Source organism: Stegodyphus dumicola, chromosome 11 (genome assembly GCF_044657685.1).
Source record: "Stegodyphus dumicola isolate Sdum_Otavi_A_Nest chromosome 11, ASM4465768v1".
In the NCBI taxonomy this organism is placed as follows: Eukaryota; Metazoa; Arthropoda; class Arachnida; order Araneae; family Eresidae; genus Stegodyphus; species Stegodyphus dumicola.
This window is the reverse complement of record NC_140778.1, coordinates 49,861,276-49,923,798: the sequence shown is the minus strand read 5'-3', so window position 1 is coordinate 49,923,798 and position 62,523 is coordinate 49,861,276. Positions and strand designations below refer to the sequence as shown.

Genomic DNA, 62,523 nt, shown 5'->3' with positions numbered 1-62,523 from the left:
TACATTTGATTGAATTGGGCTTTTTTTGGTGTTTACACAAAATTTAAATATAGTTCTGTGCAGGGCCCTAGCGGGGTGTCTAGCACGTAAAAGTACGCGGGCGGCGAAAATCGGGCAGCCAGCTTCTGACGATAACTAAATATTTTTAATTCATAGTAACTATTTTTCATATGTAAGTACGTTTTATACATTTTTTCATATGTGAGTACTTAGTGAGTTAAATAAAAGTTTTATTAATGATTGAGCTCTTTTTCTTAAAATTTAAGGGTGGTAATCATAAAGTATGTGGGCAGTCAATGGTCTAGGAATGGCCCTGGTTCTGTGATTTGGCATAAAAATATGTGTTTCAACTTCAATAATGTTTCAATCACTTTTTGCGTGTATCAGTGTTGTAGAAATCTCATGTGCGTAAATATGTAAAAAGGCATTTGGAAAATATCTTTTCCAAAAGTGTAAGAAACAGTTATTTATAAAATGTGTCTTTGAGAAACATTTTGTTTTTAAATTGCCAGCAGAAAACATAAGTTTGAATTTTCAAGGACACATAATTTCTGCGTGCATTAAAACTATATGCAGGTACCAAACTGGAGTCTGATTTTTTCTTTATATTTTGTTTCTTTTGAAATTTTTCGGGAGTACTTATAATTTGCAGTTTTCCTCATAATTAGCAGAACAGTAATGAATATCGTCAGAATGTCAACATAAATTGTCACAGAACAACATTAAGAGAAATGAGAGCCTAAATTTATTTTGAAATTCATTGAGAGAGCATGGTGAAATATTTCTTTTATAATTCAACTTATTAATAGGAAAGAATCTGAAAAATTTTGTACTATATTGTCTCGATATTTTTAACTCGAGAGAAATTCAGCTCATTTCGGATACCCGGCTCTTGGCTGAATATGGTGATTTTTCGGCCGCCATCTTGGATTTCAAAAATGCGCCAAGGAGCGCATTTTGAAATCCAAAATGGCGGCCAAAATTATTATCCCTGTCCGAGGGAAATCGGAGAGGAGAAAACATTTCTGAACTACCAAACATGCAACATGCAAAAAACAAGACAAGATTTAACTTACCCCAATTTATGTTGACATTCTGACTATACTCATCACTGTTCTGCTAATTATGAGGAAAACTGCAAATTATAAGTAACTCCCGATAACGATTTTCCAACTTTCATTTTGTCTTACCGTAACTTTTCTTAAATCTATGTAAACAGAAAAAATCCCTTTTTGTCCTTCAGGAAAATACCCTGAGTAAATTGCAGGATTGTAACGCTTTTCATGGTTACCATAATCTGGCGCACATGCATTCTCTTCCAAGATGTCAACAAATCGCCAAGGGCCGGTTATCTGAAAACTGCCAACTATAGTATAATCTCATGTTATTCAGTTCTCATATACCTACGATAGAAATATGCTTCTATTATTTACTTTAAAAATGCAGTATTTGATAGCCTTCCACATAGTAGCTATTCTACAATTAGTTCTGTAATGTTATACAGTCAAAAGTCGTTAATTCGGACACCCATAATTCGGAATGATCTATAATCGGGACATCAAAACTGAAAACTTTCTGCGCATGCGCCGCGTTGACACATGCGCAGAGGCGTTTACGCGTGCGCGTAAGACCTTTTACGACTGCGCATATGAGTGTGCGCAAGTGCAGAATACGTTTTCGCGTGCGCATTTTATGTATAATGGACGTATAAGCTAAATAATTATCTATTTCAGTTAATGTTGATGATTGCGTTGTTCCTTAATTTTCGAATTGCATCCGGCTTATTATTTTTTGCAGACCGTAAGAGCAATTTTATAAAAGTAAGCTTAAACTTTCGATTATATCAAATAGAATTGCCGATATATATTTGTTAATATGTAAAGGATCTAAAGCGAAAGTATGTTTTGAAATCCGAAATCTGTTTATCAATTTCACGCTGCTCGGCGGTGGGCGCGTAATGAATTGGAAGTTGATTTGTCAGCACTATCCTTATCTTCAGCGCAGATGTTTTTATTTTATTTGGCTTATAATTCCTTACCAAATGTAGTATTTCATCTCGATATGCTTCGTCTTTGATATGATTTAAAACAAGTTCCTCGTCATTATAATTCGCTTCCGATAGCGAAGAAAAGTGACAGAGGTTACTGAAAACAAAAAAATTTCGATTGACAAATTAGTCGGTATTCTTGACACAGCAATTATAGGACTTGAACGGCGGAACTTTGTAACTGAACAAGAAATTATGTCTGTTTAATAGAATTAAAGAGAAAGTATTATCACATGAAACGAAGCAAAACTTAAACAACTTACATTGAAAGAAATGTTTAATAAAGTAAACAAATAAATATTAAGCTTTTTCTTTTTGCAAATTTTGATACCCTTTAGATCATAATTGTTCTTTATTTCATAAATTACGGTTTCATATTTTTAATTTTATAATTTCTGCATGCCATCTTACGAGATTTAAACTGATGATCTATAATCCGGAAAAATCGATAATCCGGAATCGCCGAAGTCCCGACGAGTCCGGATTAACGACTTTTGACTGTATAATGTTCATTGAATTGTCTTATGCATTATTTTGTCTAAATATTCATTTTCATAAAGAATATACAGTACAAAGTCTTTAATCCGGACTCGTCGGGATTCCGGATTAGCGGTTTTTCCGGATTATAGATCATCAATTTAAATCTGGTAAAGTGGCATGCAGAAATTATACAATTAAAAATATGAAACTGTAATTTATGAAATAAAGAGCAATTATGATTTAAAGGGTATCAAAATTGACAAAAAAAGCTTAATATTTATTTGTTTACTTTATTAAACATTTCTTTCAATGTAAGTTATTTAAGTTACTTCGTTTTGTGTGCTAATATTTTCTCTTTAATTTTATAAACAGACATAATTTCTTGTTCATTTACAAAGTTCCGCTGTTCAAGTCTTGTAATTGCTGTGCCGAGAATACCGACTAACTTGTCAATCAAAATTTTTTTGTTTTCACTAACCTCTCTGTCACTTCCTTCATGCCTTTATACACTTTTTCTTTGATGGACATCAAAACATGCTTGGGAAATCTTTTTGACATAATCGAAAGTTCAAGCTTACTTTTTATAAAATTGCTCATAAAAAAAATAAGCTGGATCTAACAGTCTGCAAAAAAAAAATAAGCTGGATCCAATTAGAAGATTAAGGAACAACGCAATCTGCAACAATAACTGAAATAGATAATTAGATAATTTTATCCTAGCTTATATCGTCCGTTATACATTAAACGCGCATGTGTAAACGTATTATGCACATACGTAAATGCATATGTGGATGCGTAACCACTACGCATGCACAGAAAGTCTGTAGCTTTGAGGTCCGGATTAAAGACTTTGTACTGTATAATCAATGTAGAGAATGTGAGTTCAATATATTTTAAAGACAAAGATAATAAACAAAAAATAAAAGGGAGACTACACATGCAACCAGATAAAAGTGGCCATATTCTAAAGAAAGTTAATAAACTCAAAATGATGTGAAAGCATAGCCCATGCCACAAAATTCGCTCACGTGGTGCTGAGTGGTAAAGCAGAACATATACATCTGAATGCATTTTTTTATATCTGAAATAAAATCTGTTATTAGTTGCTGTTGAAATGTAAGAAAACAATTTTTATCGATAGAAATTTATGTAGCTGAGTATTGAAAGTCTAATAATTCACCGACGTTGAAATAGCAATTTATATATTTTATGAAAGTTAAAAAATGTGTTATTTTTTAAAAACTTCAAAAGTCTGAATAACTTCCAGAATATATTCTTAAAACAAATTAAGAACATACTGTTTCTTAGAAGTTATTTTTTTATAATTATATGCCATATGCCTTATGTAGAGATCAAACATGGCCAAACTGAGACTCGGAATTTATAATTTACTCCCGTTGTATTCATAATACTCACGTTGGGTTCATAATGTACTCCCGTAATAAACAACTCATGTTGTTTTGCTTTTGAAACAGAATTTGTGTGATATCTTTTTAATAATTACTAATTTAATTTTTTGAAATCACATTGTGTATATAATAATTTCAAACTATGCCTTATTTGCTAATCTCTTATAAGTAAAAACAAAAGGCAAATAATGCCATATCTGTTACTACTATGTTGATATTAGTCTTGAAATGTGTAGTGGTCATCAATGTAGCAGAAAAGATAAATGTTTTATATCCTGGTAACACCTGCATTCATTATGTACCTCAAATCGTATTGAATGCCCTATTAATATCTGTACTGTGATTTGCATTAGGAAAAACAAAACATATCTAATGATTCAAATTTCGAACGAATAAGTTCTTATGTGATAGGTTTGATCCCTATATTGGCCCTGAATTGGGCTGAAGGCCAACATAATAGAAAAAACTAACTATACTTTTCTATAACCCCAATAGTTTGACATCTTATAGTCTCATTCCCCCCTTTCTTTCCATGCTTTTTACCCATTACCATGAGGAGATTGTATAGATTAAGAGTCAAGTAAAAATTCATAGTTCTATATTTTCAAATTACTGCATTATTTTTACAGGTACTATTCGGTTTCGAGAGCCGTAAAAAATCGCCAAACTATTGGTGATGCCAATGCTGCAAAAAATAATTGTGGCAAGAAAAGAAGTATAATAGTAAATAACTATCTAAGATTGATGTTTTAATTTAGATTAAAGGTTAATTTCATATAATACTTTTTTATTATTATAATTTATATGGAAAAGGCTAAACATGACTGAATGGAAGCATAAGAGTAAATAACTATTCCAAATCATTATTATAATTTATATAAAAATTGCTAAACATAACTGAATGGATGCCTGCATCGCTATTTCACTATCGACTTATCACTAAAGCATAATTTCATCTCGTTGGTTGTTCAAACGTAATTTTCTATAATGAATGATGCCTTTTCTTTGAAAATATTCATAATCGGAATTCAGAAGTGCAGAATCACTTACTTATTTTTTTACCGCTTTTTACAAGAAAAAAAAAATTGGACTTTTGTAATTTTTATTTTATTTTTTAAATGAAAATAGGTCAATATGTACATAGATAAATTTAAAGTGGTGCGCAGTGCCATTTTTGTGAAACTCTGGGATTTTTTAAAGTGAAAATAGGTCGATGTGCACATGGATACCGAATATGTGCAATTCTTAAAAACGCGACAAGCAGTGAGTGATTCTGCATTTTACCCAAAATTCTATTGCACACTTTCTGTCATAGGCAGTTCCCAAATTGTTAAATCCATAGGATATGAAAAATGGATATAAAATCAAAAAGGATTTAAAAATTAAACTAGCATTTCAATGGCGTCTTAAGAATTATAGAACTATATAAACTTACGCAATCTGAAACCAACGCGTACGCTAGATTTGGTGCTTTTGCACATACATTTCCGCTGCAATTTTTTTACGGCCCTCAAACAGAAGAGTACCTTTTTACATTATTGTAAACAGCAGTACGTCGCTTCTTTTATTTTCATTTACTGCTATTAAAATCTGTTTTTAACTATAACCGAAAAAGAAAAATTGAAAATCTGAAGGAAAAGCTTTATTTATTAGCTATAAAAAGTAAAGTATAGAAAAGTTTACAATTCGTACAGCCAAGGAATATGCTTCCTCAGATACTGAGCAAAAGCAGTAACAGTTATTTTGGTACTGTTCTATTATCAAGAGACTGGCTTTGGAAATGTATGAACGTGTGTTGGTATGTATGTGCTTATATGTGTATTTGTATGCACTTATGCATACAATGAACACATACATACATACATAAATTTCTGAACTTGATTCCGATAACAGAACAGTACCGCCATTTCTTTATTCGTGTAAGTAAGCATTATTGTTGAAATAAGAAACCCTTGGCAATTTACTTAAAATATATTTCTTTTTTATTGAAAAGCTTTGCTAATTTTGAAACATGATAAACACCTAATTGTGTTTCTTGAATATTTCTGAATTGTAACATGCAATTCTTACTGACATGATTTCTGATGACTTTGAAACAGAATTAGCTAATACAGGAATATAACTGCCTGTGCAAATATTCTTAAATCTTTGTGAAACTTGTCCAGTCTTTATGAAACAACATGTGCAAAAGATCATTAAACACCAACAGGTGGTTTCTGGAGTTGGTTGCATAGTATGATTTTTACTGTTTTCAACTTTTCTTAATTTTTAGTATCTACTCAACATTTTGTGAATTTATAAGTTCTGCACGATAAAACATTTGTGAATTTATTTTTCTTTTTAGTCAAACTAAAGTTGTAACCTGGAAAATGATAATACAGTGCACAGGTTTTGAGAACATAAATGTTACAGTAGCATGACTAATCTGAGAATACAAAGGAAGTACAGTACTTTATGGCCTACCCTTTCACAAAAAACACAAAAATACTTCCTACGTACACATTTTAGATGAATATTTATGATAGTAATGTGTTTTTGAATGAAGATTAAAAGGATATTACTTTGATTCATCAATTATAAAAGTATCTGAAAGGCATGGCTTTAATTATAATAAATACTATAACATAGATGTATTAAAAATAATAAAACAACCTATTCTGGCCCATGCATCTCTTTCGCCATGGCTAGAAAATCCTTCCCTCCCTCTCCAACTCTTGAAAAATGCATATACGTTTATTTAGATTCTGACTATGTTTCAACTTGTTTTATAAATTAAACAACAAAAGTGAAGAAAATTTTTAATTTACTTATTTAGTAATAGTTTGACTTATTTTATTGTGATTTTCATTTTTATTTTAATTTGATTTGGCATGATTTGTTTCTGTCAAAGTTTGTGAGAGCTATTTGCATAAGCAGAAGCATGCTTTTATAGAGGACTTTCTAAAAGACACTCAGTCCTATCATCATTACACATGCAGCCAATCTGTTTACCTAGAATTGCAGTCAGGTCAAACTACCAGCTTTGAGCAACTTTACTGCTCAAGCACTGGTGGGCACATTTTTGTTATGATGGAATAAATTTTCGCATTGTATTTTTACATTTTTCTTTGAAACAGTTATGGACTTATTTTCTGTAGTGTCATTTTGCAAATGACTTGTATTCATACATGTGCCCCCAATAATACTTGTGTAATTAAAAACTTGCTCAATGCTTATTATGCAAAGTATTCAGTTTAAAAGTGTACCCTTCATAAAAATCATAATTGTACACATTCATAAGAAATACCTTGTATATATCATACATTCAGGTTTCAGCCTTAGAAGGCCAGCGAGTGATGATGTTCCATTTGGAAAATTATATAGATATTGAAACTATCAAAGTGGTAGTACAAGAATTGGATCAGAGTATGGAATCATTAATCAAGGGATACTATGTATGGCTTGACAAATCTACTTCGTACATCGATCTTTGCATAAATTCACCTTTGAAAACTGCCAAAAATATTTAACCAAAAAAAGGGGGAGAACTCTTAATGTTATGCAATGAAAGGAATGGGTTTTTATTTCTATAGCAGGCTACACTTCCTGACAATAGATAAATTAAGTACACAAAGTAATGAAATCTTGCATCTTAAAAGGAAACTAGATACTTTTTATGGTAGTAATGAAGAAAATCTGAAGGTATTCCTAAAGGATTTCCAAAATTACCAGAAGAAAACTTCCAAAAAATGCTACTAAATATGTAATTAGTAAAAAAAGGTTGCCATCTTGATTCATCTAAACCCCAAGATAGCAGTCAGCCTTCTACAAGTAACCCAGATAATCCTTATAGTCAAACAGAATTTGTCACCTCAACCTAATTCAGTTTCATGTATCAAATCTCGGAGAAGTCGTGAATGTCATATTTTTTCTGGCATGTAGGTATTTGAATTCTGCTGAAGCAAAAGTTTCCTAGTGCAGCCGATGATAGAAAAAGATAAATAAAAGACCATTGGCTAATGAGTTGCACTTTATTTTGCATACACAATCTTATGCTTTCAATTATATTTTCATTTCAGAGCATGTTTGCCAAAATGGGACCTTCATTTATTACTGATTTAATTATCATTTATTATTTTAAAAAATTATATTTATTACAGAATTTCAAAATTTTAGTGATCAGTTTATTAATTAAACTTACTTAATTTTTACAAAAGTAATTATTGAGATATCCCAGGCTATTATAAATCTCAGTATATCATAAATTTTAAGGTATGTACGTATATATATCTGAAACTGTTAACAAGAAGAAATTAGGCATATTCACATTATGTAACTAAATTCATTTCATAAACTTTTTACCTCTAATATATTTTTAATATATTAGCGGTAATTTGAACTGTGAGTCATAATTGGTTTAGTTGATTATTGCAAAGCAAACTAGTGTTCTCTTTCTAAGGGGAAGATGCCTTTGTGGAGGACTTTCTCGGGGATACTAGCTCATATACATGGTACAGGTAGGGAAAACCATGAAAACACCCATGCAGCCAACCCAATTCTTGTGAAATCGAATAGGAACTACCCGTATTCAGTGATTTTTTATCACTCAGCCGCTGGTTACCTGTGAGTTATAAGACATGTGCTGTCATTTACAATGAGTAAAATAAATTTTGCTTTATCATAATTGATGACACTTTTGTATGTCTTGCATTAAACTCGCATTTAAAATTATTTTACCGTAAATGCAAAATTCAAGGAGGGGAAAAAACTATCTCTTTCAAAAACATTGAGATTAATAGTTTTAGAAATTTATATAATACCAAGAGTAATTTCTTGTAAATAGTTATTCAGAATACCAAGAGTAGTAAATTACAAATTACAATGTTATATAGAGAAGGGAATGAAATTCTAAAATAAAATGTGTTATAGATAGAACCATTGTACAGTATAGATTATCTTGCATAAATAAAACAACAAGAAGAAAGTTCACAAAGCTTTCAACTTTACATGTCAGTATAGAAAAACATTCTACAAAAGGATGAGAAGTTTCACAATGAATTTTGACCATGTGGTTTAATGTTTTATTAATCATAAGCATATGCATTTCAAGTGCTATCTGCCTAGAACAACATGCTTAGCACCAAAACCATGGCAGCAGTTCAGTTGAAAGCATCCGTAAATCTTCCATAGATTTAAAGGTGAAATTATATACCTTTTTCTAAAATTACTTATATGGACAGTATGTAAAATTTAAAACAATTTAATGCCTTACTTTCAGATTTAGAGGCATCTTTATCAAGAATTGCAAAAGAGGTTAATTTGATTGTCCTATCAATCCAGTCAAGTGTTATAGCAAATAAGAAAAATATTGTAAATAATCATTATTACAAAAAGAAGATATTTATATAGCTAAAGTATTTTTCATAAACAGCTGAAGGACACTGAAAAAACTATCTGTCTTAATATGGGGGAAATTGCACTTGTGTCCCTGGTATTTAATGAATAATAAGAGGAAGGAATTATTTAATGTAGGAAAAACCATTTCATTAAGCATAATTCTAACATTATTTTGATAACATTTATGAAATCAGCCTGTGAAAATGCTCTATTCTAGCTATAAGATATATAGCAGTATATGTAAGATTTTATTAGAAAGACACACAAATAAAGGCCATTATTGGTTTTTATGGTTTCCCTATGCATAACGTAAATATGAGCCAGTTTATCTTAATAAGTCCTCCATGAAAGCATCGTTCCTCTTAAGCAGATACCCCTTGTAAACATCGCCATATTCAATTAATTTAACCTACAATTTCAGTTGCATTTCTGTAACATATAAAACGACACACCAAAAAGGAGTTATCTGAATGAGACGAAACTCTGTAGATGGATTGAAAACGAAACTATTATGATAGGAATTTAATTTTTTATTTAGGAAATACTGCTACAAAAGCAAAATAAATAATGCAATGGCCCACCTTTAGACCTAATGCAAGCTCTAATCCGGTTAGGCATTAATTCGTAGAGTTGGCGGATGTGCTCCCGAAGGATTCCTTGGCATATACTTTGAAACCGGCAAGTTAGATCGGCGCTATCCAGAGAGGGTCAGACATGGCTCCTCAGAGCTCAAATGTGCTCAGTTGGGGAGAGAGCTGGCGATCGCGTCGGCCAGGGAAGTGTTGGAGACGCACGAAAACAATTAGTAGAAAGGCATGCCGTGTGCGTCCGAGCATTACCCTGCTGAAATGTAAGCCCAGAGATCCGTCAAAGGAAGGGCAAAAATAAAGGCCTAGAATCTCATCGAAGTGCTGCCGTGCTATAAGTGGGCCACACCAAACGAGGCCGGCAGTCAAATGAAATGGCACTCCATACCATAGTTCCTGGTTGTCTCGTTGACAGTATCCAGATGAGTGTGCATTGCTGTTCTGAACGTCTCCAGACATGTCTTCGCTAGTCGTCGGAACTCACTTCGAAGCAGGACTCATCGCTGAAAGCAATTATATTCCAGTCTGTTAGATCCCATGTCGAATACCTCCGACACCACTGCAAATATGCTTAACGGTGTGCAGTGACGATGGGTAGCCGGCGCAATGCCTTCTGTGACTTAAGCCCCCGTTCCCAGAGTCTCATTATCACTTGTCATTGCACTGATGTTCCGGCTACATGCCGGATTAAAGCATCAGAGGCTGATGTTGTAAGCGTGTTTGGACGATCACTTTGTCCTTGCGTTCTGCTGTCGCTTTTGCTTGACCGTTACATTCTTGACGCTCTCTACAACCATGGTTCACCCATTCCTGTCAACATCATAGAATGGTCGCATCACTCGGATCCAAATATCTAGCTATCCTGCGGCCACCCTCATTCCTTTATTCTTAAATGGTGACATCTGCTCATACTTTTGACGAACCCGTCTAGGAGACGTTGGTACAGTCCACCTAGATCGACAGACCCATACTCGCATGGAAGTTATGCATTATCAGAGGAATAACTTCCGTTTTTATGTACCATCCGTCCATAGCTTAGTTGGTAGAGCAGTAGACTGTAGAGATGTTGACACAGCTATCCATTTCATCTGGATGCTTCGCTGGAGCTCCGTAGCTTATCAATCATTCAAAACTAAATGTTAATCATTTCCATATTTTGTTGCAAGGTATAGCCACACGCAATTTCTACTTATTTGGATAACTTCTCAATGAGTCGATTTCTATGTTATAGGCTGTATATATACCTGTACGTACGTAAGATAGATTTCAATTTATTTGCAACAGTACTTATTTGTCAGCTGATAACATTACGCTAATGCCTATTAAAATTGCAACATCATGAAGGCGACATGCAATGAATGTCAAATTTGCATGAGCCCCAAGTACTGCATCCTGGATATAGAACAATTAGCATTCCAGTGCATGCGCTCAAAGCATGTATGAGTAATACCATCTGCATTGCATATAAAAGGGGAAAAAATTGAACAATGGTTTTTCATTCAGGAATCGTATTTAAGCGTTAGTTTCTCGGATTAAAATTACATTACGCCCCCTATAAAAAGAAAAAACTCTCACTAGTATGCGTTGGAATTCGACCACGGCAAGATCGTGGACTCTTTGGACTACGATTCATTCTTCTGCGACATTACTGCCCGTGTTGGTCGGTATCCCATGACTGTAAGGGGAAGATGAGATCAATGGGTCCATATTGAACGCCGTGCAAAATCTCAGCGGCCTTGGGGCATTAAAACCCGAGAGAACGTTGCGGGCAGTGAGATGACGTCTGCAATACCACAGACAGTCAGCACGGTGACCACTGTTGCTGCTTCCCATGACGCAACAGCAGAAACAGGTGCACCTACAGTGGATGTCATCGACGACACTGGGCACAGGAGTGCACCATGTCGTGATTCAGACTAAACCCATTCTGCGTACAGCATGATACGAACGCATTCGTGTGCGAAGGCACAGAGGAGAATGACGTTGCCAACTTGCATTCGTGAAAATCACGTGAGCCCAGCACCTGTCGTGCTGGTATGAGGTGCCATACCACCTTCACCCTGGTTACATCTTGTTCCCATAACCAGTAATGTGGGCAAACGTCTTTATCTTCATGTGTTAATGCTCGTGCCTGTGCCCTGTCTTCAAGGCCTGCGTGGCGCCATCTTTCAACAATATGATACACGACCTTATGTTGCCTGTGCTGTCCTGAAGTTCCTTGAGACAGAATGTGTTCGAGTGTTGTCCTGATCAGCACATTCTCTAGATCTCTCACTAATCTTATCATGGGTTGCCGGGAGACTGCCAAGCCATCACTGGCCAAAAAATAGAATTGAAGCTGCATGAAATGAGGTACCTGTGTTTGCCATTCGAGCTTAGTTCGATTAGATGCTCAGCCGGATTACAAATGTTGCTGCTGCCAGAGGTGTTAGCTTTGTGTACTGAATTGCGCATGTTATTAACTCCAAACCACTTGTTTATTTAATCATCTCTTCCTCTCATTACATTAATAAATACGACGTCTGCAGCACCATGGAGAGTGACCACTGTTGCTGCTTCCCATGACGCTACAACAGAAACAAGTGCACCTACAATGGAAGTCATCGACGACACTGGGCACCATATCGTGATTCAAACGAAACCTTTTCTGCGTACGGCATGAGAACGAATGCATCCGTGTGTGTGGAGGCATAGAGGAGAATGAACGTTGCCAGCTTGTATTCGTGAAAGTCATACGGGCTCAGCACCTGGTGTGTTGGCATGAGGTCCCGTTCCACCTTCATCCTGGTCACCTCTTGTTCCCCTAACCGGTAATGTGGGCAAATGTCGTTACGTTTGTGATGTTTTAACCCTTTGCGGCATGGTGGGTCAATATATGTCCCACCTAATTAATATTTATTTTCTCAGTTAGCAATTTCCGTTAGAAATTTTCTAATCTTTTAAAAATAATCTATTTTAGTTATTATTTTTCTCAGTAGATGTTACTACTATACCAGGGCTTAAGTTTATAAGCAAAAAATATTCAAAATAGGATCACAAGAGTGATATCCCTGTATCTCGCATTTTTCAATATTTTAAAAATTTTGGTATACAATTTATGATATGTATGATACTTTTTAATATTCAAAAGTACTTTATTTTCAAAAATCTTAATTGTATTCAATATTTTATAACATTAATTTTGCAGTTGAAATAAGTGGGTTAAAATTTGTCCCACCACACACTTGAATTTCCGCTCAATAGATGGCAGCACTCACGATTATTTTTTCTTTTCTTTTTTGCATCTACTTTTTTCGTGATTGCGCGCGCTTTTACATCCGTTGTATGCTCTGATGTGCTAAAATGTCTAGGAAAAAATTAACAACTCAGGAAGCTTTGGATCTTTTTGCTGAATTGCCATCCGATTGCGACTCAAATGCTTCAGATGTCAGTTTCTGATTCAGATGAAATTGAAATCCAGGAGAGAATAACTGAGGTTGAAGTTATTGCTGAAGAAGAAAGGGAAGTAGTCATAATTTGTTTCGCTTTTTAAAGACACAGATACATCTATGCATGTGGCACTGTAAATATGAATCGGAAGTATCTACCCACAAATTTATGTCAAGAGGATATATAGACTTAATTTATTGCATAAAATGGAAGGATAAAAGATCCGTTTCTATCCTGTCTTGCTTGGAAAAGGCAACTGAAATGAAAGAAATTAATAGAAAGGAACGAGATGGAAAGACAAAAAAAAAACGTACTGTGCCCAAACAGCATTATTTCATACAATAAGAATATGGGATATGTCGACTGATTGATCAACTGAAAGGACTATATGAAATAGACCGCAAAAGCAAGAAATGGTGGCACATGATTTTTTTTTTTTTTTTTTTTACTTTTTAGATGCGAGTATAGTAAACACATTTATTCAAGTTTGTTCGCGAACCTGATCATGATGTAAAAACAATGAAAGGTTTTCTTCTCTTAGTTACAGAAGGTCTAATGGCACTTGCAGGCAAGAAAGAGCTCAAAAGAAAACTGAAATCCCCAGTTCAAATAAAACTAAAAACCCGTTCGTACAACCAGAAAAGACACTAAAAAATGTAAGTAAAACGCCAAAGAGAACGAGCAGGAGAAGATGTGCATATTGCAGCATATCGAAAGAAGAACGACGAACATTTTGCATGTGTGAAACATGTGAAGTGCCTCTATGCTTACAAAAGAATGAAATAACATGTTTTTCAAAGTTTCATGAAAGTGACTTTTTTTCAATTTTAGTCATATATAAATGTTTTTGAATCAAGTGCCAATTTTAATATTTTATTTAGTATCATATGTACGAGTATCAAATTTTAATCTTAAAATAATATTCAAGAAAATATTTTCTTTTGTTCCTAAAATTTAAAAATATTAAATATATACTACATGCAAAATGTGCATATGCAAAATTTTACAAGTCATGCATATATGCAATAAGTACAAAATGCATTTTAGTGTGTTTATTATGAATATTTTAGAATGCACGCTTTATTTTGTTTATTCATTCCACATATAATTTTTTTTTTCCTGCTATACACCAATATGCTATAAGACATGTGCTAGTTGCATGGTGGGACAAATGGTATCCCACCTTCCACCGTAAAAAATAAAAGCGCAGAATTTTTTTCAAGCCTTAAAGGCACTTAAGTAAGTCCATCTGACTTATTCTAAGGCATTTTTTTAAAGATTAAAATATATTTTAAATATGCGTGTCGCAAAGGGTTAATGCCCGTGCCCTGTCTTCAAGGCTTGCTTGACGCCATCTTTCAACACGATGATGCACGAATATATGCTGCCTGTGCTGCCCTGAAGTTCTTTGAAACAAGAATGTTTCCGAGTGTTGAAGACACTCGGAAACACTCTTGTTTAACCGAATTCCGAGTGTTAACAATTAAGGCCACTCACTCATTGAGAACATCATATCATGGATTGCCATGCCATCACTCGCCAGAAAATACATGGAATGAAGTACCTGTATCAGCTTAGTTCAATTAGATGTTCAACCGGATTACAAATGTTACTGGCTCCCAGATGTGTCAGATTTGTGTACTGAATTCCGCATGTTATGAATGCCAAACCACTTGTTAATTTAATCATATCTTCCTCCCATTATATTAATAAATACAATACATACGATAAATATGATTCTGTTATTTGCTTTGCTTCCTGGTATAGAAATTTTAATGAACAGCACCGTATTTGTTATCTTCTTATGAATGTGTACTACAATCTTATTTTTTGAACAGTCGATATTTGCATCTTTATATCAGAATCTATCTCATATTCAGGTCCAGTTCTGTTAAGTGTGCAGTGCGTGCATGCAAAAAGGCTACCAGATCCCTAGTTCGACCTATAGTGTATTTTAAAGAATAAAATCCAGACACTTGGTTATGTATGAATTTGGTGTTTCTATGCTGTTGGTATGTATAGGGCTTCCCAGGTGATATAATGGTTAATGACGCTGAATGCTGTAGTTTAAGGTCTGGGTTCGAATCCCAAAAAAGGCGTAGCTATTGGTAAACTTATAATATCTTCACATTATAAACCATCATGTGCATGGATGTTTGTCAGCTTATAATGTGAAGCTATTATTAATTTACAATCATCGATGCTTTCTTCATGCGTGAAGCAAGCGAGCACTCACAATACAAGGCCAGCCGAAAGCTGATAGTAGAGGAATAAAAGTTGGGAGACCCTCGGAACACCCGCAGGGCCATCTTCCATTAAAAACTGAGATTCAGCTTACTAGTTAACAAGACTCAGCAATAAACAATGTACTTTCGGGAATGGATGTGTGCTTACCAATTAACTTGACCTACAACTGCCTTTTTCAGTTGGGATGTTATGAATGAAACTTCTATATGATAGAATATGTGAAAATATTTATTTCCATAAAATTAAAGAGTGTTTTTAAACTTAAAAGTCTGCAAATAATATTAAAAATGATTATTAACGGATATACCTAAATTTATTTACAACCTCTCCTGTATTCCCGAAAATTCTTATAAATGCTGTTAGTACAGGAAGCTAAAAATTAAGAGCAACATAAATAACTGTACAGTTAGGGGGGGGGATAAATCCAAAATGATTTATATAGTTTTTTGTGATCAGTATAAAATCTTAATTCAGAGTGAATTAGTCTCGACGTTGTTTGACTGATTGATAAATAGCGCTCTAAAATAATATTCTCTGGTTAATTATATAATATTCTCTGGTTTCGAATTACAAAACATCACCAGCATTATATAGACAGACATTACTAGAAATGTGTAATGTGTATGTAGGAAGTCACTTGACATGGATTAATAGAGGAATGACACATTCCAGAGAGGTTTATTATAAGCAGTTACTATTTTTAGTACAGAAACTGAAAATACCTAAATTAAAATGATGAGTTAAGAGCAAAACAAATTTAAATTATAATCTTGATTTACATAGTTTTTATATATCGATCTCTAGATATACACTTAACAATATACAAGAAACATTAAAAAATTAATACTCTATTTTCTGAGGTATTTTTTAAATATATATGCGGAAAAAGACTTTAATATCTATAGATAGATTTCAGACACAAACTGGCTGCCTAAAGAGATTTGAATTTATTAAGTTATGGAAACGTATGCTAGTGTATATTCCTTGATGGAATAATGCTGTTAAGGAGGGCTTTATGACGGAAACTGTCTTCTACTCATGTTATGCAAGGGAGAATCTATGAAAACATGCATGCAGCAAATCTGTTCCCTGGGAATTGAACTTAGACTGAACTATCAGTGCTCAGCTGTCTTACCTGCTGGGCTGTGAAGGAAAAAGGATGCCTTCATGGATAACTTTCTACGAAGAACTGCTTCTGTTCATGTTATATATAGGGAAAACCATGAAAGCATCCACAGAGCGAATTTGTTCACCATAATTTTGAGTTTGTCTAACTTTGTATGTTCAGCAGTTTTACCCACCAGATTCCATGGTAGGCTGTATATATTACAGATACAGTTGTTAATCACATTTATGGATTTTATGCCATCTCAGTGTGTTCCCTATGTTCCATTCCTTTTCAGTGTGTATGATTTCAAACATGAAAGCAAGATTTCAATATGCAAGCAATAAACATTGTTTAATACATAGCACTAATGCTGTTATATGAGAAAATAAAGCAAAGATTATACAAAATTCCGAAAAAAAAAAATCATATGGCAGTAAAGTACGTAACACATTTCACAAGTGACAATGTATTGTTTTCAGAGATTGTTTAAAGAATCTACCTGGTAATAAAAAAAAATTTCAATTTGTGTGAAAATTGTCACTAAATTTAGTTTGGTAATGACACAAGATTTTCAATGTATTTTGATAATATTAAAGAACTTTGTTGTTCTGCATGTGATAGGATACAAAATCAAAATGTTCATGTTATGTCTGAAGCCATGATACACACACACATATATAGGCAATAGTTAAAAGAGGCAGAATGGTTTTAATTCCATTAAAAAAAAGGTGATAATTCCTTATTATTACCATAGACAGTTATATGGCAAAACTGTTATTAATATTTTTTTACTAAATTAGGTTAGATTATTTATATTGCACAGCACATGAGGGTTATCTGCAGAAGGGGGTTACTTTTGTGGAGAACTTTCTTAAGATGAGCTGGCTTGTATTACGTTAAACATGTCCAAAAACCACAAAACTCTTATGCAGCCAGCCAATTTACAAGGATCTGAAGCATCCATATTTAGGGATTTTACCACTGGTGGATGTTTGTTTATAGTATGGAAGACACAGAATTCGAGTATGCTTGAGATTTCGGTCTCTATAGGGGTATACTGATAATCAGGGTTAGGTCAGATTAATTTATTAAAGCAAAACACATGAGAGTATCTGCTCAAGGAGACATATATCTTCGTGGAGGACTTTCTAGAGGACACTTGTTTGTATTTATGTTTCATATGGAAAGCCATCCAAACACTCATGCAGTCAGCCTGCTCATTCGGATTTGAACACGAGTCAAACTAACAATATTCAGCTTTCTTATTCACTTGGTCGCTAGTGGGCTACTTAGAAAAACTACAAGAAGCAGGTATGAAATGTCAAAATTTGTATTTCAGCATTTTATCAGAATTTGTATTTTTATCTCGTACTCTTGCAGGGCAGTGATATTTTTGAATAAAGACTAATCAAAACTATATCAATGTCCCTTTTTCAACTGACCATTTTTGTTAAAATATTCTATTTATTTAAGCATTTTTTAAAATTTTAATTGATGACTATTTAATTATAGAGATATAAAATATAAAAAGAACTGCTATCTTTTTAAACTTTTATATAATAAATTATGAAAAGCAAAATAAAAAAATTTCTTAAACAATTCAAAATTAATTTTTAAGATGGTTTTAATATATAAATACCAAAGGAAGATTCATTAGACAAAATTATTTCTTTCACAGTTGAAAAAAAAAGTTTTTTAATTTTATATTTTATTCATAGATTTCATTGTTGAATTGATAAACAATTTAATTGCATTAAACTGTCACATATCTGTAACTTGATAAAAGTTTAGCACAAATTCAGTATGTATTTTAAAGTACTTAACATTTTCTGTTTCTTTCATATAAAAAAAAAAAAAAAAAAAAAAAAAAAAAACTGTGGTAAAAATGTGTAAGTTTATATTTAATACAGTAGATAAAAAACTGAAACCATAAAAACGTAAAAAAGTGACGTATTTTTTTCTTTAAATAACAACAAATTAAAATTGTTAAATAATATAAGGCTATTTCACAAAATACTTTATATGTGAATGTACTGTACATTATTTACATGAATAATATAATTAACATGCATTAGTGACATCTGAAACATTTAAAACATCAGATGGCCTCCGATATTTTAAATCAAGTCCTTTATAACGGTACCAACATTTATACTTAGCAAATAGAGCTGGTTAATTTTAACACCATTAAATGCTACAATGTATTACATATTACAAATATAGATTACTGATTTCAAGAGAAGTTAAAATTTACTGTATTACCATGATTGTTATTAGTGATACTTTGATCCAGTATTTATGGTGTCACATACACTGAATGTGTACTCATGATTAAACAAGTTAATAATCATTACTGAATATCCAGTAATATAATTTCATCACTGTATATAACAGGTAACAACTGCTAATGCCTAATTGAAACTTTCTAAATATTTTATGAAATTGATCTCCATTAGCTAAAATATTTTTCAATATACTATTACTTCACTTGATAAAACATTCACTTCCCAGTGGCAAAAAAATTAACATACATACTTATTAATAATCCTTAGAAAAACCCCTTTAACCAGGTATATATTTCATAGCAGTCATCCCTTGAATGCTTTTGTGAGGTAAACATTCAACTTGATTTGAAAAATATGTTACTTTTTAAAAAATTTTCTTTTCTCTCCTATCTTGATATATCTTCTACAACAGGGATTTTCAACCAAGGGGGCTTCAGGGAGAAGAACATGGTCAGCCTTTTATTTATATGTTAAGTATTTAATTTTAGTTCATGAATATCAAAATCTACTTTTGTTTAAGTTTTGGCACTTATCAACATTTTCTACATTTTTGTTGTTTAATTTATAAAACAAGCTGAAACATAGTCTGAATCTAAATAAACATATATGCATTTTTTAAGAGTTGGAGAGGGGGGGGAGGATTTTCTAGCAATGGCAAAAGAGATGCATGGGGCAGAATAGGTCATTTTATTATTTTTAATACATCTAAGTTATAATATTTATTATAATTAAAGCCATGCCTTTCAGATACTTTTATAATTAATGAATCAAAGTAATATCCTTTTAATCTTCATTCAAAAACACATTACCATCATGAATATTCATCTAAAATGTGTACGTAGGAAGTATTTTTGTGTTTTTTGTGTTAGGGAAGGAAAAAGAAAGTCCATAAAGTACTGTACTTCCTTTGTATTCTCAGATTATTCATGCTACTGTAACATTTATGTTCTCAAAACCTGTGCACTGTATTATCATTTTCCAGGTTACAACTTTAGTTTGACTAAAAAGAAAAATAAATTCACAAATGTTTTATTGCACAGAACTTATAAGTTCACAAAATGTTGAGTAGATACTAAAAATTAAGAAAAGTTGAAAACAGTAAAAATCATACTATGCAACCAACTCCAGAAACCACCTGTTGGTGTTTAATGATCTTTTGCACATAGTGGTTCATAAAAAATGGACAAATTTAACAAAGATTTAAGAATATTTGCATAGGCAGTTATATTCCTGCATTAGCTAATTCTGTTTCAAAGTCATCAGACAACATGTCAGTAAGAACTGCATGTTACAATTCAGAAATATTGTAGAAACACAATTAGGTGTTTATCATGTTTCAACATTAGCAAAGCTTTTCAATAAAAAATAAATATTTTAAGTAAATTGCCAAGGGTTTCTTATTTCAACAATAATGCTCACTTACAAGAATAAAGAAATAGAGGTACTGTTCTGTTAACAGGATCGAATTCAGAAATGTATGTATGTGTTTATGTATGCATGTATGTGTTCATTGTATGCATAAGTACAAATATATGTGTGCATACAAATACACATATAAGCACATGCATCCCAACACAGGTTCATACATTTCTGAATCCAGTCCCTTGATAATAGGAACAGTACCAAAATAACTGTTACTGCTTTTGCTCAGTATCCGAGGAAGCATAATCCTTGGATGTACGAATTGTAAACTTTTCTATACTTTACTTTTTATAGCTAATAAATAAAGCTTTTCCTTCAGATTTTCAATTTTTCTTTTTCGGTTATAATTAAAAACAGATTTTAATAGCAGTAAACTGAAAATAAAAGAAGCGACGTACTGCTGTTTACAATAATGTAAAAATAAAAAAGTAATTTGAAAATACAGAACTATGGATTTTTACTTGACTCTTAATCTATACTATCTCCTCACGGTAATGGTAAAAAGCATGGAAAAAAAGGGAGGAATGAGACTGTAAGCTGTCAAACTATTGGAGTTATAAAAAAGTATAGTCAGTTTTTTGCTATGAGATACATTCCGCAAGAGAAGAAGAGGAAAAAAGTGGTCCCGTGATCTAGTGACAACAATCTCCGCACGTGCGCTGTTTACGATGGAGTCTATAGCAGATGTACCACTAAAATTAATTGATTTTTCTAATTTAGAAATTTACAGCTATTGTGAAAAATTAAAAAGTACTCTTGGAAGTGATTTCTCTTTTCTTGATGTCAATAAAAAGGGCCTTCTCTTGTTCAAGGAAAAGCATGTGAATAATATTTGTTTTCAAGTAATGTCAGATAGTAGGGTATTTATAGTAAGCTGCGTTAAGGCAGAAATAAAGAAAACAGTTAATTATAAAACGTCTGTGCAAATTTCTGCAGAAAATGAGGTAAGATTCATAAATTTTCTTTTATGCATAATACCTACCAATATTCATGTTTTACTTTCCTAGGAATATTAAGTGTATATCAATAGTTGAAAAATATTCCCGAGACCTTGAATAATGTTTTCCAAACTTTAAAATGCAAACATAATCATGTAAATATTTGTTAATAGTTTATGCATAGTTGTTCTAAATTATTGAAATAGTTGAATTCACGCAAGATCTGCTTATTTGCAAAAACATAAACACCAAGCTAATTTTCTCTTATTAATTGAGTGCCATAGAGAACATATTATACCATTGAATTTTTATTAATTTCGTTACGTTGTGTTTTAATAATGTGGCTGTTAGAATCTAGTTTTAATCAATACGCATAAATGTAGTATTTTTTTATCGCTTTCTACTATAAAATAAAGAAATATCTATGATAAAAAAATTATTAATTTCACAGCTAGAATTACAGCGAACTCAGTTGTGCAAATCAATACAATCTTCTTTTTGACATTTTTACTGTAATATAAAAAATAAATGTTAATATGAAGTTCATGCTATCTATAGATTTAGAATCGGTTATGAACAATTAAATTTCAAGGGGTACAAAATTATGTATTAATTTTGAACTGTGTATCATATTAGTATCACTACCGTCACATAATTTTAGGGCAACTGTATTTATAATGTTCCAGACATTTTAGTCTAACATTTTTGAAAACCATCTTGTGCTTGTCAGGCTGATAAAATTGTGACTTAAAATTATAATAGTAATTACATTATTATTGTAGAACAACATACATGAGCATTATTTTATGTATTTCCTCTTGCAGTATTTCAGAATTATTATTGCAAATGATTCATAAGATTTCAAAAAAGTACTGAAAATAATTTTAAAAACTATAATTATTAAAAAACTATTAAGTTAATTAATACTATTTGAAATCAAGTAGAAATATTTCATATTTTACTGATAAAACTATAAATGTTCAATATGTGTTGTTCTGGTTTTATGATGTACATAGAAATGAGTATCCCAATCTTCCCAACATGTATTGTAACTTTTTCGACACTTTCTTTAGAAATGCTTGGCCATCTAAAGTTGTTGCCTTTACATAGGCAAGTATTATTCTTAAATTGTCTATACCATCTCATATTCTGGTGGCTTTTTGGAATATACAGTTGCATTGTGGTGCTTTGAAATAATTTTGCATAGTAACAAAAATATAAATGTTGCATATTTCCAAAACACAAAATACTTCAACATTTTCATAAATGGTCAATTATTGGCTGCATGAGATGAACACAAGAATGCCTCTATGTGTAAACTTAAATATTTAACATATTTAAGTTTACATATATGAATGTGTGTGTGATTCATAACTTAAAAATTATTGGACTTTGAAACCCACTGAATAAATTGTAACAACTTTGCATAGTTGGTCCCAGAATTTCATTAATGTTCATATTTTTTATTATAGATTCAGACTGCTATTTGTGAGTGCCCTGGTGGATCTAATCCTGCAAGTTGCAAGCATGTTTTTGCATTGCTTTATGCATTAGTTGATTATAGTCAAAAAAAAATTATATGAAGCCCCAACTGAACAGCTACAAAAATGGCATCAACCAAGGCCAAAACTCTTATCACCAAAAAAGAGTTCAGATATATTTAAGCCACATGCTTCCAATTATTCAACCACGAATTCTGTTAACTTTTCAGCACTTTTTGGAGAAAACTGTAATTTCCCAATATTCTCTGTACTGGAATGTACAGACCATCTATTTCAAGTCGGAACAATTCCCCTACCTGCATTGGTATGTACCAGGATAAATATTGAAATGCCCGATTTCTTAAATATAGAAGAGGTGCTTTACTTTCATCAAAACATAAAATGTAGCCTAGAAGAAGCATGGGAGATAGAGCTTAAAACTACAGAACAGAGTGAGAGCAATTTGTGGAAGAACCACCGTCAGATAAGACTAACAGCTTCTGCCTTTCATAGTATTGCTCACAGGATGGCAGACTTTGATACACTGGCAGCAAATATATACAGAAATCATGAAAAAACCTCAGCAAATTGCCAGCAGTCTCATTTGGTTCCAGACATGAAAGTGTTATTAGAAATTTTATCAGGAGCCAAAATGAATCTTATATTTTGAGAAAAGTTGGGGTTGTTACCAACCCACGTATTCCATTTTTGTGTGCATCACCTGATGGCTTACTTTTTAACAAAGAAAATGTTCGGCTTGTCGAAATAAAATGCTGTTACAATCCTGAAAATGTTGAGCTGAATCAGCTTGCCAAAAGACCAAATTTTTGTTTATACAATGTAGATGGAATTTGGAAGCTTAAAACAACTCATGCATACTTTTATCAGATTCAAGGGCAATTAGCGATAAGTAATTTAACAGAATGCCAGTTTACTTTTTATTACAAATATCCAAATTATATTCATACACAGATTATACATTTTGATCTTGTATTTTGGAATAATTTGAAACAACAACTTAAAAATTTTTATTTTAATCATTACATTAAGTTCTGTTTAAGATGTTAAATTTTATCTTGGCAGTATATCTGAAATCTCATATATACATTGTGAGCAATATACTATTATTGACATGTTCTAGCTGTAAAAAGAATTATATAAATATGTAACTTGCCTTTATGTATAAAAGCAGGCAACAATGAGCTGTTGGTAACAGTGATATCCCCACAGTATAGTGGATAATAGAGAATTTGTTCTCGGGGACCTGCATACCATTTTACATTAAGGCTGTAATTACTTTAAATAATCATCAATAATTGATCATTCTTTCATCTAGCCTTTGGTGGACTTAACTCATTTAAGGTATAATTATGTATTGGGATCAGTATGAAATCAATATTTCCTTAGCATGTTTGATGTGACTGAAAACTAACTAAATTTCTTACAACTTTAGCTCTTTGATTTAAATCATTGGAAAAAGGAATTTGACCATTTCTTAAAATCTGATGTGATACTTAACAAATCTTACTAATAAAATAATTCAGTTAAAATGGATCGATAAGGTGCACAGACTGATATTGTTTTCTATATGAAAGAGTTTAAAATAAATCAAATTACAAGCTGTAACACAATGGCCAATACAGTACAAAGTCCGAAATCTGGACTCGTCGGGACCTTGGCGATTCTGGATTTGGGATTTTTCCGGATATCAGATCATCAATTTAAATCTGGTGAGACGGCATGCAGAAATTATACAATTAAAAATATGAATTCATAATTTATGAAATAAAGAACAATTATGGTTAAACAAAAGGGTATCAAAATTTACAAAAAAAAAGCTTAATATTTATTTGTTTACTCTATTAAGGTTTTATCTAGGGGTGGCGCTAGATACCGCCTGGTGCAGTCTGTACGGGTCCTAAATTCTGCTACAAAGCACCTATTTAAGTTATAAATTTTCACCGTGCCTAAACTTTAGATCCCAGGTGCTTTCCCTAAGTCATAAAAAACTTCTCATCCCTTAATTTTGCCACTTGGTGCTTCCCCAAATTCCAAAAATTTTGTCTTCCCTAAATTCTGCTCCCGCTTCTGGGTTTATGGTGAGTAACATATCAGTTATTCTTAATTAATATAGCACTAAATGTAATCCTTTGGCCTAAGAGTTTCATTAACAAAATCTATTTTTAGCATATGAAAAGAAATTTTTGTTAAATTTTTCTTTGTCAACATTTCTTAAAGCATTTAAAAATCTATAATCATCACCAAGCATAATGTTAGCATAAAAGGTTGCCATACTCTTGTTATTCAATTACTAATATATATGAAAAGTTTAGACATCACTGCATGAGTTATTACTGAAGCTGCCATGTATTGATAAACATGCGGTGATGAAAGCAAAATATAATGAATAATGACTCGCCAGATCGCTGTTGGTGATATAAAACAGGTGAATGTTTGATTTGAGATGTATGCTAAGCAGATACTCAACTAAGGATCCAAATTATTAATCTCACAAATTTATGCTTACATGATTGTTTTTCCATGAGGTATTTTTTTAGTGCCTAAGTGAAATTAACAATCGGAATTTTTAAGTGAAAATCTCCACGTTTTATTACGGAAGGAAAAATCAAATGCGTATGCGTAAAGTATACCCCCCCCCAAAAAATGTTCGTGGCTTTAAGGTCCGGATTTCGGACTTTGTATTATACTTGAACCGAGAAAGTGTAAGTAATGACCATACTTTTTACTATTGCCATCGCACATACATAGTTTGCTACTTGCCACTGACATAGAAGACTCTGCTTGGTCTTCTGCTGCCATAGCCCATTAAAACCAAATTTCCTACCAGACATGTCTATTATACATCCCACATTGATTTCTGCAGTTATTTCATGCAGTGTTGTTTCAGTCATTAAGTGCAGGTGATTGGCCACTGTGTCCATGATGGGAGGTTATACCTGAACTTACGTATTCCCGGCACGTTCTTGTTACCTCTCTATGTTGAATTCCCTAATTTCCAAAATGGAATGTCCCATGCATCTAGCTCCAACTACCATTGCATGCTTAGAGTCTGTTAATTCCCACTGTGTGGCTATAATCACACTGAAAACTTTTTTACATGAATAACTTGAATACAAACAAAAGCCCTGCCAATTTGCCCCATTTATACATATATCAGTGTATATATATTATACACACCCTGTATAAGTTCACTCTCCTACATTTGAGAAACATTTTTGGGAAAACAAACTTGTTGAGCAATGCCATTGCCACTAATAAAAACAACATTCCAATGTTCACAATAAAATTTAATTCACGATTTAGTGAATTTTTTTTTTATTTCCATTTTAGCAGATAATAAGCCTCACTTGGATAGACTGCGCCATCATCAGATTGAATTGGTCTGCGGACATCAGATGTTGAATTAAAAAAAAAAAAAAAAAAAAAAAAAAAAAAAAAATTAAAAAAAAATTACTGCATGAACGATATATTTAATAATCAATTTCTCCGACGTGCCATCAATCGGCGGCAATGCCGCTGGATATATTTTTAGGTTCTGTGTATAAGTCGGCCCCCTACTATGAACTTTGATTTTTTTCTTAAAATTTGTCACTTATATGCGAGTATATACAGTATATACATAGCAATAAAACAAATCAATAAATAATCTTTGGATTATGGTAACTTGGCAAAAATTTGGCAACCAACCCCACTACAGCAACCTGCTAGTTTTGTTTTGGACGCCATTTTGTTTTCATGAAGTAAAGGCATGTTTTTTTTTTTTTTTTTACTCAACATTTTTTCCAACAATCTGTTAGCCGAATTACGCTTATACTAGAACTTTTATGGAACAAAAATGCTTAATCATGACGAAGATTAGGTGCGAAATTGGGAGAAAGTGCAGAATCGCAAACTGCTTGCGGCGTTTTTAAGAATTCGACATAGACGGTATCCATATACATGTCGACCTATTTTCACTTAAAAAAACATCCCAGAATTACACAAAAATGGCATTGCGCACACTCTTGACTTTATCCATGTACAGTGCTAAAGTCCTAGCTAGTAACCTTTATCACCTTACCAAAATGTCGCGAAACTACTTGTAACCATATTCCAAAGATTAGCCATATAAATGTATTACTGGTTGAAATTTCACTGGAATTTGCTTTATCAAAGTTATGTTGCTAATATGGAAGGAGTTCTGATGATGTGTTTATTTGTGTTAATTTTTATATTGCACCTCTGATTTATTATTTATATTATACAATTATTTTCCTTGCATATCGAAATTTACATTTCTCATAGAGCGGCGATAATAAAACTAAATACAATGGTAGAATAATGATAATACATTTTTATCTTCAAATGACTGATGATCTATGTTGATTTTTTCATTATATAACAAAAGAATATGAAACTACTTTTTAAAATTAATCATTTTATATAAGATATATTATTTATATAAAAGTACACAGATTTATAAAACAAAAAATATTTCCGTTAACAAATGGTATGAAGTAAAATATATGTACACATATTTGGGAATACATTAACCATCTAACTATTTTTTTTTTTTTTTTCAGAATTTAATGGTAAAACATTTATCAGAGGTTTATTAAAATTCGTTAAAAATGCAACAATAAAAAACACCTCATTTAAATTATGTAGGCTATTATATGGAATAGCTCCCTCAAAATAGCGGAATATTTTTATTCTTCCTATTGCCCGTTCAATATGCACTCTTTTATTGGAAATAGCTTTATTTTCACTTCTTTGTTCAAGAGTGAACTGAATATTTCCTTTCAAAAAGTGCGGTATTTTTAAATGACACCCTTTCTTAGATAATTCTGAATTAATTGTAAATCCTTTATCAGCTAATACTAAATCTCCTTCCTCGAGCAAATCAAGTAACTGACTTTTTAAAAAGAGAGCTTTATCTGATATTGCACCACACCACAAATCTGAAATAAAGGTGACTGCTCCAGAAGGAGAGATGCCGACTAGTGCTTTCAGCGTATTGGCATTTTTGTAGTAGCTGAAAGTTAGTTGCTGTTCTGTAGGATTGCATGGCCTCTGTATTTCGAGCTCTGTGCAATCAATGATTACTCGGCAATTTGGATATTGATGTAAGAATTGCAGAGGCATGAACTCTTTAACTTGGGCCTTTTTTGGCCATATATTCACACATTTAAGCTTAGTAGAAACAATTCTCGTTACACAATTGAAAATCTTTGAAACTGTAGAAGAAGCTATCTTAAAAATTATTCCTAGGAATTCATTTGTGGTTCCAGTTCGAATTTTCACTAGAAACATGAAAAATTGATCAATAGGTGGCATTCTATCTTTCTTTAACAAATCTTCCGATAAATGTAAAAAGTTGAATATTGTCATAAACGTCTCATGAGAGAAACCTGTTACACATTTCATGTTTACTTTTATCCTCTCATTAGCTGAAGAAAACACATTCAATAAAACATTATTTTGTGCAGCATCCAATTGGTCTCTCATTTGACAAAATTCGTTTAAAATTAACAAAAAAGACTCGTCAGTTTGTGATGATACTGTCTTCCTTATGCAAACAGGAATATTTGCTCTGAAAAAGAAAAGAAAATATGTACTGTAATAAATAGTTTGATAGTTTAAATAAAACAAAAGTTCTAATATTAAAATAAATACTTTTCTTCAATAGTAATGTCCAAAATTTAAAGCATGAATTGCAGCTCCTACACCACAGAATAGTTATGGTTGATGGAATTGGTGAATAGGAATTTTCCTAATCAGAAATTAGTCAAGCAATATGCTTTTTTTTTTTTTTTTTTTTTTTTTTTTTAATTTTCTTTTTTTAATGTTGTGATAGACAGGCAAACAACATTCATAGTCATATTATTGCTATTTTTTAAAATATATTTACAATTTCTAGATATTATACATGAAAATTTCAAGACGGTATATATGTAACTAAGGATGGGTTATATTCAATATTATAAAAAAATATATTGTAGACAACAAGCTCCAAGACCAAAATAAATGCATAAGTGTCCTTTTAATAATTTGAAAAATAAAGATAATAATGAAAGAAAGAAATAATAAAAGAAAACAGTGCTTTTAATAATTTGGGAATAAATATATGTATAAAATACAGGTACTCAACTGGGTATAAAGTATATATGTTATGAATAACAATCCCTTTCCCCCATTTTGGTGACACTACACCATGCTACACGTTGCAAACATCTAATTTATCACTTGCATCTAGCTAAAGTACCAAAATAACTGATAAATTTAAAATATCTGACTACAAGTATAAATAACGTTTTATTATGAAAAGAATTATGAAAAATATCTATTCTGATTACAGTACAGCAACTTAATAAAAAAATGCATTCTCTTAGCTAGAAAGGTATCAATGTAACTGATTTAGATACTTTTCCATTATGCACTTGCCATGCATTTTGATGTGTATGTGTGAATAACAGAAAAATGAGGTATGTGTGTACACATATACCACTTCGCACACACACACCAAAATTTGCATGGCAGATATATAACGGAAAAGTTCTCTCATTTATTTGGCATTCTTTTATTGAACTATTTAAATACTTTTGTAATATATAGAATTCTTTATTAAAGCAGTTCCCAAGACTGAATCACTAATCAACTGAAACATCTCATTGAAATCTTTCCACATATTTCTCATACCTCATTACATGTTACATCTTGGTTGATTAGTAATTAAATTTGGGGGACATTTTACTAAATTTTCAATTTTTTTGTGAAACTTTTACATGCAAATAAACATAAGGTATACAAAATAGAGGATGAACTAACAATAAAAATTATTTTTAAATCAGCAATACTGAAGCATTTAGAAGCTTAAAATTTCTATGCTATTTGCAAGGATAAACTTAAGGCTAGCGTCTAATATGATACCTTACAATGTGATGCTAGTAATCAGAATCTGGTGAAGTAAATAATAACAACCCAGAAATCAAATTCAATGAATTTATTAAAAAGTATTATTAGCAGTGGTAAAAACTGAAGTAAGAAACACCAAAGAAATAAGCATAGAAAGTGTCATATTATAGAAATAAGTATTAAAATTAGGTGGAAACCTCGCTAACTGCTTCGTCAGTGAAGTGTCTACCAAAGTTGTAAGAATTGAAGTAAGAAACATGATAAAAGAATAAAACAACAAGTCCTTAACACATAAGCAATAAAAACCCTGTCAAATACGAAATAATATGTATCATGCCATAGACAGCAATTAAGTTGCGATCAAGGCAATTTTCATTTCTAAAACTATCAGCTGCAAAAAACATTGAAACAGGAAGAAAGTAATTAAATTTCATAGCACACCAATTATGCTTTTATCTTTTTCTAAAACCAAAAGTGTAGAAAATTAAAAAAAAAAAAAAAAATCTTTAGTTTTCATATAAAAATGCTCTATGTATTTCTGATAAAACTAGTAGATAAATACCTCTTTTCTCTTGAACTTTCCTGTGATGGTTCACCAAATACATAACTAGTTCGCTTACGAGTGGTTTCTTTAGTCGAAATAAAAATAAATTTCGTTGGCACAGCATCTGCCTTTAATGACCTCCTGTTCGTGAATGGCTGGTATGTGAAACATTCTTCTTCAAAATGTTCAGAGCAAATTCTGGTAGTGGGGGTTGGATTGAAGTTTTCCCTTTTTATTCTTACTATCCACTTTTTACGCAGATTTTCATCCTTAGGAAACAGATGAAAGGAAATCTTATTTTCTTTACATCTGTCTTTCATATTGTTATTTGAACAACCGTATGCACAACATGTTGTAGGCATTGTCAACACTCAAAAACGGGAAATGTAAACAGGAATTTAGAAATCAGACTAAAAATTAAAACTATAATGGGAAAATGATAAATGAATTATCAGATCAAGGAAAGAATTCATAAATAAATATTAACAATCAGAACATGGTAAAGCAGCGAACAAGAGAGTATCATGAAGATAATAATAACATATAAGAGTGGCAAAAATTATACTAACCAAATGAATGAACAGTTAATTAACGTTTGAAATAATACTTAAAACTGAAATGCAAATTTCATAACTAATTAAAAATAAACAAAGTTTCCGATTTTTCAACACAGCTACAACAGCACAAGCTTGTTTGTTTACATTAGCAGTCCTTACATCACGTGACCTCAGACGTCACCGGAATGTATCTCATTGCGTGGGCCTTCAGCCGTCACCACCGGAAAAACAAGGCCTCCCTTCTGCTGCGAGTGACGTCAGTCAGCCGGGGACTAGTAGGCATAACAAACCGTCACCGCTCTTTTCGGTAGTAACGTCAACGTGCAAGCATGCTTGTAGTTTTAGCCGGAAATTTCTATATTTCATAAAACATTTAATAATATTTCATTTGTTAATAATCTGTTGAAGGATGGTTTATACTTGTTGTGTTCCTAACTGCAGAGGAAACTATCCAAACACTGAAAAAGTACAGATGTTTTCTATACCCAAATCGGATTCGTTGTGCAGAAAATGGCTCCGTGCAATTCACCGGCAGAATTTCATCCCATCAAATCATTCTAAGGTACGTACAATCAATTTTTTAAACTTATGATTTATTTCTCGATCAAAAATTAGGCCTTATTGTTGCTTTTTTATACGAATTAAACTTCTATATATGATATTGTTATTATAAACTGAATTTGAATTCTATAAAATCTGAAATTAATTATCCTGATACATAAATCAACAAATAATACAGTTAGTCATTAATTCTAAAGCATTTAAATCTGTAATGAAATCTAGTGAGATATTATTTAAAGTACAATATTTAAGTTAATATTAGGTAAGCAAAAACTTTCTAGAATATCAGCTGAATTTCAGTATACATACACATCATTCCAGTATATAATGTGTAGAGTATGTCTTGAAGTACTAGGTAGATGAATTTTAGCTAGTATTTTTCAGGTTCCAAAATTTATTTCTGAATGGAAATCTGTATTTTCATTTTACATTTAAATTATTTGTAAGATTTTTCGGTTGATCTTTACATTATGGTAACTTGGCGTTTTTTTGGCGAAAATTTGGCGACCAACTCTCCTACAGCAACCCTCTATTTTTTTTTCCCGCCGCCATTTTGTCTTCATGAAGTAAAGACATGTTTCTTTTCTTTTTATCTACTGAACACTTCTTCCAACAATCTACTAGCCGAATTACACTTATGCTAGAAATTTTATCTAACAAAACTGCTTAATCATGACAAATATTCACTGCAAAATTGGGAAAAAGTGCACAATACCATACTCCTTACGCGTTTTTCAAAATAACACATACACATAAACCATGTACACGCCGACTTATTTTTACTTAAAAAAACATTCCAGAATTGCACAAAAATGGCATTGCTCACACTCTTCACTATATCCATGTACACTGCTTTTTTCTCATAAATTAGAAAAATTTCACGAAAATACATGACAATTTTCTCAATCTTTAAACCCGGTAAAAAGAACATATATGAAATTACCTGATCGCGAAAAAGTATTTACCCTTTCCAAATATGAACATTTCCACATATAAAATAAATAAAATATCCAAAAACTTTTACCTCTAAATCATCTATTACATTATACACATCACCAACGAATTCATACCGCAACCATTACAAATACTTAGTGTCAGATATTTAAATTATTTCCATGCACGTTTACTTCAACTAAAACGTATACCAAATTCCTACAAACATAAAATTCACAAAATAACTATCATTTAATTAAAATATAATTAAATTCAAAAACACTACTTAAAATATAAATGAGCACATACATTAAATTAATACATACATAAATACCCATTTCGAATTCACTTTAGTTACAGCCATGGGATCCAAAAATTCACAAACACTGTTTCACACAACACAGAATAAAGCCAAATACAAAACTTCCAGATTTTTTCCTGATTTCCCCCCTTTTCCGATTAAAGAACCGTAATTCGTCCATTAATATCACATGACATATCCCATGATCTCTCATTTCCCTCACACAAAATAATGCGTAATCGGAACTGAGTACTGCTCACATTATTACCAAAGTCCCAGGTAGTAACCTTTATCGCCTCCAAAATGTCGCTAAACTACCAGTTACCATGTTGTAAAGATCAACCGATTTTTCTTATGAATCTACAATGATACTCAATGCTGAATTTTTCATTCTTTTTAGGTTTGTGAGAAACATTTTGTTGAATCAGATATTGAAAGAACAGTCGAACATTTTGATGAGAAAAAAGGAACTTCAATAAAAATTAATTTAATTCGTCCAAGGCTTTGAAAGGATGCTGTACCTTCACAGCTGCCTGGCTGTCCAAAATATTTATCAGGTAAATCTTCAACATCAAGAGAAAGTGCCGATGATAGAAGAGTTCGAATTGATATAAACAATATATAGAGTGCTCTTGCTGCAAGCATAACCAGTAAAGAAATTTACGACAGAAAAAAATGTTTTTACTCGTTTTCTGAATTTTTATCGTGCATAAAGTCTGAGAATGTTCCTGATGCTTGAACAGTTATTTTCAAAGACGGAAAAGTTGTTTTTCTTATTATTGATACTGAGTCTTATTGAAGCTTCAGTAGTAGTGGCAGAAAATTTAATGTGTCATGTTTTTATCGGTAAATCAGAATTAAAAATAATAGATAACGAAGTGTTTCCTAAAGTAATAAATAATATAAATAGTTTGTTTGAAGTTTTAGACTTTGTATTGAATATTTCTAAACCACAAAATGAAAATTTATTTTCCAATGTTATAAAAACAGCTATTACTCTACTGAAAACTGTTAAGACTGATGATAGTGATAAACAACAAACTGTGGAATTCATTACAGAACAACTGTCCAATCTTATTTGTAAAAAGGAACGCATACGTTATTCATCACATATGTATGTTTTCTTCGTTATTTTATATTCCATTTCTCCCCATGCATATAAATTTTTTAGAAGTTCATGCAATATCATTATGCCACATCCAAGAACAATTTACAGAATATTTTCTGGATTTAATGCTAATCCCATTAAAGAGCAGTCTGATGAAAACTTCTTATCTTTCATAAAACAAAAAGCAGATGGCTTGAATTCAGAAGACCTTATAATTACATTAATGATGGATGAAATACACATAAAACCATACATAGACTATAAGGGAGGAAATGTTGTTGGTATGGCATATAACAGTAATAGTGTTGCAAATACAGCATATGTATTCATGATACAAAGTTTATTATCATCATTTAAAGAAGTTGTACTTATACTGCCCATTAAAAGAATCCAAGCTGAAGACCTTTTTTCAGTTTTAAAGAAAACAATAATTGGTTTACATAGAGTAGGGTTTAAAGTTGTGTGTGTTGTCAGTGATAATAATGCTATAAACAGAAAAGCAATGTCTTTTTTTTCTTCCCCACCCCAGTTAAGTATTGTTTATCAACACCCATGTAATAAAAGTGATCCTTTGTTTTTTATCATCGATTCTGTTCATATCTTTAAAAGTATAAGAAATAACTGGTTGAATCAAAAAAATTGTGAGCAAGCATTTTATTATCCTGATTTTGAGAAATTACCATTATCCATTGCCTCATTTAAATCACTAAAACAGCTTTATGAAATTGAGTCAAATTCTTTAGTAAAATATGCATATGGACTATCCTTAAAATCCCTCAACCCATCAAACTTGGAGAGACAAAATGTCAAACTTGTTAACAGTATTTTTAACAATTATGTTATTGTTGCTCTTTCTACCATTGGCAAGGAGAATAATATTTTAAATTATGCTAGTACTGCAAGTTTCATAAAACTAATTTATAACTGGTGGAATATTGTCAATGTTAAAACACATTTGAAAGGTCAGAGGCTAAATGATCCATTGCAAATGTCAATATTGCCTAGTAATTCTTTAAATGAAAAGTTTTTTAAAAGATTTCTGTTATGGTTAGATGTTTGGAAAGCTAATGCTCCCACAACTGGGACCTTTACAAAAGAAACGCATTTAGCTGTTTCTCACACCACGCATGGGTTATTAGAATTATCTAAGTATTGTTTTCATGAGTTAGGATTTAAATATTTTCTTGCAGGAAAGATACAGACAGATGCATTAGAAGAGTGATTTAGTAAATATCACATGCTTGCTGGATCTCAGTACCTAATATCAGTAAGACAAATTTTTGAAAGTGAATCAAAATTAAGAATGCAAAATTTTCAACCTTTATCTCTGAGATCAGTAGCACATGGGAACATTTTAATTGACTGTATTGGAGAAGACTGTGTTACAGATGATAACTCAAATGTTTTAGACTTATGCTCAGAGTTCAATATTAATATTTCTGAAAATGATTTTCAAAAAATGTTACCAGTCTTAACTTATATATCCGGTTATTGCTCATATATGGCTGCAAAAACACTCAAATGTAATTCCTGCTTTAAATTAATTGTCCTTGACAAAAATCTAAAATTAAGTGCAAATTATAATTTTATACGAAATTAAGACAGAAATGAATTACTTGTTACTGCAGTAACTTATAATTATGTCGTAATACAAAAATTATTAAGCGAAGAAAATGAAAAAAAGTTTTTGAAGCAAAATAATCAAAGAAATATTGTTATTGAATTATCGTCTACTATTATTGATGAATGTGGTTTTTTCTTAGTAGATTAAACTTGTGATAATGGCCATTCCAATGATACTTTATTAAATATAATTTTAGGAACATCTACAAATTGTTTTTAAAAAAATTATTGTACTAAAAAAAATGATCACATGCCTGTAACAAAAAAGTGAAAACTGCAAACTGTGAGTCTTAATGCTAATTAAATTTTCCATAAAAAACCATTTTCTTTGTTAATGGCTTTTTTTAAATGAGTATATATTATTGCAAATATCAGTTATGAATTCATTCTATATTACATGTACATAAAGTGCATTAAATAAAATATTATTAAAATTTTGTGTATTGTTTTTTTAACTTATTTTAATAATTAATACATTTATTAGCTTTTTCTCCATTCAATTTCTGTTCAGCTGGTTTCAAAATAATCAATTTTACTGCTTTCAGTAGAATCAGTTTTATATGCTATGTTCTGTACACATGAATAATGCACAAAATTTTACTCGCCCTTTTAAATTATTTTATGAAAAGCCTAATAATTCCTGTAAATGTTTATCAATGCAAAAAACAACAAAATTCTTAATAGATTTGTTAACAAATCTTTTATGACCAGTGTTAAAACTTATAAATTTAATGTGGAAACAGTTTGATAATAATTAAAATGCAAGGGACATTTTAAATACCCAAAATTTTCAAAGATCATAAATGCAAGGAAATTGAACATAATTTCTCCTAGTTGCATAACTTGAAAACTGACTTATAAATGCTTTTATATTGTAGTATATCATTACACCATCACTAGCTTTTTCTAGGTTCTCTTGTTTTTGCTCAATTGGTTTCAACAGAATTAATTTTATATGCTGTGTCAAATTCTGTAGACAAATGAAAGTGCATAAATGTCACTTGCCATTACATTTCATATACTGCTAACCTAATTTAACTTACATTTCATATGCTAGACAATAACTTATAAATGCTTTGACACTATTAGATTCTAATTATTAGTTCTTTCTGAATTCAATATAATTAATTTTATATGGTATGCTTTGTAAATAAACAACACAAGATACATCACCTTCTATTATTATTTCAAATATTGTTTATCTCATGTCACTTAAACTTATAGAGAATAATTTAAGCATCCTCATGCATTATAATATACCACTACTTCATTTATTAGCTTTTGCTGAATTAAGTTTTTTGTTTAATTGGTTTCAAAAGTAATAAATGCCATACACAAACATTATTTTTCATGTTACTGCCTAAAAACTTGTTACTTTAGTTATTCTATATAGCAGTGTCAATAAAATATTAAGTGTAAATAATATACATCAAAACTTATATTTATTAAATCTTATACAGCTTCTAATTTTCATTACTACATCATTTTGAATATGTTTTAATATTTAAGAAAAATGTTGTAATTAAATCAATAAAATATATTTTTGCTATTCTGTATAATATTTCATGTAAGAAAATGATTAAATTTTAGTCAAAAAAAATATATAGCTAATTAAATATCTGAGTTTTCCATATCATCACCACCATAATGTAAAACTTACATTAGATGATCTATTGCTTGCAGATTTTTCTTGTTATGATTATGTCTAAAGACATGAATTTGTTTCATCTATATGCATATTTTGATTTAGATTTAACCATAGATTTTAAACATACAGCAAACAAACTTCGTTACGACGCTAATATAAACAAAGTTGAAAGCAGATGTTCTTGTCATTCAAGGGAAAAATAATGTACATGTTGTCGTTCTTACAGTAAAAACAAAATGAATTTGTTGGCTAACATGGTGGGAAAATGTATGGAAACCATTATGTGTCAGTCCTTTAAATGCCCTTTGAAATATTCATGCATACAGCGAAAATTCACCTGAACTTAAATTTTTTGAAGAATTTTATTTACTTACATTATTTTTTGTTTTGGGGAATAAAAAATGAAATTTCTAATTTTTGAAGAAAATTCGCGCTGCCTAGAAGCTGCGAGCCCGTTTATTTCTTTACCCGCTACTAGTGACGTCACGATCGCAGTGACGAGGCCTTGTTTTTCCGGTGGTGACTCTTCAGCCCACTTCAGGATCGATATAGAGATCAAACCTCACTACTGCATCACATAACAAATAATTCGTTGGAAATTTGGATCATTAGATATGGTTTGTATTTCCTAATGCAAATCACAGTACAGATATTTATAGGGCAATCAGTACGATTTGAGGTACATTATGAATGCAGGTGCTACCAGGATAAAAAAAAAATTATCTCTTCCGATACGCTGATGACCACTACACATTTCAAGAGTAATATCAACATGGTAGAGATATGGCACTATTTGCCTTTGGTTTTTACTTATCAGAGATTAGCAAATATGGCATAGTTTGAAATTATTATACACACAATGTGATTTCAAAAAATTAAATTAGTAATTATTAAAAAGACACACAAATTCTGTTTCAAAAGCAAAACAACGTGAGTTGCTTATTACGTGAGTAAATTATGAATTCCGAGTCTCAGTTTGGCCATGCTTGATCTGTACATAAAATATATGGCATATAATTATAAAAAAAACTTCTAAGAAACGGTATATTCTTAATTTTTTTAATTATGTTCTGAAAATTATTCAAATTTTTGAAGTTTTCAAAAAACAACACTTTTTTTCACTTTCATACAATATATAAATTGCTATTTCGGTGTCCATGAAGTTCAATACTCAGCTACATCAATTTCTATCCATAAAAATAGTTTTCTTACTTTTTCATCAGCAACTAATAACAGATTTTATTTTAGATATAAAAAATGCGCTCAGATATATATGTTCTGCTTTACCACTCAGAAATAATACTTAAGCGAATTTTGTAGCATGCGCTATACTTTAACATGATTTTGAATTTATTAACTTTCCTTAGAATATGGTCACATTTATCCGGTTACACGTGCAGTCTCCCTTTAATTTTTTTTTTTTATTATTATTATTATCTGTCTTTAAAATATATTGAACTCGCATTCTCTACATTGATTATATATTCTTCATGAAAATGAATATTTAGACAAAATAATGCATAAGACAATTAACATTATATAACATTACAGAAGTAATTCTAGAATGGCTACTATGTGGAAGGCTATCAAATACTACATTTTTAAAGTAAATAATAGAAGCATATTTCTATCTTAGTTATATGAGAACTGAATAATATAAGATTATGCAGTCAAAAGTCGTTAATCCGGACTCGTCGGGACTTCGGCGATTCCGGATTATAGGTCATCAGTTTAAATCTGGTAAGATGGTATGCAGAAATTATAAAATTAAAAACATGAAACCGTAATTTATGAAATAAAGAACAATTATGATCTAAAGGGAATCAAAAAAAAAGCTTAATATTTATTTGTTTACTTTATTAAACATTTCTTTCAATGTAAGTTGTTTAAGTTGCTTCGTTTTTTATGTGATAAAACATTCTCTTTAATTCTATAAACAGACACAATTTCTTGTTCAGTTACAAAGTTCCTCTGTTCAAGTCCTATAATTGCTGTGTCGAGAATACCAACTAATTTGTCAATCGAAATTTTTTCGGTTTCAATAACCTCTGTCACTTTCTTCGTTATCGGAAGCGAATTACAATGACGAGGAATTTGATTTAAATCATATCAAAGACGGAGTACATCGAGATGAAATACTACATTTATTAAGGAAGTATAAGCCAAATAAAATATAATCATCTGCCGTAAAAATAAGGATGGTGCTGACAGATCAACTTCCAATTCATTGCGCGAAGCGGCGTTAAAGATAATCAAAGTTTAGATAAACAAACGTTAAAGTTTAGATAAACAAAGCATATGCCTTTATCCATTTTTTGCAGCAATTCCACTTTTTGTTTAATGGACTTCGAAACATACTTTCGCTTTGTAGATCCTTTACATATTAGTAAATATATATCAGAAATTCTACTTGACATAATCGAAAAATCAAGCTTACTTTTATAAAATTGCTCTAACAGTCTGCAAAAAATAATAAGCCGGATCCAATTCGAAGATTAAGGAACAACGCAATCTAAAACATTAACTGAAATAGTTATTAAATAATTTTAGCTTAGCTTTTACCGTCCGTTATACATTAAACGCGCACTCGCAAACGTATTTTGCGCATGCGCACAAGCATATTCTCAGCCGTAAAGGCCTTACGTCAACGCGACGCATGCGCAGAAAGTTTGAAGCTTTGAGGTCCGGATTATGGGTGTCCGAATTAACGACTTTTGACTGTAGTATAGTTAGTTATACGAGAATATCTGAAATAAAATTTTCACAAGCCTACACATAATGTTTCAATACTTGGGTTTTCAAAGCAGAAAACGTTGTAAAATAATACGCATCCAGAAATAAGTGTCAAAAGTAGCTAGTTATCTGATACATAAGTAGATCATATGAGCAGGAATGTGATATATTAATACATATATAAAATCGCATCGAAAAGCCTGCGTAAATCACCCGCGTTTTCGCAATAGACGCACATTACTCGACTTTAAATGCTAATTTAGCAACATAATATAACCAAATTAGCAATCATATACCAAACAAATATAAACACATCTTAATCCCGTTTTTCCCCATGTATTTTTCTTTTCTCCCTAGCACCTATTCCCCACGTGATATTTACTTCCGTTGGCATAATGAAATGTCGCCCATATCCTTAAAGAAGCCAAGTTGGCGCAACCAAGGCTGTTCTCCGAACCTTATTTGTGAAAATAGGTCGACGTGGACATGGATAAAGTTAAAAGAGTGCGCAATGCCATTTTTGTGCAATTCAGGGATTTTTTTTAAGTGAAAATAGGTCGACGTGTACATGGATAAATTCAAAGGAGTGCACAATGCCATTTTTGTGCAATTCGGGGATTTTTTTTAAGTGAAAATAAGTCGGTGTGTACATGGATACCGAGTTTTTGCAATTGTTTGTCTTGTTGTTTTGGCTTTGTGTAACGTTCGCAAGCCAAAATAACGAGTCGAAGAATGGCAAAAATCGCCAAGTTTCGCCAAGGGGTACCCTAAACTATACTTTAACCAAAATTTCTTATCTTTGCTTTATTTCCAGCATAAATGCATGTGTTTATTTTAGGAAAATAAAGCTGAATAAAATTTGTATATTTTTGTTAATTTTTTGAAAGAAAATTTTAACTGCTTCATTTGCATTATGGAGAATAATGAGGGTGAAAAAAAGTAAAAATCTTGCATCAGATAACAAATAAGCGAAGATGCCAAATTCGAATATTAAGCGATAAAAAATTTAGAGAGCACAAAATTCGTATTTATCTCAGATGTTAAAAATCTGTTGGTTTATATAAAAAGTTGACTAGTTCTTAATTTAGAATACCATAACAATCCAAGTACTGAAATAGTTTTCATAACCCTACATTTTAAAAACATTGTAATTGAAAGATATATAACTGTGAAAAGTATTTAAGATCATAAACCCTGTAGCTGCTTTTCCTGAAAATACACATAAAATACCTCATTTAACCAATTTGTTACAAGCTTGATACCATGTGAGCAAACTTCAAACTGCACATCAGTTAGATTAAAAATGAAGACCAAGAACTGAATATGAATAGGCTACTAAATTTTTAAATGTCTAGAATATAAACAGGCTAAATGAAATAATTCATAAGTGTTTATTTATGTATTTATGGTATTAAAATTTTAGAAAAACACTTATCGATTCGGGGAGGTTTTGAGAAATTTAAACAAAGTACTGAAGATGCATTCATACCAAAATGAAACCACACTTTTTATATGCTGATATTTTATTGTGGAATGTAAATAAAAGTACTCAGAAATAAAATGAATTCACTTAACTCCAGGAGTATTAAAAAATCGCAGGTGGTCATGAAGAATTATTTTACGAACACTCTATAGAACTGCTTTTAATTTTTATACAACATATAAACTACCTTGAATTACAGAAGAAAGGTAGTCAGACAAATATCAAAATGAGATTTCATAACCAGTATAACCTCATGCAAAATTAAGAAAGGGGCTGCTAGAAATATCGATACTCTTCTGTTATGAGGATTGATTGTATGTACAGAAATGTATGCATATATGCATATATTGCATATATATATAACATGTACATGTCTGTGTGTGTGTATGCATACATATATTGATATATATATATACATTTCTGAATCTCATCCCGATAACAGATTCACTTTTAACTTAATAAATAATGTGGGGCATATATTGAAATGTCCCACATTATTTATTAAGTTAAAAATGAAATGGTAAAAAAGTTGTATCTTTAAAATAAACAATCTGTTAACATTTAATTCCTTTACACGAGAAAATATACTGACAAATTATCAATAACATAAATGATATGCTAATGGAAATTATAAGTAGATACTCTTATAACTATTAAACCAGTTTGCAGTTATAAAATATAGCAATTTCAATTTTGACATCAGTTGCAAAAATATTGCATTGCAGAAATATACTTTCATTTCACAATAGTACTACCATAACATTGCTGTCATTGCAACTTATTTATTTAATACAAAACCAAAACAGTGATTTCAGATCAATTTCTTCTTAATTTCTGCGTAATATATTACTTGAAATATACTGTTTAGTATGCCTATTCACATTTCGATTCTTAATTTTGTTTTATAATTCTTTAGGGTAAAATCCTAGTATACGGTGCAGCCTTGGCGCGACTTTGAAAACTATCGCCAACACCAAAAATGATCCAAAGAACGTCTATATATATATACTATACACTATATACTATGTGTGTATATACATAGCATATATACTATATACATAGTATATACTATGTTTATATATTTTCTTTGAATGACCCGTTAACTACTCATCGCAATGTCCGGTTTTTACTGCTCATCATAAAGTCGCCAAAAGTAGCCAAATCCCGTGTGCATCGAATACTAGGATTAAACCATCCTTTAGTTATGACCGGAGAAATGCGTGCAATTAATTCCATACGTTAGAAAATGTGTTATATATTCCATTTTAATGTGATCATATCTTTCCTTTGAACATCAAAATATGATTTCTGTCTTTGAAATATATTCATCTGATAAAGTGATAAACAGCACATCACAAACATATGAACTACAATATAAACAATGTTAAACAAATAAATGTTGTATTAACAATTGGACTTGACTCTGGCTTACTTTAAAAAAACTGACACCACTTCTGAACCTCAATGTAAATTTTTAAGCAAATTGTTGCTCCTTTTAATATTTCTCATTTACTAATGAGATATTTTAGTAGCCCATTATAAAGGACGCAACTAACAACTATGATATGGCATTTTTATTTTGGCGATTCTAAATAATAAATTTTCGCCAAAAGGGGTAAACTTACACAGCTATGCCGACGTTCCAAAGAAAGAAAACCACGTGACCTAATAATTACCAATCAGCATTAGATTGCGCATTTGCTTCTTCTGGTCTTGAGACGCCAAGGAGGTTCTTGTAACAAATCGCTCAACCAAAGAATCTGTAAGGAGAAGAAGTAAAGGTTCCCCGGGGCAAATGTGGCTCCGTCAGACCGAAGAGACACATAATGTATATCCCTGAAGCTTACTTTAAAGGTGCAAACCATTCCAAAGCTATCCACCGTCCGTACCTCACTGCGCATGTGCGAAATAACATCAGGAGGCAACAAAGCAGCATCAAAGAATGCAGCATGTCGTCGGCCATGTTAGCAATCTTTTACCACGTTGTTCGAAAACGTTCTTTGTTGTTGTAGTCAGAGGTACTTGTTTTAGCTATGTGAAATTTTTTTAAAGGCCTTTTTAAATGTAATGCAGTAAGTGAAATGGTTTTGGCTATTGGGTGAAAACTTTGCTCTTGGTTTTCACAATAGTCATTCCAAATAATTGTCTACACGTTTTCATGGTAATTTGTTTTTAAAGTTGTTGTCCGATAATTATAATGTATTTCAGTGTTTTAAATTTATTTAGGGGTGCCTTTAATTGTCTTTAAATATTTTTTTCTGTTTCAGTTAGTTATTGCAAATTTTACTTTTAAAATTTCACTGTAAAATTTTAACTATGGATCCATAAAAATTTATTACGTTTTGTATGGCATGTGTTTCCCTCCCTTTTTAAGTTTGCAGAAGAAAATAATTAAGAAATTTATTTCATTTAAATTTTGTCTTCGTACGGCTCGCTGTTTAAATTGAAATAAAAATTGGACAGGATTTCTATAATTCGCCCCAAAATTCCAACTAACATCCTTTTGCTCATAAAACTCCAGAAATGTATGAAAATAAAACATTCTGAGTTATTTCAAAGTAAAAAATTTACTATCTCCTCGAGCTGCGCTGTTTAAATTTCACCCTACGCTGGTGTTTCACTGCATAGCCGTAGCTCTTCGGTACAGCGGCGCAGAGACGAAACAGGTTTACATTGCGTCTATGGAAGCTTTCATTCTTCTCCTTAGAGATTCTTTGGCTCAACTGAGCTTCTCAAAGTAGAAGTTAATGTACATTCTGAGATGTTACAAAAAAAATATATAAAATAAAAATTACAGAACCTTGTTTTTTCTTTTTTAACGTAAATAACTTCAACAGTTTATGTACATGGAATGGTAATAAATAATCGTAGATTTTTATAAAATTCTCACTTTATTTTTGCAGAATGTCAATATTAAATTTGCCAAGTCAACATTAAATTTGCCAAACCAAACCACAAATAAGAGGGAAAATAATTTAAAATATAGCCTATTACGCCTCCTTTAGAAAAATATACTTACTTACAATCAGTTTCAATTTTTTAAAATAATTTTTTGGGCATAAAGACGACAGCGGCTGATCTGTGCTTGCATGTACCACACGTGTTTCAGGAATTAAATAACATGCTTCATTTAACAGTCATTTCGCAGAACAGTAGCTACCTGCTCTTAAAATGTAAATAACAGCCATATAGGTTATTCTTTTTTCACATTCAGTTTCCTGTTTATTTTAGAACAGAACATTACCTATGAGCCATAAAGTTAACCACACAAAATTTGCCAATTTACAAAGTCGTCAATTAGTTGAATGAATTAGAAGATAATAAGCGTAAGATAAGAAAAATATTGAATAAAATAAATGCTTGTATAGCTTTGAAAAAGTTTCAATATTCAAGGATGGGTTTTTACATTCATATATCAAAGCTGCTAAAAAGCAAAACTTTTTATTTTCCTCATACAAAAATCCGATAATGCCCTTATTTACCCATGATATAGATGAGATTTAAATTAATGTAATTAACAATTAATTAGCCAAAATGTAGTCACCTGCTGGCATGTGATCGCCTACTCATATTGGATAACATAAATGAGGGAAATATTTGCATTCAGACAAACTTTTGCACAATTTACAAACGGAAATTTTACACACAATTAATCTTACACAATATATTGAATGAAATTAGCCACTTTATTTTTCAGAAAAACTAAGTAAAAATAGCACCACTAACACATACTCATTAGCGTTTCAAGCGGTCTCGCGAGCGCTTGGATGAAATCCAACTTGAGCATTTGTTAACGCTTAGACGAAATTCCCTTTTTCCCTCTGTCTTTCCGAAACTCATGCGATGAGTAGAAGTGAGGTTTGGTGTCTAAACGCTTATTTTGAAATACGATGTGAGTAGTGCTGTAGAAGTAACGAGAAATTGTGTACCCGTATGTATTCGTTACTCGGTGAACCAGTACTCGTTACTATCGTATCGTTACTCGTTACTTTCGGTAAAATCCATCGGTATTCTTATCCTTAGCCTATTTTATTGGTATACTGCCTTAGGGATCGGTATACGGCCCTATGCGATAGGGAGTTTTACGTCGTATTTTTGGATGGAAATAATTCACCTCTTTTTGTTGTGTCACAAAAGTCAGAAGTCAGAAGCGCCTAGGGAAGGCCGTCAGGAAAATAGGAAAAAATAAAATAAAAAATAAATAAATAAAATAAATATTACAATAATAACATTAATTAGTAATTAAAATAATAAAAAATTACTTAGTAAAAAACTTATTAATTAAAATAATAAAAAATAGTGATTAAAATAATGAATAATTAAAGTAACATAATAATTAGCAGCTGAAATATAAAATACTTATAAGTAAAATTTAACAAAAATGTAAAGACAAATAAAAATTAAAATAATTCTTAAATTTATGATGAATAGTTAAATTATAAAGTAAAATACCAGACCTTGTCTTATTGGCTTAGTACCTTTTCGTCCTTTCTCATTTCATTCCAGCTCCAAAAAGTGTCATTTCGTTCGCTGCCTTTCCCCACCAATTCCCTCTTTCCCGTTTTATCCGCTGTTTGAAAAATAGGTGTTTACTTTACGATAAGACGAATGTCTGTTTACTTCAATTAAAATGGTTTAGAAGAGATGACTGTTTCTACTTCGACTTAGCTTTTGATTTCTAATACTATTTATTATTTTATGCAGATGAATTATGCTGAGGAGAAGAATGAATTTCAGACGTGTTCAGAAGGTGTTGTATCTAAATATAACAACATTTTTGTTATATTGTATCCATTTTTTTAATTTCACACATTTCTAAAGCAACAGAACCACGGTATCACTATTTTGACACACACACACTAAAAACATTAATGTTACATTCTTTATTAAAAGCAATGGGTCCTCTTTAAATGCAACCATTCATGCTTTTTAGAGGATTTCGAGTTTTCGAGTTTGTTCTATTGTTTACTTTCGTTTTAAGTAATGAGAATAATGACTTTTTGAGATATTTTTCACGAGTATTTAAAAACTATTGAGTAATATTTTATGCCAATTATGTTCTGAGTATTGCTTTGAGGTGTCAAAGCTAAAACTAACACTTAATTAGACTTGTAAATAGAATTGTAATATTAAACTGTTTGTGTCGTGACGAGATGTCTTTCATTGGATAATTTATTGTATACTCATTTTCCATCATAATTCTTCTGATATCGAAGGTAAAACGGGATATCTGGCGTCCAAGAGGCAGGACATTTTTCTGTTCTAATTCACATTTTTCTGGAGATTGTCTAAAAGTAAAAAAAAAAAAAAAAAAAATACCTTTAAGGCAGAGGGAGTCACTGGTTCAACAATCTCACAAGTGTTTTTTATGTTTGAAATCTGGACATTCAGTCAAGGATTGTAATTTGAAAGCTGGCTGCTTGTGTTGTAGTAAAAAACACCATATTTTTCTGTGTAGAAAGATGCACCAAATAACTATGTCAAAAAACGAAGAATCACCTGAAGTTGAAAAGAAAACTGAGATTAGTGCTGAAGTGGATCAAGCTCTTTCAAATTTATCTTCTACTCCGGACGTAATGCTTCAAACATTCAAAGTTATAATTAGAAGTAATGGGAAAAAACGCGTCGCAAGAGCTGTTATAGATACTGCTTCACAGCGATCATATTTATCAAGAAGTACAGCTAAAGAAATGAACTATGAACCTCAGAGTTGTGAATATTTACAACACTCTTTATTTGGAGGGAAGGACTCAGGGATATGCAAGCATGATGTATACACTTTATATTTATCGAGTGTGCATGGGAATTATAATTGCAACTTTAAAGTTCTTAGTCAACAAATTATTTGTAAGTCAGTGCCACCTACTGTCAACAAGCTTTGTCTGAAAGAGTTAGCAGCCTGTAATATAAATATTGTGGACGATTGTCAAAATCCTATTGAGATTCTTATTGGGGCTGATGTAGCTGGAAAACTCATGACAGGTGGTCGTCGTGAGTTGCCTTGTGGTCTCGTAGCTATTGAGACCAAATTTGGATGGTCAGTTATGGGACGAATGCCGAATACTTCGAGAAGTGAGTTTTCATCATCGTTCTTAGTTACATCCTCATTATCTACTGTGGAGACCATAACAGATCTATGGACTTTGGACACACTTGGGATCACTGACCCATCAGTCAAGAAAAACCAGACTGAACTACAAGAAGCTGCTCGGTTACATTTTCTAAATACAGTTCGTATAGTCGATGATCGTTTCGAGGTTGATTTGCCCTGGTTGGAATATCATCCACCATTAACAGACTATTTTGACTTAGCCGAGAGAAGACTGAATAAAACTGTTAAACGTCTTAAAATCGAGTCCAATTATGAAGCTTATGGAGATGTTTTCAAGGAATGGCTAGAAGAGGGAGTAATTGAAGAGGCTGATAAAAATTATCAAGGGCAAATTCTTTACCTTCCTCATCGAGAAGTTATCAAAAAGAATAGCACTACAAAACTCCGACCGGTATTTGATACTTCGGCCAAAGTAAAGGGATTTCCTAATCGTAATGACTGCTTAGAAAAAGGCCCAAATCTAATAGAACAGCTTCCGAGTATTTTAACACGCTTTCGAAAAGAAAAGATTAGTGTTATTGCTGATATACGAAGAGCCTTTCTTCAAATAAGTGTTTCACCTACTGATAGAGACTTTTTTGCGGTTCTTATGGCTCAATAGTGATGGTCAACTGAAAGTGTACAGGCACTGCCGTGTGGTTTTTGGTGTAGCAAGTAGCCCTTTTCTTCTAAACTCTACTATTCAGCTTCACTTACAAACTGTTTTAGAGAAACTAGAAACCGGTGAATCCTTATATACGAGAGGTGTCATTCAAAAACTTATGCATAGTTTTTATGTTGACAATTGTGTCAGTTGTGTTAAAAATGAAGAAGAACTCAATCATTTTATTAGTGTATCAACTGAGGTAATGACTGAGAGAAAATTTGAGCTTAGAGGGTGGGAGTTAAATGATATTAATGCTGATGCTTCTGCTGATACAAATGTGCTCGGTTTAACCCATTAACGGTTTGGCCCGGATTTTCTCGTTCTTTTATGCAGGTCTCTTAGCGGTTCGTTACGGATTATTGTTAGTTTAAATGTACCCTCGAAAACGGACAGTCCCGTGTTTTTGTATTATCGAAAAAACACGCTAAAAAAGACTAGCCCGTATTTTTGTATGTCTTCCAACCCCCAATGCCTAAGGGGACAAGGGTCCATGCAATTCTGACGACAATGGGTAATGGCTGTCATTAGCGTGGGCAGAAATCTTCTTGATGTTTTGGGATAAAGGCCTTACACTGACTCTAAAGAAACAAATTTATTACCAGTTACAAAGTGGATGCATATATAAAGGGATTTAAGAATTTCCGTTTTAGAGCAGTTATTGAATAAAAAATAGATTTTTTTTTACAAAATGAACGTTTACCTATAAGAGCATTAATGAATTAAAACGAGAAAAATAAAAGTAATAAATGCAAACATAAAAATCTGAAAATGCAAATCTTTCAGATTTTACATTAGGCCCAAAGAGCGTTTTTTTAACGGTTTGTGGGTTACCTTTATTTTTAAATATCATGTTCTTCGCACTTAAACCATAAAACTTCAGTTAAACAGCAATACCGCAAAATAAATTTTAAATGAGCATATCTTTAGAATTTCCGATACACAATCTCGCCCGTTGAAGATAATTTTTTATATTATTATTTTCATACAGTGTTGCCTTTGCTCGCTTTAAAATCGTTGAGTTTCTTAATTAAAAATTCATTGAAGTTTTACGAAATATGAAACATATAATAAAACAAATTCCAAATCTCGGCTTCGAGATGCCCATATTCGGGTGGAAATGTACGTTATTCAAAATTGGATGGGTCTAGGTACCGTTGTTTTATCACAATGCGAGAAACATACATATATTTATGCAGATTATTCACTATTTAATTTCAAGGCAGATAGCCTCGAGTGCTTTGCCGTAATCTAATAAACCAAAACCATTATTTAATTTCTTTAAATATAATACAGGGCTGTAATATGTGGTAGCAACAGTTTGAAAAGTGAACTGACATAGTTTTCAACGGAAAATGAAAAAATGAAGTTAATAGACCTTCTCGGCTAACGCCCTTTGTTTTAAAAATAATGTATCGTGTAATTTAATGGGAATACGAGATTAAATAATTCTCTTTAAGAAATTTATCTACAAATTTATATCACGAATAACAAAAACGTGAGGCTGTCTTGATAAATTTATAAATATTATGCATCTGACAATGCGATTCAATTATTTGATTTCGTAATTTAAGAACCTATGATTCTTCTTATAAAACTGTACAGGAATTTAGCAAAGAAGCTATTAAGTAATCTCTTATTACCATTAATCTATGCGATAAATTATTATTATTATTACTACTATTGGTTCAGTCTTTTACTTCCAAGTGTCCTTTTACCTCAAATAATCGAAAAGATATATAAATTTAAAACAAAATTCGCCCCAAAATCAGAAATTAGGTTACGAATTTCATGCAAATTTTATTTCAAAAGCTATTTTACGCTCTGTAAAATGATGCAAACTTAAAAATTTTGAGATTTTTAGTTTATTCTTAAATGGAAATATGCGCAAAAAATTTCTTCGACATTAAATTTTAAAAACTCTAAATCGAATTATTATCATCCGTAAACGGTGTGTGTACAAAATTTGAATTCAATAGCTTATCGATAAGTAGTTCAAAAATCGACGACGAGCTTTTGATTAAACACCGTGAATGAACTGAATACAATTTTTGGAACAGCTCTATTTTTAAGCACTTTGGAAAGATCGGTAAGTTGTTAATATAGCATAACCGTTATTTTTATAACATTCTTGGCATTATGAAACGTGTAAGTGACATTCATAAGCGATTCCCGACAGTTCTGTTGATTTGTCAAAGTGGCTGCTTTTGAAAATATTGTGAAGCTCACTCGATGTGCTCCACTATCTATGATACTCATTAAAGATATTTAATTTTGTTTTATTTCTATACAGAAATACTGGTAAAATTAAGAGGTCAAATATTTAATTATTTGAGTTATATAACTACTTATACAGTCTCAAGAAATTTTGAGTCATTTTGTAAAAATAATCTTTTCTTTAAAATTCCTTTTTCCCCCCTACCCCCTATGCTTCATAACTTTATTACTATTCTGATGAATGGAAGGTTTGTAGAGACATTACATTTTTTTTAACAGCAAGAGACATGAAAAATGAGCAATGCCTTACCCGGGACGCGAACCACGGACGTCTCGAATGCGCGCTGAGCGTACTGAGACCACGAAGGCATGCTAAAAGGGCGGGAGAAAATACCGTATATACTCCCCCTTTTAAAGGGCGACTGGGGATTAGGGGACCGAATCGCCAAATCCTTGCGGCGGAGAATCATCATCCACCACCTTTTTTTGTTTGGGTGCCACTATAGAAACATTAGGTTATTTCGAAGCAGGTCATGTGAAATAGGAGCAGTGCCTTAGCCGGGACTCGAACCACCAACCTCTCGAATACACGCCATGCGTGCTGACCATTACACCACGAAGGTATGCTAAGAAGGCGGGAGAAAATACCTTATAGGTTATGAAAACGAAAAGTTGAGTAGGTAGTCACAAATCTAACTAATAAATGCTCTAAAAATACAACTTTTAATATTTTAGCAGAATTTTTTGGAAACGTATTTATATAGATTGTTGTAGAAATCGACACAGTTTGATGCCAATTTAGAGGAGGGGTTATTTATGAGCGTATTAAAAATGCTCTTCCCACTCAAAATGTTAACTACTTTAAAATAATAATTCATAATCGCACTGAATCTGATGTTTACAATTATTTCCCCTGAGATTTCTTTAAAAAGAAAGAATTACAATTGTGTTTAATGCAGAAAATTTAATGGAATTGGCATCTGCGCAAGAGGATGGAAACTATCAGGGAGGACTTTCTAAGGAAAACTAGATTTCCTTCACATTGAACGTAGAAAACCTTCACCGAACAAGCGTGTTCACCAGGATTTGAACTTATGTAGGATTACCAGTACTCAGCGGTTTTAGCGCTTGGCCACTGGGGCCCGCAGACCGATTAAAAATCTTGTTTAGAAACCTTTTATCTTGATTTAGTGTGACAGGTGCCGTAGTTTGAAGGTTAGGATTACTTGAATACAGCAAAACACGCGAGGACTATCTGCTTTTAAGGAAAGAGATGCCTTCGTAGAGGACTTTTTAACGAGAAAAGTCTCATATTCATGTTATACATAGGAAAAAACATGGGAAAATACCATTCAGCCATCGTATTCGTTCGTCAGGGTGTAAATCTAAGTCGAACTACCAGTATTTACCGGCCACTAATATGGCCGTATTTTAATAGGGGAAATAACTGTTGGATTGTAAGGCATCTAAATTAAGAAATAAAAAAAAATCACTTCTGAGGTAATCCTAAACCCAAATTAAGTTTTTTATTATAATTATGAAAGAGTTCAACTCATTTGTTAATTTTCAGATCGTTAAAATTAGTGTGGCTGTAATGAATGATTATTTAGACCTGTTACAGGAAACAAATACATCAAAAGTTTCCTTTAAAATATCAGGAATTATTGAAAAATCTTCTGTAATTTATAAACGAGAAAACGTATTTAACCAGATTTTACATGTGTGAAAAAATAATGAATTTTGATCTCCCCTAGTAGAGACATTTGTAATTATATTTCTAGTTCCAAATTCAAAGTGAAAATTCTAGGTGCCTGAAGCCAGAGAACACTATCGATTCTTCTTGGCTTCTATTTTCAGCGACGAAATAGATCAACTGCATGGAATTTTTATGATTTTTTCTCAACATGTATACTAAATGCTTGTAAGTGTTTCTTAGAAAGTTCGTCGGAAGTAGAATATCTCTATCTTGGTAGATAGATATCGTGTGCTTTAGTAAATTTAGCAAATCTAAACACAGAGCCGACAGTACTATGTTTGAGGCCTTTCTCTAATATAGTCGAATAGTGTATCGAATAGTCGAACAGTGAAATCACTCTACATCGCCCTCTTTTACTTACTTTTATACTTTTATCTCAATATTATATATTGCATCCACAAAAATTTCTCTAAATTAATGTTATTTGGATTCGAAAACCATTTTATGCTTAAATACATCTTTCCAGATGTTTGTCTTTTACTCACTGAGAGTCAATGCTTCTTGAAGATGTCAATTCATGAATGAAAAATTATTTCTTGCTTTTCCGGTTTCCCCTAACCGTTCCCACAAAAGCCGAACATTTGGGCAAAAACAGCCCTCCTATGATGTTAATTCCTTAGTAAAAGAGAAAGCACTGAACGGGGTAAAGTAGTAGAAATCTTGACTTTCCTTTTCACTCAAAATTCAAGCATTCCCAAAATCTACTATAAAAGATATACTCCCTAAGGTATAAAATTTTTGTGTAATAAAATTATAAAATGAAATATATATATATATATATATATATCATTCAATCAAATCCAAACAATCAAATCATTTTCAGCATTAAAACCAATTTTAAATGCGACAGTATATTTTTCTGCCGACACGAAAACTTAAGAAAATAGACAGAAATCTGCATTGTTTCACCTATCAATATACGACAAATTGAATATATATATATATATATATATATATATATCATTGATGACATATATATATCAATTAAACCATTAGACACACTCACACACATACATATACAGATATAGAATCACATAGTATCAGTAGGTGAAAGAAGAAAATAAATCCTACTGGTGAAAGATTGCTGAAGAAATTCAAAGCATAATGAAAGTTTCTTTTATCTTGGAATCAAAGAACTTTTTTATCGCTTTAGTTTTTGGGACATTATTAGATTAAAATGTAATAAATAAATAAGTATATGGAAGAAAAATAAATCTTTAAAGGAAGAAAAGGAAAAATAGAACCAAACAATCAAATCATTTTCAGCATTAAAACCAATTTTAAATGCGACAGTATATTTTTCTGCCGACACGAAAACTTAAGAAAATAGACAGAAATCTGCATTGTTTCACCTATCAATATACGACAAATGGAAAAACGATACAAGAAAAAGTAAATTTGAAAAATTTGCGAAAGCGGAATAATTTCGAATGCTGCACAAACATAAAGATACCATGCAGAGACATTGGATTTTTTTCGAAGCAAGAAATGCGAAAATTCAGCAGTGCCCTCATTGTGCTTCTAATAAGGAGGTCTTCCAAATTCTAGCTGGAAGGACTTCCATTTATAACAAGATAGTGAGAATGACATAATTCCTTTATTATTTGTTTCATTTAAAGGGCGAGAGAAAAGAAGCACGAGGCACTGTCGGAATAATTCATGTGTTAACGAATTATCGTCTGACATGTTTTCGTTGGGGTGCCATTGAAGAGACATAGCGTTTTTACGAGAAAAAAAAAAAAAAAAAAACACGAAACATTCTTTATCCTATCAGCGGAATACGCACCACAGGCATTCCGACTGATAGTCCGATCTACTATCACTTACACCTCGAGTTCAAATTCTAGCTGGAAGAAGCTCCATTGAGCAATTTCCAGCTCAAAGAAGAATGAGATCATTTCTCATAATCAATACGGATATATAACTGATGATTCTAAAATTTTATTATCATTAAGACTGGAAAAAATACACGATTTAATTCATTTTGATACATTTTAAAAGAAGTTAAATTTTTCAGAGAGTTACTATAAAATATTTATTAGAATGTCAAATTTAAGCATTTCAATTATTTATATAATAAAGGATAAATTTTATATTTATATAATAAAGAAAAATCGTTGATAATATCACTCTGATTTTAGTGGAGATATTTTAAGAAGTAAATAAGTGAAAGCTGGAGGAAGAAAAACTATTTCAAGTTATATGTTTATCTTAAAAGTAACGAGAGAAAAACTATGTTAAAAGAAAAGGCACGCATATCGAAATCGTTTCCTGTACTGCTGACAAATTGTTATATGGCATGCATACTATAATGTTCATGAATAATTGATTGCTACTAGATTAATACAGGCATAGCATATTTCTAGGGACTGATTTGCTGCAATTTCCAATTTGATTTTTACATACTTTTATGTTTAGGACACTAATTACATCACACTGAAGATTATTCAATGCAATAATTCCATTGTAGTTTTATAGAAAATTATAAAATTTTCAGTTTCAATAAACAAATATATAATATTTCGATGACTCAGCAGGTAACATAATTTATTATCTTTCAAGTTTTTTTCGAAAACACCTCGGCAGATATAGAATCAGCCGCAGACTATACTAACTTTAACAAGCGCAGTATCTGAGTGTTCACATTTCTGTTTATAACTGCAATAAGAACAAGTATAAGTTTGAAAAGTTTACCAATGGCTATGTGGATAAAAGAGATGATCATAAGTATTTTGACCTGGTTTTGGTTTCTGGTCAATACGTAGGCTGTAAGGAAGATTTCGTGATTTTTTCCATGTGAACTAGTTTTCTTTATAAATTTCTCTAAGACTTTCGTTAAGTACATACAAAGTTGCTACATTAAACATTAGTAAGTGTTTACATAGGTAAACATTTTAAAAGCGACTAGCGTAAAGAAAGATTATTTAAATTATGTTTTTAAAATGCAAATTCAGAACACTGAAAACCAAACAGTAAACATTATAAGACTAATTTAATAATCTTTGGTTTGGTTTACTTGAAATCTTTACTTAAAAAAACGTTGAAATTTACAATGTGTACAACAAACTATTTTTCTTCCATATTCATCGATTGCGTTAATCAAAATCTAAAATTATTTAACGTAAAATGTAATTATCCGAAAATTATGTAAAATGAGAATTTTTTCCCACTATATCTGTAGCTTACAATGGCTAGAAAAAAAGATGGCTCTAGATAATGAGTATTTCTACAATGAAAAAACTCTATTGATTAGAAATAGTCTTTGGAGACCTTAGTGTCAGTTAGCCTGCGGAGGTCAGGTTCCCTTCCAAGTCGTTTTCTTTTCCCAGGAGGCAGGGGTAGAAAGGATTCTTCCCGATTATTATTACTTTTAGCAAAGACGTTTACGATTATCTATTTAATCCTTGCTAATCAGACGAATTTGGGAAGAAAGGGAAAGTTGTAGATAAATTTTGCTTCTTCCAGTGCCAGTTACAAATCGTGCAGTTGTTCAATAACATTTGAACTATATCATTAACGTTGCATATTACTAAAATGTACTTGTTCTTTAAAGTCCTTGATCTGTTCTAAAAATAATACCGCAGAAGTTTCAGAAGTGAAGTACAATTTAAAGCTACTTAACATTTGTATGCATATAAAAAAGTAAAACTGTTTAAAATGCATATAGTTTAAGGCTTCCTGTTTTATTTGGAATAATATTTCAAAAATAAAAATCGTGTTGGTTACGACCCAAGCAATACTTAACGGAATAAAGAGCCATACTTTGAGAATGCATTCAGTTTTCGTCGTTTTAATAAAATCCATTATGATACTTATCCTGGTAATTATAAACTGCATTTACGGATACAGAAGTATGATTAATACACTAATATCACAAAATATACGTTTTTTATGCTCTGACAAGTTTTGTCAAGATACCAATTTTTAGTTCATATACAAGTCGTAAATTCTCTAGCCAGATTCCATTTTTATATAAATAGATGCATAGAGGACAAAATGAAACAGTTATTTATATTTTTTATTCTTTTACAAAATTTAATTCTTTTAGATATAATTTTTAACCGTAAACGATATTCTCCTAAGTTATAATACAAAAATTATTACTAATAATAATTTATATCCTAATATTTATATCCTAATTTAAAAATATTTATATCCTCATTTATATCACTCAAAACAGAATTGGGAAACTTATTCAAATCATATTTAATCAAAACATTTTACGAAGTTTTGGGAAAAAGGAATTTTGGGGTTTGTTTGATTTTTAACGGTGAATTCAATCATTAAAACATTTTTGCCGTGTTTCATCATTCATATAACATTAGCAAAATAATTTACTAAATAATTCTTAGATGTAATAGTATTCTTGTTTATCTTTTGTTATATGACTAAAAATAAATAAAAAAGCGGCTGGTATTCAATATTTATTTTTATTTAATTACAAATGCTTGGCTATTGGTACTTAAGACATAGTCTTTCCATATTATCACTTTTCTATTCGGCCTTGAAATTATGTTAACGACCTAATAGAATTCGGAAAATGCTATGATTGCATAAAACTGTGGGAGGGGCTAATAATGACAAATTTTAAATGAAAATAGAAATTTATTTAAATAAATTTATTTAAATTCTATTTGTGCGTGTCTGCTTTATGCATTTAATCTATCAAATGCAGAAAAGTGAGAAAAATCCATCCAACACAGAGAAATAATTCTTCTAGTCTGTGCTAAGATTGTATCAAATTCATTTAAACTTCCGTTTAAATTCGAAATGCGATCTCTCAAATGAACGAAGAAATACATTTTTGGCTTTAAATTCCACATTAGTAGTAACTGTATAATAGCTAAACGTACCCAAAATATTTGTAGAAAACCGCCATAATTCTAGAAATTGCTATAAAATCCCGAAAAATATTAGGAAGATTATTGCTTGCCATTTCCATGCTGAAAAGATCAAGCGTTTACAAGGATGAGCTCGACTGTTAACGAACAACTTGTGGAAAAAATTCAATGCTAAAATATAAATACGTATGCCAAATTTTCCAAAAATTTCTGATAAATATTGTACTCTCATCGTAAATATATATGGACTTATAATGTGATGAAAACAGTCGGTAAAAGAATGGATTAAAATTTAATTTCCAAAAATAAATTGGCCTAATAAAACTAAATAAAATAGATTAGTAAATAGTAAAAAATTGTGTAACAAAATAAATAATGATCTTTCTTAAAATACTGCCCAATAAAACATGCCGAATGATTGAAAATTTACAAGCTTGGAAGCTAAAATTCTAAAAAGATTTCGGAAAATTCGGCCGTCACATGTTAAAAGAAACAAGCTACAGGCTACTAGTACAAAGAAAGAGGAGGGAGACGAAACGAAACGCAAGCCATTCAATACCGGGGAGGCAATTTTATGGCTTATCCATCACACTAAAGGGAAGCAAACATACTGCCTTAGGCTGGGCCATCTTAGAGAGATTTCAGAAAACGAAAGCGATTTTTTGGAGGGGTTTGTTGTCTGACAACGCGGCCGTTTTCAAAGCATTTCGTTCCGAGAGGCGGGCTCGTTGATGGGTTAATATGAAATAAAAAATCTGACACTCTAAGAATAAATACTGGTAGTATAAAAGAGTTATGTTTTGAAAAAGTGATTAAGCGTTTAATCTTATCTACAGCTCATAGATTGTTTGATCCTCTTGGTATATGTTGTCCTGTTATCCTTATCCCTAAGTTATTACTTCAAGAAACTTGGAAGCAGAAGATAACATGGGATGAAGAAGTTGATACCTGTACGAGAACTAAAGTTGAAAGATACTGACTATCTGGAAAAGATCCATTTTCCAAGATATTTTGGTTCAAAGAGTACGAACGAAAATACTTCAGTACATATTTTCTGTGATGCCAGTAAGCATGCTTATGCCGTGGCTTCTTTCATTCGTATAAAAACTTTTGATTCTACTAAAGTACAACTGATACAAGCCAGGAGTAGAGTTACACCAACTGGAAAAGAAGAAACTACTATCGCGAGATTGGAATTACTTCCAGCTACTATAGCGTTTCGCCTTTCGTCCTCAATTTTGTCTGAGATACAGAGTGAAGAAGTTTACTTCTGGACTGATTCTTCTACTGTTTTAGCCTGGATAACGAGAGAAGAAGCCTGGAGTGTATTTGTCCAGAATAGGGTGAAGCAAATAAGACTAACAAATAAAGATTCTTGGAGACATATTCCTGGTTGCATGAATCCAGCTGATCTTCCGAGTAGAGGTTGTTCAGCTCTCTCCTTATTGAAATCTCAGTGGTGGTTAGGTCCAAGTTGGCTTTACTTGCCTGAAGAAGATTGGCCTAAAGGTAACTTAAATTTAGATGAGACTGAGATTGTTAGAGAAAACAAAAAGAGCATAGTTTCTTCTGTAACTAAATGTTTAGTTTCTGCATGCTTTGTTACCAAGAGAGACTGGTATTACAGATATTTTTCCCAATACAAAAGGATAGTTAATCTAATTGCCTGGATCCTAAGATTCACCTCCAATTGTCGAACTGGAAAAACAGTGAGAAAGCATGGAAACCTTGATTCTGACGAAATTTTTGAGGCTGAGAAGTTATTGATCAAAATGGTTCAAGAAGATTGTCTTGTGACTGTGAAGCAGTAATTAATTCCCTCCATTGACGTATGTAACTGAAAGTGATGCTACTTTAATGCCTTTAAGTCCATCTCTATTTCTGCAAGATAATCAAATAAGTGGTGTTCCAGATCTTGATGACATTGGGAATAAAAGTCTTAATAAGCGAGTCAAATATAGAGAAAACTTGCAAAAGGATTTGAGAAACAGTTTTAGGTCTGAATATTTAGGAGCACTTATTCAAAAAGCAGGAAACAAAAAATCTGTGAAAGTAAATATTGGTGATATTGTATTGATAGGAAGTGATAACACCAAGCGAATCAATTGGCCATTAGGTAAAATAATTCAGATTCTTCCAGGAAAAGATGGAATTACAAGACTTGTCAAGCTTAAAACAGCTAATGGACACTTGATAAGACCAATTCAAAGATTGTATCCACTTGAAGTTTCCAACGATGATCCCATGATTGAGAAATTTTCAACCGCGAAGGTGGGAGATGAAACCTGTGCCAATTCTTCCTTTGATAACGCGTGTGGACTTGAACCTCAGATTCAAAAGACTAGAGCAGACTAGACAATCAAAGTACCTAAGAGACTGGACTTATGAACTACTTATAATTTTCTTTTTGTAACTTATAAACTATTCACAATTTTCTTTTGTAAGTTAAATTTTTGAGGTAAAAATATTAACTTAGGTGGGAGGATGTGAAGTTGAACCTCTACCTGATTATTATCTTTATTTTGATGTAATTTAGTAAATCGCGATTGGCAACAGTTGTGTTTTTACATCTACGTTTTCGAGTTTGTTCTATTGTTTACTTTCGTTTTAAGTAATGAGAATAATGACTTTTTGAGATTTTTTCACGAGTATTTAAAACCTAATGAGTAATATTTTATGCCAATTATGTTCTGAGTATTGCTTTGAGGGGTCAAAGCTAAAACTAACACTTAATTAGACTTGTAAATAGAATTGGGTGCTACTTTGGTAGACGGTTGCACGGATTTTGGCGATTTTCCTTTGGCGAGTAATACAACTTATGGTAAACCTATTGCTGGATAAGTTATTTATGGTAACCGATACTTTGTTGTCATTTTATTCAAAAAATAATGCGTTTTATTGTGCATAAATTCCGTGTTTAAAATATCATTTATGGCTTTTAAATATTAAAAATCAATTTAATTTTGCATTTTTATTTGAAATAAAAATTTTATTGTTTATCATATTTTATGAAATTTTATGTTGTGGATGATGTAATCAATGACGTCACCTTACTTTAAAAGTAATTCGTTTTAATATGTATAAATTTAATCTAATGTTTTAAACATTATTTATGGCTCTTAAATATTAAAATACAATTTAAATTTGCATTTTTTTTAAAAATGATTTTATTATGTATGAATTTTTAAATAATTTTACTTCTAACCGTGATGTAATAAGCTCTCTGATTGGTTATAGAATATTTGTGCATTAATGAGCTGTAATCAGCTCCCTGATTGGTTACTGACAATTTGTGCATTTCCGCGCAGTTTTAAAATTTAATTCATATCTTCGAATTCCTTCAAACATGTTATTTAAATTATGATTCTGATTTTTTTTTGTGGTACTTATCAATAAACAGCAGGTTAAATACTAAAAAAAAAAAAAATGTAAGTACATATTTTTCTTTTATTTTATAATTGTATACTTCAATTTTTGTTAAAAAAATTAATAGACTATTTTCAGAAATTGCTGAGATAATTATTGTCCATATGTTTTAATGTTAATTATATTCTATATAACGTATTTTAAAGCATTTGAATTTAATAATATTCTAATTCTTTTAAATGTTGGTATGATGGTTTTTAATTCGATATTCAATTTCAGTAATATTTTAATCTAATTAAACGTTGGCTCAATGTTTTTATAGCGGTGTTTTTATTCTCTTCTTTGCTATATGAAAGTAATAATAACCTTACTTTAGTATTTTATACTCATAGTAAACGTATTTATTTACACTTGCCTGCCATCTTAAAAAACAACATTTTCAACAAAAAATTAATCCATTACTTTTAACAATCTTTATTTATTTTTTTTAAGTTTCGAATACTTTACTATGCGTAAAAACGGCGTTTTTCAAGATGACTGACGTTTGTAAAAATCGCGCCAACAATTGCGCAATTTTTGGTAAATCGCCAAAAATCCGTGCAACCGTCTACCAAAGTAGCACCTAGAATTGTAATATTAAACTGTTTGTGTCGTGACGAGATGTCTTTCATTGGATAATTGATTGTATACTCATTTTCCATCATAATTCTTCTGATATCGAAGGTAAAACGGGATAATATTTCGGTGCTACTTTGATAGACGGTTGCACGGATTTTGGCGAGTTTTTGGCAATTTTTCTTTTGGCGAGTAATACGACTTATGGTAAAGCCATTGCTGGATAAGTTATTTATGGTAACCGATACTTTGTTGACATTTTATTTAAAAAATAATGTGTGTTATTATGCATAAATTCAGTGTTTTAAATATTATTTATGGCTTCTATATATTAAAAATCAATTTAATTTTGCATTTTTATTTGAAATAAAAATTTTATTCTTTATCATATTTTATGAAATTTTATGCTGTGAATGATGTAATCAGTGACGTCACCTTACTTTAAAAGTAATTGGTTTAATATCTATAAATTAAATCTAATGTTTTAAACATTATTTATGGCTGTTAAATATTAAAATACAATTTAATTTTGCATTTCTTTTTTAAAATGATTTTATTATGTATGATTATTTAAATAATTTTAATTCTAGGCGTGATGTAATCAGCTCCCTGATTGGTTATACAATATTTGTGCATTAATGAGCTGTAATCAGCTCCCTGACAGGTTGCTGAAAATTTGTGCATTACAGCACCATTTTAAAATTTAATTCATATCTTCGAATTCCTTCAAAAATGTCTCCTTCAAAGATGAATGTTGTTTTTGATAAGTACCAAGAATTTTTGGTTTCGGAATCAAAAAATTGTCCTTTGAGACCTTATTTTCGCTGGCCTGGCTTTCCTAATCAAAGATTTATTTATAAATTCTTACAAGGGTCAGAGGAAATTTATTTTAAATTTTTGGAGGAAACGTCGCTAATTGTTTCTTCAATGAATGAAGACCGTTAGAAGAGCCGATTCTGAAACGGCCGTATATGATATTGTGGGCATGTTGGAAGAAATAACCGCTGTAACGGTAAGAAAATTATTAGACATTCCTCCTTTTTTACCGACAATAAACTAATTGCTGTCATTTTAGCTCTAGTGTACGAAGCGTTCTTATTTACTTATTTTAAAGTATTTAATTTAAGTAATATTTTAATTCTTTTAAACGTTGGTATGATGGTTTTTAATTCGATATTCAATTTACGTAATATTTTAATCCAATTAAACGTTGGCGCAATGTTTTTATAGTGGTATTTTTATTCTATTTCTATGCTATATGAAAGTAATAATTTAACCTTTCTTTAGTATTTTATACTCGTAGTAAATGTATTTATTCTATATAATATATATATATATATATATTACATTCTATATAACGTATTTTAGAGTATTTCAATTTAATAATATTCTAATTCTTTTAAATGTTGGATGATGTTTTTTATTTCGATATTCAATTTCAGTAATATTTTAATCTAATTAAACGTTGGCATAATGTTTTTATAGCGGTGTTTTTATTCTCTTCTTTGCTATATGAAAGTAATAATAACCTTACTTTAGTATTTTATACTCATAGTAAATGTATTTATTTACACTTGCCTGCCATCTTAAAAAACGACATTTTTAACAAAAAAATTAATCCATTATTTCTAAGGATATTTTTTTTTTTTTTTAAAGTTTTGAATACTTTACTATGCGTAAAAACAGCGTTTTCCAAAATGGCTGACATTTGTAGAAATCGCACCAACGTAAATCGCCAAAAATCCGTGCAACCGTCTA

The 62,523-nt window shown here is 31.3% G+C and overlaps 2 protein-coding genes and 1 pseudogene across 2 annotated transcripts; 2 read left to right on the top strand and 1 right to left on the bottom strand.

The window, feature by feature from the left end:
• Nucleotides 1–22,804: 22,804 nt before the first annotated feature.
• LOC146993959 (uncharacterized) lies at nucleotides 22,805–27,025 on the top strand (annotated as a pseudogene).
• Nucleotides 27,026–27,245: 220 nt separating this feature from the next.
• On the bottom strand, nucleotides 27,246–30,770 carry LOC146993958 (uncharacterized). The gene is made up of 2 exons (XM_085826670.1): nucleotides 30,287–30,770; nucleotides 27,246–28,402 (listed from the first exon to the last, which is right to left on the bottom strand). The coding sequence occupies exons 1-2, from the start codon at nucleotides 30,628–30,630 to the stop codon at nucleotides 27,367–27,369; spliced, it is 1,380 nt and encodes a 459-aa protein (XP_085682796.1). The 5' UTR covers nucleotides 30,631–30,770; the 3' UTR covers nucleotides 27,246–27,366.
• Nucleotides 30,771–31,109: 339 nt separating this feature from the next.
• Nucleotides 31,110–35,788, top strand: LOC146993957 (uncharacterized). Its single transcript, XM_085826669.1, has 2 exons — nucleotides 31,110–31,387; nucleotides 33,021–35,788. The coding sequence occupies exon 2, from the start codon at nucleotides 33,343–33,345 to the stop codon at nucleotides 34,948–34,950; it is 1,608 nt and encodes a 535-aa protein (XP_085682795.1). The 5' UTR covers nucleotides 31,110–31,387; nucleotides 33,021–33,342; the 3' UTR covers nucleotides 34,951–35,788.
• The last annotated feature ends 26,735 nt before the right edge of the window (nucleotides 35,789–62,523 follow it).

Excerpts from the sequence above, each read along its gene's own strand:
- LOC146993957 (XM_085826669.1), top strand. The coding sequence starts at position 33,343 with ATGTTCCTGATGCTTGAACAGTTATTTTCAAAGACGGAAAAGTTGTTT.
- LOC146993958 (XM_085826670.1), bottom strand. The coding sequence starts at position 30,630 with ATGCCTACAACATGTTGTGCATACGGTTGTTCAAATAACAATATGAAA. Across the intron at positions 28,403-30,286 it reads GAAAGTTCAAGAGAAAAGAG|AGCAAATATTCCTGTTTGCA; the intron begins GTATTTATCTAC and ends TTTCTTTTTCAG.